We start from the raw sequence: 72,089 nt of genomic DNA, 5'->3' as shown, positions 1-72,089 counted from the left end.
TCATTGCTATCAGAGAGACATGATGAGATTTAAGAAAATTCTTGGGTATTAAGAGATGAACTGGCATTCCCAGTAGGAAGTCTTGTTTTTCACCATTACCTCAGTGGCAAAGAATTTGCCATACTATCTTCAAATAGTTCATTAAATGTAGCTCTTTGGTTCTGTGTTATGACTTGATTCCTGGAAAATGTGCTCTGTCTCCTCTAGATGCTATTATTCCTGCTGTGTGTCTGCATATGTTCTACAAACTTCAAGTGTTAAAATTATCATGCTCCTCTTTTGTTGGGGTTTTTCTACTTGTCAATTGTATCCTCAAGTGCAAAAGAATAAATTCTCACTGATGCAAACTGTGTTCAGACTATGGAATAAGCAGCAACTGACACTGAAAATATGGATCTTTTCTCCCTATGATGATTACTTTTTCATGCACATATGCTTATATCATTATATTACCTCTAAATCTGCTGGTTGCTGGTTATAAAGAACAAAAATTTAATAGAGTCACATCCAATTGTAACATATTGCATTTCTTAGAATACCTGAGACAAGAGAATGATCATTCACAGGAGAAGTTCCCAAAATAACATTTCCCATAAGACTTTGCACCTGTGAGATGGAGTAATTGTGTCACAGAAGGATCATAGGAGGAGTATTCTGGGAAGAAAATCCAAGACTACAATGGTGATATCCCAAAAGCCACATATCCCAGCATATCCAAGCAAACGATGGGACAAAGCTACCAAAAACTGGAGCAGCATGATGCTAGAAGACACAGTCTCCAAGTAAGGAATGTATGATGAGGGGGTCTACCCACTTCGTTCATTCTGAATCTTGAGAGAGAGAGGGGAACTTTTCTCTATTTTGGATTTTCAAGTCTGAGAAACTGTCTTTCCCAGGCTGCTATCTTAGAAAATAGAGATGAAGTTGTACTCTTTCAAGAATGCAGTCATTTGGGAATATTTTTCTTTAGTCTTTAGTCAGAGCACATTTTCTTTTGTAATACTTTTTCATATAAATATTATATCAATATATGGTTTTTGCCTATTTTTAAAGTGTAAGTAAAATTCAAATGGTGTTTAGAAGTTCCCTAGTAATTGGGGGGTGATCTCAAGGAAGATGGCATAAATCATACTAATAATAATCAAATTGAATCCACATGAATTCAGGATTGCTTGGAAAATAGGTTAAAAATAATTCAAGTGTTTCTGTAACTCTTTCAATTCTAAAAATATCATTTAGCTATTTTTCAGAACAACACCTTGAGTTCATACTTAGCTAAGTTTCACCAGTTAGAAAACTTGGGACATGAATTCCTTTCCCAAGGACAGTGTCAGAACTAAAAATAGACCTCTCTATTCATGACTGTTCCTATTTAGTCATCTGTAGAGTGCTCTATTTATCTCTATATTCATCTATAATATGTTCATTACAATCCATTTTTCTCCATTATTCAGATTCTCAAGAGGCTATATTTCATAGAGAATGGAACATGAAGATTCTCTGACTTGATCTTGAAAAAGTCATAGAACTTTCAAAGCTTCAGCTTTGAAAGAATTAAAAAATTATTAATGAGGGAGATTTGCTAATTGATGGGATTGTTCACAATGCCTTTGTCCCATGTGACTCCATAAGATCTGACCTTAAATGTTCCCTGAAAAGGGGGTGGATTGGTAGGGATAAGGAGGAAGAAAGGAAAAAGTGACACTTCTTCATCACAGATTCAATGTAGAAATTAATTTAAATATGAGACGGTGATTTTGGGGATGCTCATTTGATAGGTCTTATGCAATTACCAAGTTTCTGGTCTAAACTAGTCATCTAGTGATTTCAGATTCTCCATGAGAAAATACTCTATCCTTTTGTTTAGATGCACAGAAAAGTCATGGAATAAATCCTGCTAAACCTGGAGCAGAATCCAGATACTCACACAGAGATAAAGGATTCTTGAAAATTGTGACAAGTCAATCAGAAACTGAGAAGAAAATGAACTCTTCTAACTAGAAATCTCTCCTGCAATTAAATACATTGAATTGGTCTCAGTTCTATGACTGGTATGCATGATTGTTGAAGTACTTTCAATGTGAGAAAATAAATATTAGACATCTTGAGCTAAACATAAAATGTATATTTCTTCTCTAAATCCATGACTTTATTAGAGGCAAACTAATAGACTGAAGTCAGGAAGACCATTTTCAAATCCTCCCTCTGACACTTACTGGCTGTGTAATAATAATAATAATAAGGGGCAGCTAGGTGGTGCAGTGGATAGATTACTGGCCCTGGAGTCAGGAGGACCTGAGTTCAAATTGGGCCTTAGACACATAACACTCACCAGCTGTGTGACTCTGGCCAAGTCACTTAACCCCAATTGCCTCACCAAAAAAAAACAAAAAGAAAAAATAAAACAAAAAACCACCCAATAATGATAATAATGACATATTATGTATCATGTCATATCATTGTATGTTATATATATATATATATATATATATATAATTTTGTTGTTATTACTAGCATTTATATAGCACTTTAAGGTCTGCTAAGTGCTACACATATGTTATCGCATTTGAGCCTCATAACATCCTTGTAAAAACCCTGAAAGGTAGATACCATTATTTTCCCCATTTTACAGATGATATAACTGAGGCAGACTTGTCCAGTGCCACGCAGCTAATAAATGTCTGATATTGGATTTGAACTCAGGTTCCTGACTCTAGGTCCAGAATTCTACCAATGTAGATGTCTCAGAAGCTCGGAGGGGAAGTGAATGCGAATGATTATGTGAGTGAGGGAGTAAAGGGATAATGGTCCTAGCCACCCATGGTATGTTCTTTTATTCTTCTTTCTCCTCAATGGCCCCTATCCTACCGCATCTTGTTACACTTGTTCCATCATTCCGTCATTTATTTCACCAAGAGCAAGGTACTTAGATTCTCTGAGCCTTGGGTTCTCCATCTGTAATATCTCAGTATTTTAGAACAAATGTAGCTTTTTAAAAATAGTATTTCCAAACTCTAAAATTACTTTCTTGAATATGACAATGGCCATACAAGGAAATGAAATGCCAATGCAGCAACTTCTTCTATGTGCTGGTAATATTATACCTGCTATTTCTGTCCTCACTAAATGTATACAATCAATGACAATTTTTATTTTCCCATTTTAAATTCTATAGGGCTTTTTCCCCCCCAAATTATACTATGTAAAACTTCATTTATAGGGGCAGCGAGGTGGCGCAGTGAATAGAGTTCTGGCCTTGGAGTCAGGAGGACCTGAGTTCAAATCCAAACTCAGACTCTTAACATTTACTAGCTGTGTGACCCTGGGCAAGTCACTTGACCCCGATTGCCTCACCAAAAAAAAGCAAAAAAAAAAAAAAAAAAACCAACTTCATTTGTAATGAGAAAATAAGACTTTATTGAAGCATCTTTTTATGATTTAACTCCAATCAGAGGACCATGAAGCTATTTCTGACACCTCTACCACCACTTCGGTGTAAGTTCCTTCCTGTGGTCTCTTATACTTCTTGGTTTGTGCCACTTATAAAAATGAGAATTAGTGTCTTTGTGGTGTGCAAATTGTTGTAAACATGTTATCTCATTTGATCTGCACGGCAGCCCTGGGAAGTAGATACTTTTTACGGATGAGGAAACTGAAGATGAGAGAGGTTAAGTGAATTTCCCAGGGTCACAAAGCTACTAAGTGTCTGAGGTAAGATTTAAACTCAGATCTTCTTGACTCCAAGACCAAGACTCAATCCACTGCGTCTCCTAGCTGCATTTAGAGCCAGGTTGATGTAGTGCTTAGAGTACTAAACCTGAAGTAGTAAGACATGGATTCCAAACTTGTCTCTGAAACTGACTTGCTTTGTAACTTTGAACGCATTGCTTAATATTTTGAGATTCGGGTTCTCCATGTGTAAATGGCAATAAGAATCATCTCAGTATTCAGCATTTGGCTGGTTTAAGGCTCAGATGAGAAAATGCTTGTAAAGTGTTCTTCACCTTGAAGAACTAAATACTTTTCAGTTATTAGCCTCATGTTTAGCATCATAAAGCTGTTATTTGTATGTTGTAAGTTTCTTAGGGGCATGGGAAAAACTATGTCTTATATACCTTTAGAGCCTGCACACCTACGAGAATACATAAAGCCTTACACATTATAGACACTCAATAAATATTTCTTGAATGGATGACCAAATGAGTGAATATGAGATTTAAATTAACTAGGAATTCTGATTTGATGATGGGAGCCTAAATTTCATCTTCCTGACTTCCTGAGAAAGATAAAGAAAAATAGTCCATACTTTTTTTTAATTGTGTATGCATAAATACAGCCCTACACGTAGTGTGTGTACAAGGCTCATCTTACTCCAGTTAGGGTAATAGTTAATTCTAATAAAATTCTAGCCAATAGCAAAAAGAAATTCTCCTATACACATCAAAGGTTTAAAAAAATCTTAATATAATCCCCCTATTTAGGAAAATTGTCTTAATGTCCAGTCAACAAACATTTATTAGACACTTACTATGTGCCAGGAACATCTGAGTTCAAATCCAGTCTCAGACACTTACCATCTGTGTGAGCCTGGGCAAGTTATTTAACCTGTGTTTGCCTCAATCCACTGGAGAAGGAAATGGCACACTACTCCAGTATCTTTTCCGAGAAAACCCCAAGAACAGTATTGGCATGCTATGATCCATAGGGTCACGAAGAGTAGGACACAACTAAACAACTGAACAATAACAATGTGCCATATGGTGGGCTAACTATTGTGGTTACAAAAACAGCCAAAAACATAGTTCTTGCCTTTCAGGGAGCTTACATTCTGCTGGGAGTACAATATGCAAATAGCTATATAGATACAGAATATATACAGTTATAAATGGAAAGTAATCTCACAGGGAAAGACCTCCTGCTGAAGGTGGGATTTGAGCTAAGGCTTAAAGGAAATAAGGAGTTAGAGATGAGGGGAGAGAACACTCCAGGCATAGGGAACAAACAGCCAGTGCAAAGACCCTGACATGAGAGGTGAAGCGGAACAGCTAGAAACAGCAATTAGGTCAGTGTATCCAGATTGTAGAGCCTGTGAAGAGAAGTAAAGCATAGTTTTACTGGAAAAGTAAGAAAGGGACAGATGAGATTTTAATGGGTTTTAAATGCCAAAAGACTTCATATTTCATCCTAAAGGTCATAAGGATTCACTGAAATTTCTTGAATAGGAAAAATCATTTTGACAGGTGAATGGAAGATGGATTAGAGTGAGGAGAGAATTGAGGCAGGGTGACTAATTAGAAGGCTATGTCAGAAAAAAAAATCTTTAACAAAGCATAATATTCATTTGTCTTTTAAAAAAACATAAGTATAGAATAGAGGAATTTTTAAAATATTATCGTTGTTGTTGAATCATGTCTGATTCTTCATGACCCCATTTAGGGTTTTCTTGGCAAAGATACTGGGATGGTTTACCATTTCCTTTTCCAGCTTATTTTACAGATGAGGAAGCTGAGGCAAACGAGGTTAAGTGACTTGCTCAGGGTCACAAAGCTAGTTAGGCTAGTAAGTGTCTGAGGCCAGAATTCAGGAAGCTAAGTATTCTTGACTCCACGTCTAAAACTCTATCCACTGGGCCACCTAGTTGCACTTAATATCGTAATAAGTACCAACTGAAAAATCAACAAAAAAACTTCACATGCTATAGTGATATACTTGAATCTTTCCCAATAAATATAGGAATAAAGTAGATTCTGTTCCTATACATACATATACACCAAAAAGGTCAGTGATAAAAAGAAAGTCCCTATATACACCAACATATTTATAGCAGACCTATTTGTGGTAGCAAAGTATTGGAAACAAAGTGTCTATAGCATCAATCAGGGAATGGCTAAAGAAACTGTGGCACATGAATGTAACAAAATAAAATTATGCTAATATACTGTGCAAAATGAAGAATTTGATTGATACTAGAAGCACAGAAATATTTACATGAAATAATGCAGAGTGAAGTAAGCAAGGTCAAGAAAGTAATATACAAGATGGCTACAACAATATAAATGAAAAGAACAGCCACAAAACCATCAAAAACTTAATGTTGCATAATTACCAAGAGAATAATTGGCTCCGAAGAAGAAATGTGAAGACATCTTCCTTCCTTCCTTTGCAGAAGTGGGAAGTACATCATGTGGGACATTGCAAATATTATCAGATTTTTTTCTTTTCTCTTCTTCCTCTTGTCCTTTTAAAATATTATTTCTTATATGGGATGGCTCTCTGGAAGGGGAAAGAAAGAGGGAATCAGGGGAAATTTAAAATAAAAATATATCATTTTTTAAAAGAAGGTTTTTTCAATAGCTTAGGCCAGGGATAGAGAACCTGTGGTCTCAAGGCCACATATGGCCTTCAAGGTCCTCAGGTGTGGCCTTTTGTTGATTCCAAGTTTTACAGAACAAATCCTTTTCTTAAGGGGATTTGCTCTGTGAAGTTTGGATTCAGTCAAAGGTCTACACTTGAGGACCTAGAGGGTCACATGTGGCCTTGAGGCAGAAGGTTCCCCACCCCTGGTCTCCACAAAATGTGATGAGGTCTTGATCTAGAGTAGTAACTCTGGGAGAGGAGACAAAGGAACCTGTATTAGATATGCTGTGAAGATACAAATGACAAGCTTTGACAGCCAATTAGCTATGAATGGTTTGTGAGAGTGAGGAGTTAAGGATGACATCAATATTGTGAAACTGGATGACTAAGAGGATGGTTGTGCCCTATGTGGTAACCAGAAAGTTGAGAAAAGAAGGTTTGGAGGAAATACACTGAATTCTATTTTAGAAATGATGAGTTTTCGTTTCCTATGGGGGGAGAGAGAAAGAGAGAGAGACAGAGAGACAGAGAGAGACAGAGACAGAGAGAACAACACCAAGAACAAGAAGATCAAGAACAAAAAGAAAGAAAGATAGAAAGAGAAGAAAGGAGGGAGGGAGAAAGGAAAGAAGGAAAGAATAGAATTTATTAAATGTATAAGGTGCTAGATATCATGGTAAGTATGGAAGACACAAACACAAGCAAACAACACAGTATTTACTCCTAAATAGTTCCTATTCTAATGAGGGAAGAAAAATACATAAAGGTGAGCTGGAAAATTGGGGTGAGGGAGAAGTAAGTACAGAGAGTGAGTACAGTTGTCAATGAACAGGGAATGTCTGGGATCCTTGCTCAAATGGTGGTTCCAACCAAGGAATCAAGGAATCAATCATCAATCAGGAGAGCAGGACCTTGGAACAAAGGTTTTATCAAGGTGGAAAAGCAATTGGTGATATGAAACTAAAGTTCAGGAGAGAGATTAGGATATAGTAGGCTGGGAATCATTTGCATATAGATAATTGTCAAACCCAAGGAAGCTGATGAGATTACCAAGACTAATAGAATAGAAAAAGAAGAGAAGAAGGTCAAGGAGAGAGAGAGAGTTTTGGGGGATAACAGCAATTAGTGAGGGTGACTAGGATGAAGATCCAGCAAAAGATGCTGAATTAATCAGATAAAGAGAAGAATCATGAGAGATCAAGGTCAAAGAAACCACAAAGGATGGAATATCCAGAAAGAATGGGTCATCAACAGTGTCAAAGACTGCAACTAATTTGAATTGAGTATGGGACATGAGGTTGATTTCTAGTCCCCAAAAGGATTGCTAAGCATAAAGAATCAGACTGAACATTAGCAGAATGCTTTGAACAGAATCCAATAACTTTACTTATAACTGCTGTTAAAATCAATTGGGAAGCTAATATTCATGTCTCATTAGAACATAAAACTGTTTTGTAAGACCCCTTATCGCTCATTTTTTATTTCATTTCAGTATTTTTATACTGTACTGTATACTTTGTACTATATTTTTATTTCATTTCAGTACTACCCTACATGTAGCAAGCTCCATTTGAAATAGGATTTGCTATTTAATCTGGTGACTAATGGTAGTGTTGAGGTCTAGGAGTGCTGGGAACCCCAAAATTCAAGAGCAGAAAACACGGGTCCTGCCTCAAAGGTTTTGGCCTCAAGCCTTCTTTCACTCAGAGACAGGGTTTATTAAAACAATAGTTGAAATGAGTGAGATTTTAAGAATCCATGCTAATGGCCAGACTTTAAGAATCTGAGCATTTGTGATGCTTATATAGACAACCAGACCAGATTCTTAAGGAATCTGATTGATCTAATGGGGACAAAATGAACACTTATGTACAGTGGTCAAGGAGTGGGTCTAGATGGAATGAAGCAGTGGCAGTCTAGGGTGGGGCCACAATGAAAAAGCAGTTAAAAGGATTATTTGCAGATGCCAGGGATCTGAGTTCTGGAGCTGGGTTCCTGGAATTCTTGGGAAAGTTCAAAGGGTTAGGGGTCCAAAGCCCATACCCTGTCATTAGGAAAGTTTCTGTGTTAGAAAGGATGGTCACCAAAAAGAAGATTGAATCAATCCTGTCGTATGTTAGAAGCAGCTAAGTGCAGAGTGACTGGTCAGGGTAGTACTGAAATGAAACAAAAACTGTGGGACAAGGGGTCTTACAAAACTGTTTTATATTCTAATGAGGCATAAATATTAGCTTCCCAACTGATTTTAACTGCAGTTATAAGTAAAGAAAACCAAGAAAATTTAAAAACCTCAACTAAAACTTCCATTATAAAGCCTATTTCTGCCATATTTAACATATTCTGTTTATTTAAAATGTCATGTAGGTGAACTTTGCAACATTCCTAAGGTATAGTAAAAATAACAAGTTATATTTCAATTTCCATTAACCCTTTTCTTAATCTCTTGCTTCTCTTTCAGTTCAAGTGTTTTTTAAAGAGAGGTAATGGCACTTTAATGTAAATTTGAAATCCTTGGAAGAGTAAATCTGTATAGGAATGCCCTGATTCAGTAATAAGATTCCCCAGCCAAAGCTAATAAAAAGGGCTAAGCCTAAAACAACATGTTAATGTAATCATTGCCCTCTAGATATAGGCTAAAGGTTCCCCTCCCCCTCAAATAACCCCACCCTCAGCTCTTACTTAAAACACTGTAGGACTTCTGACACTCTTGCTGGTGTTTGCTTTGCTATTGTTCTCTGGTTGTTTCATCTCTGTGTGCTTTGTCTCTCCCTAGGAATTGTGAGGTGCCCTGGGACAGAAATTGTTTTCTATTTCTTCTGTGTCCTAGTCTTATGACTCACTGGTAGAAACCACTTGTTAGTACTTGATACCTCTTGTTGAGTAAAATAACTCAGCTTTTTAATAAAATAAACTTCCAAAGAATGAAGGAAAAATCTTCTTTACAATATTTTTCTGCATTTACTTGTCTAAGAGAATTATTTTCATTTAATGCATTTCTCAGACAGGTAACCATTTTTACTTTTCCTTTTTATAATTTTTTTTCAAACATCACATCATAATTTTTTTTCTCTCTCCCATCTTGCTCCCAGTGGGAACAAAATCCTTTTAACAAATAAGCATAGTCAAGCAAAACAAATTCACATACTGGCCATATCCAAAAATGTTGCTAGGTGAATAGCATTCTTCATCAGTAGTCCTCAAGAATCATGATCGATCTTTGCACCAATCAGAGTTTTTAAGTCTTTCAAAATTATTCAATTTTTATAATGCTGATGTTTTAGTATAAATTGTTCTCCTGGTCCTACTTACTTCACTCTACATCAGTTCATACAAATCTTCCCAGGTTTCTCTGAAACAATACTTTTGGTCATTTCGTACAGCACAATAATATTGCATTACATTCATATAAAATATTTTTCAGTCATTCCCCAATTGATGGGCACTCCCCTTCATTTCCAATTTTTTGCCATTAGAAAAAGATCAGCTTTAAATATTTTTCTACGGGGCAGCTAGGTGGTGCAGTGGAAAGAGCCCTGGTTCTGGACCTGGACTCAAGAGGACCTGAGTTCAAATCTGACCTCAGACACTTGATACTTCCTAGCTGTGTGACCCTGGGCAAGTCACTTAACCCCATTGCCTAGCCAAAAAAACAAATAAGTATTTTTCTACAAAAAGGGCCATTTCCTCTTTCTTAAATGTCTTTTGTGGTACAGGGTTAGTATTGCTACAGATGGATTAAAGGTACATACAACTTAGTGACTTTGAGGGAATAATTCCAAAGTGCTTCCCTGAATGACTAGGCCAATTTATAGTTATATGAACCATGTATTAATGTGCCTGTTTTCCCAAAGCTCATCCAACATTTTCGTTCTTCTTTGTTGTCAACTTTTCTAATCTGAAGGGGGCAGGTAGAATCTCATAGATGATTAATTTTGTATTTCTCTAATTCTTGGTGATTTTGAGCATTTTTTTTTTCATTTATTTATAGATAGATTGAATTCTTTCCTCTTGAGAAGTGAATTTTTGTATCTTTTGCCTATGTGTCAAATGGGGAATGTCTCATTTTTATAAATTTGAATTAGTTCTTTATGTATCTTGGATATGAGGTCTTTAATCAGAGAAGTTTGCTGCAAATATTTTCCCAGTTAACTTTTTTCCCTTTTAACTTAACTGCATTTGAATGTTGTTATATAAAACTTTTAAAAATATGTGTAGTAACAATTATCCATTTTATTTTCTTGGTGATCAGTCAGTAAATAAGTATTTGTTAAGCATCTACTATGTGCCAAGCACTGTGCTAAATGTTGGGTATACAAAGAAAGGCAAAAGACAGTCGCTGACCTCAAGGATATTGAAATCTAACGAAGGACACAATAAGCAAATAAATATGTACAAGCAAACTATGTACAGGATAAATGGGAAATAATCAAATGAAGGCACTTTCTTTTTTTTAATAATTAATTTCTTTTCTTTTCTTCTTTAGTTTTCAACATTCACTTCCATAAGATTTTGAGTTTTAAATTTTCTCCTCTCTTCCCTCCTCCCTTCCCTCCTCCCTCCCCAAGATGGTGTGCAGTCTGATATAGGCTTTACTTATGCATTCATATTAAGCATATTTTCACATTAGTCATTATGTAAAGAAGAATTAGAACTAATGGGAGGAACCACGAGAAAAAGAAGAAACAAAACAAAACAACAGAAGAAAAGGAGAGCAGATAGTATACTTACATCTACATTCAGACTCCATAGTTCTGTCTCTGGATGTGGATAGCATTATCCATCACGAGTCTTTTGGAGTTGTCTTAGATCCTTGCATTGCTGAGAAGAGCTAAGTCAGTCATCAACAATGTGTCTGTTGTTATGTATAATGTTCCCCTGGTTCTGCTCATTTCACAGCATCAGTTCATATAAGTCTTTCCAGATTTTTCTAAAGTCTGCCTGCTCATCATGTCTTATAGCACAATAGTATTCCATTACATTCATATATCACAACTTGTTCAGGCATTCCTCAATTGATGGACATTCCTTCAACTTCTAATTCTTTGCCACCACAGAAAGAGCTGCCATAAATAGTTTTGTACATGTGGGTCCTTTTCCATTTTTATGATCTCTTTGGGATATAGCCCTAGAAGTGGTATTGCTGGAACAAAGGGTATGCACAATTTTAAAGCTCTTTGGGCATAGTTACAAATTGTGCTCTAGCATGGTTAGATCAGTTCATAACTCTACCAACAATGCATTAGTATTCCAATTTTCCCACATCTTCTCCAACATTTATCACTTTCCTCTTTTGGCATGTTAGCCAATCTGATAGGTATGATGTGGTACCTCAGAGTTGTTTTGATTTGCATTTCTCTAATCAATAGTGACTTAGAGCATTTTTTCATATGACTATATAACTTTAATTTCTTTCTCTGAAAACCACCTGTTCATATCCTTTGACCATTTATCAATTGGGGGAATGACTTGGATTCTTATAAATTCAGATCTCTATATATTTTGGAAATGAGGCCTTTATCAGAGACACTGGCTGTAAACATTGTTTCCCAGTTTTCTGCTTCCCTTCTAATCTTGGTTGCATTGGTTTTGTTTGTGCAAGAACTTTTCAATTTAATGTAATCAGAGGTATCCATTTTGCATTTCATAATGTTCTCTATCTCTTATTTGATCATAAATTCTTCCCTTCTCCATAGATCTGATAGGTAAACTATTTCTTGCTCTCTAGGTAAACTATTTCTTGCTCTCCTGGTTTGTTTATAGTATCAGTCTTTTTTTTTTTTGAGGCAATTGGGGTTAAGTGACTTGCTCAGGGTCAGACAGCTAGTAAGTTTCAAGTGTCTGAGAGTGGATTTGAACTCAGGTCCTCCTGACTCCTAAGCCGGTGCTCTATCCACTGAGCTACCTAGCTGCCCTAAAAGGCACTTTCTAAAGAGATTTGGGAAATGTTTCCAGGGAAAGGTGGGATTTTAGTTGGAACTTGGCATGAGGGACAGTCAGAGAAAATCCTCAGAGCCAAGAGATGGATTGTCCTTTTTTTTTTTTGGAAAAGCACAGAGGCCAGTGTCACTCCATTACATGGTTATGAACTCTTCCCCATCCATAAATCCAAAAGATAACTTCTTCCTTTTTCCTCTAATTAGTATATGATGTGAACTTTTATATCTATGCCATGTATCCATTTGGAGCTTATCTTGGTATATGGAGTAAAATATTATTCTAAACCTAATTTATACCAAACTGTTGTCCAGATTACCCAACAGTTTTTCAAAAAGTGATTCCTTACTCCAGTAGCTGAGATCTTTGGCTTTATTAAACACTAGGCTGCTATGTGCTTCCCCCTACCCTCCAAGTATTTTGTGCATCTATTCTGTTCCTTCTATCAACCTCTGTATCTTTTATCCAATAATGAATTATTTTAATCCTTACTGTTTTGTACTATAGTTTGAGATATGGTACTGATAGTATTCTGTCCACCTTGCTTCTTACTTTTTTATTATTTCTTTGATATTCTTGATTGTTCCTCCAGAAGAATTTCATTATTTCTTCCACTTCAGTTTGATTGGTGTAACACTGAATAAGGAAATTAATTTACCTGATATTATCTTTTTATTATATTGGTTCAGCCTAACCATGAGGAATTACTATTTCTCCAATATTTAGGTCCAGATTTATCTCCACAACCAGACTATATTGGAATTGTATTAACGTAGTTCCTATGTTTTTGTCTTGGTATGTAGACTCAAGTATTTTAGACACTCTACAGTCGTTTTAAATGGAATTCCTCTATCTTTTCTTCTTGGGTTTTATTGGTAATATGCAGAAATTCTGATTATTTTCTGAATTTCTTTTATATCTTGCAACTTTGCTGCAGTTATTTCTTTTTTGTATAATAATTATTTATTTAACATATAATTTCACATGTTATCTTTGGTACTTTGTAAAGAAATTTACAGAAATTTAGAGTTGGATGGAATATGAGGGATCACTGGAAATAATGTGCTTTTATGGGCTTCCATCCTATGGAAGAGAACCCTGCTCTCTATAACCTTTCTTTGAACTTTTACATGAGTGAAGTGTAGAATGACTAGGAGTTTTGTTTGTTTTGTATCCTTTGGGAAGTAGGCTACTTAGAAATCAAACACCCTTTCCCTGTATAAACTACTGAAGTCGTTTCTAATAAAAATTTTGATGACTATACAGTTCTTTTTTTAAATTTTTTTATAGAGTTCTTTAAGTACATTATCACATCATTCACAAAAGTGATCATTTTACTTTCTTTTTGACTATATTATTACCTCAATTTTTTTTTGTTTCATTATGGTAGGTAGCATTTCTAGCACTTTATCAAATGGTAAAGGTGACACTGGATACCTTGTTTTTTCTTTGATCTTTTTGGAAGAGTTTAATTTAACACTATTACATATAAAACTGGCTCTTGGTCTTAGATACAATTTACCATATTAAGGAAAGATCCATTTATTCCTATGTTTTCTAATGTTTTTAAATAAGATAGTTATTTTATTTGCTCAAAAAGTTTGGGTTGTGGGTTTTGGTTTTTGTTTTGTTTTGGGGTTTTTTGCATCTACTGATATGATCAAATATTTGTTGTTTTTTTTTCTTTTCCTCCTTTAATTTTTTTACATTAATATATATTTGTGTATTTAATTATGTATTACCCTCCATTCTATTCTCTTGTACTTTTTCCTTTCTTTGTTACGTTCCCATCTTCATAAATTCTCCCGCCCCAGCCTTTTTCTCCCTTTCCCCTTCTCCCTATTCTTTCTGTTTCAAAGCTGAATAAATTGTGTATCTACATCAAACTTCTTAGGTATATGTATGTATGTTCTATCTACCTTTTACGAGTTAAATAAAAATGAGGTCCACGTGATACCTGTTCCCCCTCTTTCCTTATTTGTATAGACTTCTACTTCAAGTTTGTAACCTTATGCTAAGAAAGATGACTTCTTTGGTTTCTTGTTAGATTTCTTGTTACAACTGGATCTGGGCTTATCTGAAATCTTTTTCAGAGTAGTTGTTGAGGAAGATGGACTGGACTGTTTCCCTTTATTCCATTGTTTGACTGGTTACTCTTTGATATTAAATCCATAACAAAGTGCTGACCCAGCCCAGAGTGTGAATTTCCAAAATTTTACTTTATCCGTCAGAGACTAGGTGGTCTTTTGCAAAGATGTTATCTTAATTAATTTATTTTTCTTTAAAAAAATTATTAATGCTCCATTGTTTATATCACTATCAATTTCCAGCTCCCTTCCTTCACAAAAAGGAAACTGTTAAAGCAAACCAATAATAATATTTGAGATTAGGCAGCTTTCCACATCTGTAGTCCACTGCCAAAGCAGTGCTTAGGAAAGGGAGGAAAGTCATTAGTGCTCTGGAATCCAAATCTGCACTTTTATTTATACCAGGCCCGTATAACACATGGCCGGCAGGCCGCTTGTGGGCCCGCCAAAGGATTTCGGGTGGTCGGCAAAAAATGTAGAGGATGCAAAAGAAAGTAAAGATGTAATGAGTGATGCCTCATTTAACCCACCTTTCACTAGTCACTATTGTGTCCATCATGTATCTTGATGGATAGGTTGCCACTGCACATGCTCTCCCGTTTGTCAAGTGACTCGCAGCAACCAATCATTGTCAATCTGTCTCTAGCCTGAGAGGAGCAAGAGTTGCATGTTTTTGCTGTGTTTTCAGTCATTACTGGCATTGAATAGGGACAAAGTGAATGCATCCAAACTCCAACACAGCTGACTCCTGCTATACGATGACGGGCAACAACACAAGGGCTTCTTCTGCTCCCTTGCCATGCAGCCGCCCTCCAAATTACATGACTAGCACTCTCTCCAAAGCCAAACACTCAGTTCAATATTTCTTTGTATGTGAGCAGTTACTGTGGAGATGTTTTGGTTCTAAACATTAAAGTTTTTTGGGCGACTTTGTAAAATCAGTGATAAAAAGAAATGGAAGATCAAATCTGAACATAGAGTATTTAATACAGAGTGGACAAATAGATACCTGTTTACTTAAATGAGGGACAAAATATTGTGCCTTGTTTGCCAAGAAGTAATAGTTGTTCTGAAGGAATACAATCTTCATCGCCATTTTGAATCAGAACATCCAGACTTAAGCAAATTGGACATCAACGAAAAACAAATTAAAGCATCCAAATTGTTGAAAAATCTCAGTGGGGAACAATGTTTTTCCAAGAAAGTAAACTGAGAAAATTAGCTCGCTACTAAGGTTAGTTTTCAGATTTCTAAAGAAATCTATTTCAAACATGATTCTAGAGTATGATAAACAGATTGCTGACAAGAAATATAATGTGTCCCATTAACTAAATGTAAACAGTAAGGAAACCTAAAAATTATATTAAAACATGCTGCTTAGCAAAGTAATTTTTAAACATTAATGTGATTTTGTGATAAAAATATTAAGTAATAAGTGTAATTAATTGATATTAACTGAAATTTCCCTTTTTTAAATATGGTTTATTTGCAAAATAGTTTAATCATTAATTGTACCTTTATTTGGAAAGTAAGCTACTAAGAACCTATCTACAGAAGTTTAACCTATTTTAATTTTGGCCCCTACCTACTGCCAAGTTGTGCAGGTCTGATTTATGCAGCAGGTGTTAGCATGAAAAGTTGTGTGGCACAACCGCAAATTAATTATTTAAAACCAAATCCTATTTCAAATGGAGCTGGCTACATAGAGGGCTCTTGTGAGAGACCACAAGTTTGATATTAGTAGAGGGATTAAATTTTACTCTCCTCTGTGACCACAAACTATACTAATCCCATCCATAGAGGCAGAATATTACAATGGAAACAGCCCTCAATTCAGAGTGAGATTTGCTTTTGCAACCCAAGTCTGTCATTTATTAGCTGTGTAACCTTGAGTAAGTCTCCGGGTCTCAATGTCTTACCTATAAAATGAGAAGATTAGACTAGATAACCTTTGGGGTCACTTCTAGTTCTAAATCTATTATCTTAGGTACCTCACAAATAACTATGCTATTCTCCACAAGAACATAACATCAGGGGCTCACTGATAATTATCATCCGTCTCACCTCCCCCTCTTAAATCTCCACCCTCCTTTGCTCGGCTCAAGTACTGCCTCTTATGAGGCCTTTCCTGATTCCCCTAACTGTCAGTGCTAGTAAGGAAAAAAATTACTTTTTGAGTTTACTTTGCATCCTTTCCATACATACTTAGGAATGTGCATGTCAGTTTCCCTAGTTGAATTTAAACTCCTTGAGGGCAGGGCAGGGACTATTTTCATTTTGTTCCTTGTAACCCCGGAGTCTAACACATAGGAGGTGTATAATAAATGCTTGCCGATTAATTGGTTGATTCGTGATTGATCATAATTACTGAATAAATTCAAAGTATATACCTTTCCTGAGGGTAATTCTTTAGCATCTTCTTTGCACACTTAGGATATTTGACATTGTTAGAGCATAATTACTTAGGTAGCAGTATAGCAGACAGAGAGCCAGCCCAGCCTCGGAGCTGGTGGTTGGGGAGAGCAGCTAGGTGGCACAGTGGAAGAGTGCTGGGCTTGGAGTCAGGAAGATTTGAGTTCAAATCTGGCTTCAGACCGTGGGCAAATCACTAAATCCACTTTCCCTCAGTTTCCTTGTCTCAAAAATGAGCTGGAGAAGGAACTGGCAAACCATTCCAGCATCTTTGCCAAGAAAACCCCAAATAACATCACAAAGAGTCAGACATCACTAAACTACAACAGAGTCAAAAGGACTTCCTTTGATATATACTGGTTGTGTGATTCTGAGCAATTTTCTTAACCTAAGTGCCCTAAGTAATTTTATAAGACTATAGAGTCAGAGGAGGTGCCAACCCATATTGATAGAGGAAGTTTCTCTCTGATAGCTCCCTACCCTGTTGAAATCACAGACCTAAGAGGGATGGAGGGGAAGATAGATACAGAAGATAGATATAGATACAGCTAGATCTATCTAGATAGATAGATATCCATATGCACAGACACAGATACACACATATATATGTATGTATGTGTGTGTATATGTGAAATTTGCTATTGAGTTGTTCCGTCATTTCTGACTCTTTGTGACCCCATTGAGGGTTTTCTTGGCAAAGATACTAGGTTCTTAATAAATCTTTGTTGACTAACTGAATGATTGATTGGGACTAGGTTAGAAGCAGCACAAGTATGTGTGTGTGTGTGTGTGTGTGTGTGTGTGTGTATAAAATATAAATATCTTTAAATATATTATATATTTCATGTTATATATAATCATTTGCTTCAGGACTTTAAGGTAAATCTGTTATTTCACTGATGTGAGCACTCTTTCCATTGATTTAGATCCCAACTTCTCCACACTTTACTATATGGATCTTGATTAATTTTAGTGGCTGAAAAAATTCGTCATCCTGTGGCCTGATCATGATCCTTTCCAAACTTAACTAAGCTGTCACAGGGCAACAACCATATATTATTATTGCCATCCTGCTGCGGTCACAAACACTGTTTTGTTCCAGAAGGGTTAAGAGGCTGGGAGGAGGGATAATTACCTGTTCCAAAGTTGGGACTTTGAGTTTAAAAAAAAAAAGATGATATATGAGGGGTTGGGATGGGGGATAAGCAAAGTGGCAATGTCCTTGAAACCTTTAAGCATGCAGAGTGTCTTGTAAATTTTATTACAATCATATGACTCTCGCCCGAGACCCTGGAGTGGTTAGAATACTTGGAGAGTTATCAGCAAATCCCCTTGGTCCATTTCAATGTCTTATCCCTTTCGATTCTGTAGTCCTTTATTTACGTTGTTTATCCCCACTCTTCTCAGTCATCCCTGAGGTAATGGCAGAGGTATCAGGGGCTGTCCAAGCACTAGCCCCTATCCTTGTTCCCTTCAGTTGCCCACATGTAACTCAGCTCTAGTCATAGGATTCTTACAGAGGTGAGAGTCATAACTTTCTTCTTAAGTTACTTGCCCCAGGAGTCCCCGAGGTAAACATGATTTCCTGATGATAGTTCAGAATTTGAGACAGGTTGTCTTGGATCAACCAGTGAGCCAGGAAAATCATATAGATGCCTGGATATCTTTTATAGGTTTCTCTTCACTTTCTTGAAGTAGCCTTGATATGTATTCTCCTGAGCCTAAGATAAGATCATTTGATATTATGGTTGCTGGGTCACCAGGCCCAACTCTGTGGCTCCCACTAGAGAAGCATAATTTCAAGTGCATTTTGTTCAATGTTACAGTTTCTTTTATGTAGCTGTCAGGTGATGTGACAGTCATGCTTTAGATTTTTATATGTAGCTTTCTAAATATTTCTTAAAATTTTCTAAATAAAAGTAATTCTGATACTTTATAGCTAAGAGGTCTGATGCCTCAACATCCTTATCTACACTGGCTCTGTTTCCTGCTACACTGTAAAATAAACCACAGCTCTTGCAAAGCACTCATTGAAAGGAGAGTTGCGTGTGTAAAACAAATGTGTGTGTAAAACAAATTATTTTCTAATGTATGGTGTCACTAAAAAGTTCTGAAAGTGTTATTAAAATATACAAAGTCAATATTGTTACTTGTGGAAAAGTTACACATGCCACATTTCTTTAATATTTCAGACACAGATTTCAAAAACTGTATGTTTGTTAAAAAAAAAAAAAAACTAGCAATTACGTATTACAGGATCAGACTTAAACCAGCAGGGATATCACTTAATTTCAGAATCTATAACTTTACAAGTAAGAGTGGTTTGGCAAATCTATTCTTGGCTCCTGTGGGATACGTATGTGTGTGTGTGTGTGTGTGTGTGTGTGTGTGTGTGTATTGGAGGCTTTCAGGGTGACAATACAACCAGTTATGTTCTTTAATAAAAACATAGTATCCCCAAGGCAATATGGTACATGGAAAGTGTGTGGGATCTGGAGTCAAAGGGCAGGGTTTGAATCCAAATGCTATCATCATGTGTAAACTCTGTCACACTCTGTGCAAGTCTTTGAACCTCTCCAGGCCTCAGTTACCTCATATGCGAAATGAAAGCAATAGACTAGATGACTTCTGTGCAATAGACTAGATGACTTCTGTGTACTATTTCAGCTCTAAATCTGCTTATCAAAGTTAAATTGAAGTTTCAGATTGTCACAATTCTTTCACTTTTTGATAATCTTTTTTTCAGAGACTTACATGTGGGAATATGATTTACTCACATACTTGTGCTGAAGTAATCATCCACATAGAGAAAAAACAACACATAAATTTCCCTTCATCTAAAAAATATGTTCTAGATGACTGGTCCTTTAAGTGATTTTCTGATAAAATAAGGGTGAAAAAAAAACACAAGCACAAATATAAATATACCCATTCTCATAATTTGGAAAATTTGAACCTGCCCAGGAATGTTTTTTTTTTCCTTTTCTTTCTTTCTTTCTTTCTTTCTGCAATAAATACAGTGTTAGGCTACTCCCTTACTAGCAGTTTTCTATACTTTTCTATGCTTTCCAATGCCCTCTCTTACACCCTTTCCCACCAGAAAATCTTCCTAGGCAATATACAAACAGATAATTCTTTAACTTGGAAACTGAGAACACTTTTTTGTAATTTGTAATTTTCTTTCTTTTGAAATAGTATATGAGCCTGACGCTTATTTTCTCTTTTGTTCAGTTGTTTTTATCTTGTTTGGTTGCTGTCCTTGTTCTTTAAAATAGTTCATTATGCTTTCCTGGTATTCTTTCTTCATTTTACTTTTGCCCTTCAGTCCACATCTCTGAGACACTTTATACGTAACTACTCCATGATGTGAACCTTTCACTCCTACTACCTGTTCTCTTCCTTCCGAAAAAAAAAATAAATAAAATACAGCTTTGAGTTTAACTGTAAGAGGAATTAAGATATCTTTTTCATAGATTCACATTGCTAGATTGCGAAATATGCAGACTAGGAGTGCTGATTTCAGTGGAGACTAGTCGTAAGAGGCAGTTAATAACCATATCCTTGGCCTTCATGGCCTCCAAGTTTTTCTCCCGAGATATCTGTAGGCTGATTTGATCCACACTTGTCATGATGAGCTCTGAGCCCAGAATCTGTATAGGAGAACTGTCATGAAATACAGTGTCCATGAAATACTGTTTATACAACTCCATTACCTTCTGCTCCAAATATTCATTCAGCATGGCATTGGAAAGAGGCTTCTGAAGTGGCATAATACTTTTGTCCTTGATGCTGGTTATTCTCCAGTAAGATGAGTGTCTTTGAAGGGGTTTGCAAGGCAAATCACTCAATTGAGTTGAAATAGATTCCTCCATAGGCAAAGGAATTTCTGAAGATTTCAATAGTGGGCCAAATTCAAAGCTGCTCTCCAAGGTAGAATCTGTTGCAGCTAAGTTGATGGCCATGACTTGGCCTCCAGCAATGTGTAAATCATTGTAATTCTTGCAAATACTTTTACAGGAAGGAGGAACCAAATAGGTTTCTCTGCTCATATCGGAGTCTCCACAGTCTTCAGCCCCAGCAGAAGTTTGACATTCAAATTGAGGATTGTGACTTGATTCCAGCACTGTCACTTTTTGTCTCCTGCTCTGTTGACTTTCTCTTGAATGGACTGAAGAAATAAAATTTCCAGGAGACTTGCATCTCCAGTGAAGACTTTTGCTTTGTGCTTCATCTGCAGATGAACAGGGGAAACTACTGGTAGAGTTCATCTCCATTGCCTTCTCCTCAGCAACCTGTTTATCACTAGGAGTAGAAGTGAGGTGGTTGTCAGACCAGTAGGCAATTCCAAAGAGGTAAGCTTCTGAAAGCATTCCTAGAAAGAGCTGCTAAAAAAAATAAAAATAAAAAATTGGTAGGCATAAAAATTCTACAGGTGGAATATCAGAAAAGCAACAATAATAAAAAAGAAACTGTTTTTTTAATATATTTAAATTGTTGTAGCTAAATGGATAGAGAGCTAACCTCAGAAAAAGGACTACCTAGGTTCAAATCCTGCCTCTGATACATACTTGCTGTGTTTTCCTGGGCAAAACATCTCAGTGCTTTGGGTAACAATTCTCTGAGGCTGTAAATTGTAAAGAATGTGCCATCTCAAATGGGAGAGGAAATTCTTTACTAGGCACTCCCTATATCAATGAAATCACAGGTCCAGTCCCTATCCTAAGTTATGATGTATTTGTTTGAACTTATCAAAACATTCTCAAAAGTAGATTTTTGTCTACAATACCCGACTTAAGAAAATGCCAGTGTAAAATTATTTTTTTTCCTAGTAGAATAGAAGCTTTTGTGGGCAGTTTTGTCATTTTTGTCACTTTACTCTGTAGTATTTAGCACAATGCCTTGCACATAATAGATTTAACTAATGTTTGTTGAATTGAATTGAATTTCCATGACTGAAAAAAACATTGATTGATTTGTTTCTGATTTTTTGGTTAATCCTTTTTTTTTTTTAATACAGTTAAGAAGAAAACATTAACAAAGATTCCAATGTTAGATAATGTTCAGAGATGCGTTTAGAGGGCAGGGAGTAGGCAAATTTGGCTGGAGTAATTTCCCATAAAAAAATGGTGGGAGATAAGGCTAGAAAGCCAGGCTGGAGTCAAATTGCAGGAGAATCTGAAGACAATGCTAAGGAATTTGGGCTTTATTAATATTTTAGAACATAAGCATATTTTCTTCTCAATGAATGGAGGAGGGGCAGGAGGGAGGCAAATATTTGGAACTCAAAATTTTTAAAAATGAATGTTAAAAATTTTACATATAATTGGGAAATATTTAATGAAATAAATAAAATTATAATTTTTTTTAAAAAACATAGGTATGAGGAAAGGAATCTAAGTTATTTATAACCATCTGAAAAAATGCTGCAAATCACTAATATTTTTAAAAAATGAAAATTAAAGCAATTCTAATATTCCACCTCCCAGCCATCAGATTGGAAAGGCTGACAACAAAGGAAAATGTTGGAGAGCAGAAAAACAGGCACGTTGCCATGAATTGGTCCAGTCATTTGAGAACATTTTAGAATTATGCTCAAAAGCTACTAAAAAGCATATACCCTTTGACCCATCTATAATACTCTTAGTCTGTTACTCCAAAGAGATCAAGGAAAGAGAAAAATATTTTATATATACGAAAGTATTTATACCAGTTCTTTTTGTAACAGCAAAGAACTGGAAACTAAGGGAGTGCCCAACAAATGGGGTTTGGTTGAACAAATTATTGCATATGAATATGATGTAATATTATTGTAATGTAAAAAAAAATGAAGAAAAGACAGGATTTTTTTTGCTTGCTTTTTTTTGTTTGTTTATTTTTTTGGTGAGGCAATTGGGGTTAAGTGACTTGACCAGGATCATACAGCTAATAAGTGTCAAGTGTCTGAGGAAAAAGATAGTTTTAAAGAGACCTAGGAAGACCTTCATGAGATGATGCAGAGTGAAATGAGCTGAACTAGAAGAATGTTTTATACTATAATAACCCCATTGTAAAAACGAACAATTTGGAAGATTTAAGAACTCTAATTAGCACAATGATCAAACATAATTTTATAGGACTGATGGTGAAGACTTGACAAAAAGGTAATGGATTAATATGCAGAATGAGTCATACATTTTGGACATAACCAGTGTGGAAATTTGTCTTACTTGACTATGCTTATTTGTTAGAAGTGTTGTTGTTTTTTTATTTGTTTGTTTGTTTGTTTCAGTGGGTGGATGGAAGGTGAGACAGGGAGAAAAAAATAAATATTTGAAAAAAATTTTAAATGAATTTTAAATTTTTTAAAATTAGTATTAGTTAAAAATTAAATTAAAAAATTAAATTAAAATGAAATACATACATGACATTATGGAACCACCTAACAGTAATGAGTATACATTATCTTATGCATGAGTCTAGGCATGAGGTAATTTAGGACCATTTTGGCAGTAGCAGTAGAAATTAAAAGGCAGCCACTACTAAGGAAAAAATCTACAGGACTTTTGAGCGTACTCACTCTTTTCTCTTAAAATTAACATTTATACACTTATATTTTTATATCCTTCTAATAGATTGCAAGCTCATTGAGGGTAAGATGGTTTTCATCTTTGTCTTTGTATCCCCAGAACTTAGCACTTGCTGGCCGTACAATAAGAACTTTGAAAATGTTCATTGGAATGAAATGGGTTAGACAGGGTGAGCGACAGAAAAGAGTCAAATATGATGCATTTTCGGAAAGGCAACTGTGTGTGTAATGAAAAGCACAACAAATTTTGGGTCTAAAGGACCCACATTTTAAACATTGCTCTGCTATTTACTATGCATGTGACAGTATGATAATAACTCACATTTACCCACTGTTTTAATTTATAAAACATTTTTCCAACAACAATTCAACAATAGGTAATACAAGTATTATTAATTCCAGTATTATAGATGTGTCAACTGAGGTTCAACGAGACTAGCCTAGAGTCATACATGGATAGAGGGTATCAAAGCCCATATTCAAATCCAGGTCTCCTAACTGATAGCACAGTCTTGCCAAGTCATTTAATCTCTCAGGACCTCAGTACACACTTCTGTAGGATGAAATAATTAGGCCAGATAGCCTTTATGGCATCCCTTCTATCTCTGAATTAGGGATTCTTACCCTAGGGTCCATGAACTTAATTTAAAAATATTTTAATAACCATATTTCAATATAAATGGTTTCCTTTGTAATCCTATGTATTTTTTATTTTAATTAATTAATTTATTTTTAGTTTTCAACATTCACTTCCATAAGCTTTTGAGTTTTAAATTTTCTTCCCCTCCCTCTTCTCCTTTCTCCCCAAGAGAGTATGCAAGTTGATACAGGCTCTACATATACATTCCTATTAAACATATTTTCACATTAGTCATGTTGTAAACAAGAATTAGAAACAATAGGAAGAACCATGAGAAAGAAGAAACAAAACAGAAAAAAAAAGAGTAAATAGTATGCTTTGATCTGCATTCAGTCTCTATAGTTCTTCCTTTGGATGTGGGTAGCTTTTTCCATCATGAGTCTTTTGGAGTTGTCTTAGATCCTTGCATTGCTGAGAAGAGCTCAGCCTATCAAAGTCAGTCATCAACGGTGTGGCTGATATTATGTACAATGTTCTCCTGGTTCTGCTCACTTCATTCAGCATCAGTCCATACAAGTATTTCCAGGTTTTTCTAAAGTCTGCTTGCTCATCATTTATTACTGCACAATAGCATTCCATCACATTGATATACCACAACTTGTTCAGGCATTCCCCAATTGATGGGCATTCATTCCTTCAACTTCCAAATCTTTGCCATCACAGAAAGAGCTGTTATAAATAATTTTGTACATATGGGTCCTTTTCCCATTTTTATGATCTCTTTGGGATACAGCCCTAGGAGTGGTATTGCTGGGTCAAAGGGTATGCACATTTTTATAACCCTTTGGGAATATTTCCAAATTGCTCTCCAAAATGGTTGGATCATTTCACAACTCTACCAACAATACATTAGTGTTTCAATTTTCCCGCATCTTCTCCAGCATTTATAATTTTCCTTTTATGTCATGTTAACCAATCTGATAGGTGTGATGTGATACCTCAAAGTTGTTTTCATTTGCATTTCTCTAATCAATAGTGATTTGGAGCATTTTTTCATATGACCATAGATAGCTTTAATTTCTTCATCTGAAAACTGTCTATTCATATCCTTTGACCATTTATCAATTGGGGGAATGGTTTGGATTCTTATAAATTTGACTCAGTTCTCTATATATTTTAGAAATGAGGCCTTTATCAGAGACACTAATTGTAAAAATTCTTTCCTAGTTTTCTGCTTCCCTCCTAATCTTGGTTGCATTAGCTTTGTGCAAAAATTTTTCAATTTAATGTAATCAAAATTATCCATTTTGCATTTTATAATGTTCTCCATCTCTTGTTTGGTCATAAATTCTTCAGTTCTCCATAAATCTGACGGGTAAACTATTCCTTGCTCTCCCAGTTTGCTTATAGTATTAGCCTTATATCTAAATCATATATCCATTTTGACTTTATTTTGGTATATGGTATAAGATGTTGGTCTATGCCCAGTTTCAATCATATATATTTTTTATGCATTTAAATACATTCTGAGAAGTCCATAAGCTTTACCATATTGCACACACAAAAAAGATTAAGAACCCCTGCTCTAAATTTTTTGAAGTTATTCATTTTTAGTAAAAGGATGATGCTACCAGTAAAAGAAAAAGCAAAGTTAGACTGGGCAGCTGAGTTAGTGGAAAAGATGGTATTAGGTGCTTCAGGAGATGACCAACATCCAAATACAAATGTACAATGTCCAACAAGCAGTTAAGAAAGAATTCAGATCTAGTTCAAGATCGATTAAGACTTGGAGATCTGAATTTTGAAAATTTGAAAATCATCTGCAACAAAGGGATTATTAAGTAAGCAAGATGGGGGAGGAGGGAACAGGACAGAGAGAGAACAGAGAAGGAGAAGAGATGAGAAGAGAGAGAGAGAAAGAGAGAGAGAGAGAGAGAGGAGACAGAGACAGAGGGAGACAGAGGGAGACAGATAGAGACAGAGAATTTAAAAGAGAGGCATAAAGGGCTGAGAACACATTTTTAAGAAATGACCACATTTTGTATGTGGAAGGACAAAGGATGCAGAAAAGAAGAAAAAGAAGGAACACTGTGAGAATTTAGTAAATATGGATTCTGAGGAATCAAAGGAGGAAAAAATTTTAAGGAAGGAGTGGTCAACAATATTAAACATTGTACAGAAATCAAAATGATTGAATGGGAAAAAATACTTGCGATATTTTATTTCATGGAGCAGGACAGAGTGGGGCAAAAGCAAATTGCTGGGGGTTAAGAAGCAAACAAGAAAATGGAAACAAGTGTAAATTACATATTTGTCAACTGTGGCAATGAAAAGCAGAGAGGGTAATTGCTAAAGGGAAAATCTGGGTCAAGATAAAGGTTTCATTTTGTTTTGTTTGTTAAAGGATGTATCTGTTTATATTCAAAGGCCAAGAAGGTGGAACTAATAAAGGTAGAGAAACTGAAAATGGAAACGAAAGGGATTAAGTAAAGTTGACAAGCAGGATGGTGTAGTAGATGGAGAGCCAGTATCAGCTTCCAGAAGACCTGTATTCAGCCTTAGATACATCCTGGTTGTGTGACCTTGGACAACTTCTTTAAATTTTTAGTGCTACTGAATTCATTAGTCTAGTATGTACTCTAATATCTAATGTTGTTGACATAACAATTATAATTATATTCTATTATAATTTCCTCTACCTGCAACATTCAAAGTGTAAGTTCTCATTGCCCCAGGGAACTCTCTAAATATCTAAATTGCAGAAGAGTTGTCTGTCTGTATTAGTGGAAGGAATTCTGTACACCAGTGAAATCTCCATATACTAATGAAATTGGTTCCTGACCAAAAGAAAACTGCGGCTGAAACTCACAGAAAAAATAGAGAAGTTAGCTTTGGATGTGCAATGTCTCTTCTTCTGGGCTAAGAAGGGAGAAATAAAGATAGCATTCCTGAGAGAGCAAGGGAAATCAATCTTGATCTTCTCAGTAAAACAGAAGATGAGGTAGTTGTCCTACAAGTCTAGGGAATAGTTGGGACATGTAAAGAACAGAGAAGATGTAGAATAACTGAATGTTCTTGTGAATGAAGACAAATAATTTCAAAAGCTTGTGATCTATGTAAGTCTGACCTCCAACTAAAATAGAGCAGTAGCATGGCCTAGTAAATAACAGGATGAACTTGGAGTGAGAAAGTCTTGAGTTTGAATTGTGCTTCATATACTCACTAGCTATATGACTCTAAGCAAGTGACTTATCTTCTCTGAGCCTCAGGTTCCAGAACTGCAAAAAAGAGATAACAAAAGCACAAAGTTGTTATGAAGATCAAATGAAAATGCCCACGTGACTTTCTTAACAAATGCTAAAGCATTATATCCATGACAACTATTATTATCACTTTCACAAAAACTATCTTAAGTAGGTGGCAATGTTTTCCAATTCTACTAAATAAATTGTTCTTTAAATAGAATAATCACTAAACTTTGAATGCTGCAGGTAGTGGAAAGTGCATTATAATGCAATAACAATTATCATAGCAAGGACATATTCTGTATTAGAGTGCATACTCAATGAATTCAGAAGCAGCTGGGTGGTGCAATACATAGTATGTGGGACCTGGAATCAGGAAGACCTGAGTTTAAATTCAGTCTCAGACATTTAATAGCTGTGTGACCCTGGAAGTCACTTAAATCCCTTTTTTGCCTCAGTTTCCCCATCTGTAAAATGGGGGTAATAACAGCACCTACCTTCAGGATTGTTGTGAGGATCAAAGGAGATAATATTCATAAAGCCTACAGTAAGTGCTATATAAATGACAGTTATTATTAAGAATATATAGCAGAGTACTTGCTTCAGCAGCACATATATATACTAAAATTGGAATGATACAGAGATTAGCATGGCCCCTGTGCAAGGATGACGCCAAATTTGTGAAGTGTTCCATATTTTGGGGAGAGAATTTGGAACTCAAAGTTTTAAAAACAAATGTTAAAAATTGCTTTTACATGCACCTGGGAAATAAGATATACAGACAATAGAGTATAGAAAATGGGGTACAGAAACACAGAAGGGGAAAGGAATAAGAGAAGGAGGGACAAGTGGTAGAAGGGAGGGCAGATTGGGGGAAGGGGTATGCAGAATTCACATCTTGGAGTAGGGGGAGGGGAGACATGGGGAGAAAAGCTGGAACTCAAAACCTTGTGGAAGTAAATGTTGAAAACTAAAAAATAACTAACTAATTAATTTAAAAAAAAAAAGAATATGTAGCAAAGAGACTGGGAGCCCGGGGATCTAGATTCTCTTTAGCATTTTTTCATAAGTTCATTTTGTGATCTTGAGCAAGTTATTAACCTCCCTGAGCTTCAAGTTTTCCACACCATAAAAATCAGTCTGTTATACTAGGTGATTCCCAAGATCTCTTCCAGCTTGAACATTCTTTCTCGAGAAAAGAAATACATTTGAGTTAAAAGAAACTGCTTAAAATAGAGATGAAATTTTCATGATAACCAGCAGATGGCAGCAATAAGCACAATTATGGTAGCCCATAAAGAAAGCACATACAATGAATCTGTTTTGAATAATGAATGCATTATTAAGGAGAAAATACTATGCTGTATAGTGTGTTATATTTTTTTAATTTAAAATATTTTAAAATGTATTACTTTATTTCATTCTTAGAGCTTTTTGATAGTTTTTTATATATTTTTACTTGTTTGAACACTCAAAAAACTTTTAAGAAGAAAAAATTCACATTTTTTATCATCATGCTACTCTATTCCTCTTCAATGGCATTTAAAAAATTTCAGAAAAATAATAGTTAATTAAATAAAATTCATCTGTAAAATCATAGGTTAACTCAATACAGTGTTTTATTTGAACTGAATTCTTATTACTTGATTTTTTTTAAAATTTTTAATCTTGAAGATAGTTCAGAAGTTCACTTGAGTTCAACTTGCAGATAAGGTGCTCTGGAATATTTACCCCATGAATTTGTATCAGATGAGAGAAAACCAAGATTGAATTGCAAATTCACAATTTAGAAAAAAAATTAAAGAATAGCACCTTTTTACATTAGTTGGGTACTTACTAAATTACATCAGTAAAATAAATAAAGACTTCCCTTCTGTGTGTTTTGTTTTTAGCAAGTTTCCCTCAGTTTTAACTTCCTTTCTTCCACAGTGGTATAGAAAGGGAATTTTTAGCAGGATATAGTCAAAATAACAAAAGTGGAAGAATCAATCAATAAACATTTATTAAGTTTTCACTTGCTATGTACTGGGGATACAAAAAAAAAGTCAACTAAATAAATAAGCTGAAAAATCTGAGGGCTGTTAATATATCACAGCTATGAAAACACATACTATCCCAAATATACAAATTTAAAGGAAATATAATACTGGGATGGATACTCTGCCTTCCTATTCTATTTGAAACTGCTTTTCATATCAGTCTGGAGTGATGATGCAGGAGGAATCAATATTTTTACTGAGAAAGTTTACAACTATGTTCATTTTTTTAAACTTTTAAATATTTTTCATTTATACCATTACAGTTATTGGCAGTGTGGAGGAACTCCCCTCACTGACTCTCTATTATAATGAAAAAAAAAAAAATTAAGCAAAAATACCTGATAGCAACCATATCTGACAACGTATGCAACTTTCTGACTCCGTAGTCCCCTGCCTCTCCATAAACTTAAAAGTTGTTTATCTATTTCCTCTCACTGAAGAGTTCAGCTTATTTTATTGATCTTTTCATTTGTTGTTATAGTTATTGTATATATTATTTTTGTTACCTCTTATTTCACTCTATATCAATTCATGCAAATCTTCCAGTATGTCTCCAAATGCTCAGGTAGCACTCCCCTCTGTGATCACTTTCCCCAAACCAGAAGTTTACTCTCCCATAAATACACACAGTGTTCATAGGGGAATAGGGGAAAGGAAGAGTGGGCACACATTTAAAGATAATGGGACTGAGGCATGTTTATAGGGAACACACATGGCCAAGGCAACTCATAACTCTAAAACTACAATCACTTTGCTTTCTTTTTTTTCTCTGAAAATTGTTCTAGATCTAGAAGCTCACTGTGGGTGTAGTTTTAATGATCTCTAACTAGATTACTCAGCCGGGATTGCTCAATGTAGAGCAAAGTGTTTCCTATAGAGAAGTCAATCCTCTACTTGCTGGATCAAGCAGGTAGCTCAGCTGTTCAGCTGCTTCTTCCCTGGCCTTGGCTGTTGCTGAGCTAGCCCAGGCAAGTCACTCAGCCTGAGCCAGGGAAGTCACTTGGCCAAGGCAGCTTAGATTGGCCTGGGCTAGGCAGTTTTCTTGGCCATTAAGCTCATCTCGGGGCATGGGTCTTTGCAGATGAATTGGTCCACTGGTTTCCTGGGCTTGATCTTCAAAGAGCATCTGTAATCTTTCACCACTTTCAGTCTCAAGTTTGGCTAAGTAGTATTGTGTTCTTGTCAGCTAGAGTATTATAGCGATCTTTTCAGCTAGAGCCCTACTCTGTCTTTTAGCTAGGGCAACAACCCTTATTTTAGGGTTAACAGAAGGATCTCTTTTTTGACTCGCTCAGAGTCTTGGTTCTGAAGTTTGTCACCTATAGACAGATCCCTTAGAGCTATCATCTCTGTGGATAATTCTTCTTGCTTCAAAGCCAGTTTCTTCTTTCGGTTCTTCTACCTTAGTTCTATGGTGATCAGTTCAAAGTGGAACAATGTTACAATCACCAAAATTCCTTTGGGGCCTTGGCCAGATGGTTGGCTAGGGACAAAGGTAGGAATGCAACTTATGAGCATTATCTTTGCTGGACTCTTCATATGTAATTGAGCTATTCCAGCAACAGACCCCTTCCAACAGGTGGACTATTCATTTTAGATCTGAAGACTTTTTCCTTTACCTTGCAATCTCTCTGTCTTTTTGTCTCTTAAAACCTCTAGCCTCTGTTGAAATCTCACCAGAACCTTTGTTTCTGATGTAGGGGTGTATTCTCAGTAGTGGGATCACTAGGTGAAATGTATAGACCATTTAATCAATTTTGTTGCTTAACTGAAAATTGATAATCAAAATGGTTATCATTTCACAGTTCCACCAATGGTATACACACACACACACACACACATATGTATGTATTTTTTGGCTAGGCAATGGGGTTAAGTGACTTGCCCAGGGTCACACAGATAAGTAAGTGTTATGTGTCTGAAGCCGGATTTGAACTTAGGTCCTCCTGAATCCAGGGCTGGTGCTCTATCCACTGCGCCATCTAGCTGCTCTTCACCAATGGTATTTTACTATACCTGTCTTCCTACAGCCTTTCCAATACCGATGGTTCCCACTTTTGGCATCTTTGCCAGTTTGCACAGTGTAAGTAAGGTGATATTGAGAGTTGTTTTAAATTGCCTTTCTCTTACTATAAGTGATTTAGAACCTGTTTTGCCAGTGGCCATTTGTGGTTCAAGCTTGTGAAAACTGTTCATATCCTTGAATTGAGGAATGACTTTGGTGTTAAATATTATCAATTCCCTACATATCTTGGATATCAGACTTTCATATAATATTAGATGAAAATATTTTCTTACTTTACAATTTTCTCCTTATTCTATCTTCACTGATTTTATTTATATAATATCTCTTTAATTTTATGTTGTCAAAATTGTTCATTTTGTCCTTTAGAATTTCCTGCATCATTTGTTTAGGTAAGAATTCTCTTCTCATCCATATCTGGGAAAAGTACCTCTTTGTAGTTCTCCTCTATGGATAAAGACTTGATTTCATTGGTATAGGGAACTCCTGAAGGAGGAAATTCCCTCTACCAAGGCAGGTTGGCACTTTCTCTGTAATTTATTGTCATAGAATTGTCTAGAGCACTGAGAGGTTAAGTGACTTGCTAAGGGCATCATAACCAGTTAAAAGTACACCTTGACCGTAGGTCTTTCTGTTTCCAAGGGTAATCCTCTATCTACTAGGCCATGCTGGCTTCTCTTTTAATTTCCATTTTTTTTTATGAAGTGACCATATACATTCAGATTGGATATCCATTTTGAAATGATTATAGTATATGGTATAGGATGCTAGTCTAAATCTATCTAACAGTAAGAATTACTGCTGGGTCCAGGAACACAGATGCAATCTTCCTCTGCCTCTTCTCAAAGAGAGCCTTCTCTCTGGACTCAAGCATTCAGTGGTGGAACCAGTTCTAGTCCTAAGGATGCCTGGCCTTTAACAAGAGTTAAGACTTTCTTTTCTCACACTCTTTGGCTTGTTATGTCCCCTATCCCAGAGTCCTATGGAAAAATTGCTTATGACTTAGGTTTTGACTCATGTCTTGCATCTCCCCAGAGTAGGTACTAAAAAAGTACTCAATATACAATATCAATTTTTCTACATCTTAAAGGTAAAATTATCAATAAGGCAAATAAGGAACTTTTCATTTGGTCTCTGTTTATCAAGATGCCAGATACTTGCATCCCTCATCAAAACTAAATCTTTCCTCTGTCATCTTTGTAACCTGTATTAGGAGCTGAATAGTTCTTCCCTCCACTGAGTTTAGTGATCTATATATACTTGTGATCACTTCCATTTTCCCCTATTTTTATCCATACCAAAATGATGTTTATCCTTTGGATACATGGCTTTTTCATATTGCTCCCACACTCTTTCTCTCTCTCTGTCATCTATTTTTTTTAACAAGCTTGTGCTCTTCCATTGGCATTCTCCAGTTATGAATAGCATCTTATCCAAGGGTCAGTGACACCTATGAGGTAATTTTATTTACTTGTGTTAACGTTTACTATCAATATGCTTTATAAAAATAACTAAGGTCATGAGTTAGATTATAACCCATTCTTTCTATAACTATGTCCTAAAGATTATAGGGCAACTCACCTGCCATGACAACTTCATGTGTCATAACTGCTGGGACATAGGGACGTAGCCTAGCAGATGAAGATATGGTATAGTACCAGGATGCTGGCACAGTATTGGCTGTTAGGTAGCAAAACAGATAGAACGTTTTGAACCTGATATCAGTGACTCATTCAGTCAATAAGCATTTAACAAATGTCTGTTATGTATCAAGTACTGTGCTAAGGACTGGGGATACAAAGAAAAGCTAAAGACAGTTCCTGCTTTCACATCCAACTTCTGATACTTACTAACTGAGTGACCCTGAACTAGTCACTTAATAGCTATATGCCTCAGTTTCCTCATATGCAAAATGGAGATAATTATGGCACCTTCTTCCCAGGATTGATAATCAAATAAGATAACAGATGTAAAGTACTTTGTGAACCTTAAAATACTTCATAAAAGCTAGGTATTTGTTTTTACTATTATTACTGGATGTGGAGTCAGAGAATTTGGGCTCTTACATTTTTTATGCTATTAATATCCTATATAACTTTAGGAATAACACTTCACCTCTATAGACCTCAGTTTCTTTGCCTGAAATTGAAGGGGTTGGACTGGATTATCTCTAAAATGTTTTTCATCTCTAAGTCCTATTTCCCTGTAATCATCTCTATGGTATTCATTTTACCAATTATACGTGGTCAGTTTTCTCTCTGCCTCTTCATGGTCAGTTTAAAGTCCTCTTGATGAGATCAGCAAGTCTCTAGGAAAATACATTCTTTCTGGGTCTCATGAGAAGCACTCTGTCCTTGGCCAAGAGCCCGTAATTCTTGTATCTTAAAACATGGCCCATAAAATCTAACTATATAATTGATTTAAAAGTCTGGCTAGATAACAGAGACTATATGAGTGATAAAAGAAAGAGAAGCTTGCTTTATGATTAATCCTGTTGGGACTTTGATCTTAAAAGAATCAGTTATAATATTGTAATGATATCATGTAATAGAAGGCATATACATATTTTTTACATACCACAATTTTCATTGGAAAATAATGGTGCCTATAATAGGTCAATGATCCAAATTCTAGTGAAATTTAAAAATGTTTTATATTAAAGGGATCTAGAAAAATAAGAAGTAATCATTAAGAGCCATTATGGCTTCATCAAGAGCAGTTCATACCAGACCAATTTTATTTCACTTGGTCAATTAATAAACATTTATTAAGCATCTACTATATACCAGACACTATGCTAAATGCTGAAGATACAAAGAAAGGCAAAAATAGCCCTACTTTTAAGGAATTCATAGTCAAATAGGGAACACAACATGCAAACAAGTATGTAAAAACAAGATATATTCTGGATAAAATGGAAATAGTCAACAGAGAGATGTCACTAGCTTTAGGAAACCAGGAAAAGTTTCCTCTTGAAGGCAGGATTTTAGTAGGTAGTTGAAGCTAGGGAAGCCAGAATTACTAAACTGTTAGCTATGAAGAATGCTACAGATATAGTTTACCTTGATTTAGTAAATTGTTATTTTTTTAATCTCTTGTGCTATTCTTATATAAAGAGATGTTGGCCAGAGGATAGTATAATAAAGTAGATCCAGAATCTTCAGACCCAAACAGTGGTCATCTATAATTTGGTAAAAACTTGGAAAGAGCCAGGGACTTGTGTTTGGCCCTGTTATTGTTTAGCATTTTTATCAGTGACTTGGATAAAGGCAAAGATTGTATACTTGTCTAATTTATAGGTAATACCAACTATGGAGGGATAACAGAGTCAGAATTCAAAAAAATCTTGACAGTCTGGAATATTGGGCCAAACCTAATAAGATGGAGTTTAATAGAAATAAATATAAAGTATTTTTCTTGGTTTCAAAAAATTAGGTAGAGTATAAGACAGGGGAAGCAAAGAGAGCACTTCATTTGATAAAGTCCTGGGTCGAATGGAAGGGTTAATGGACAAAAACTCAATTTGAGTCAACAGGGTCATCCAAGATGCCCAGAGTAATTTTAGGTTGCATTGATCTCAGGTTAACAATGGCATAAAAGGACATAAAGAAGCCCAAATCTTCTGCAAAGAAAATGGCACCAGAAGGAATAATGATAAAAAACAAATAAGCAAACAAAGAGAAATGGCTCTCAGCCACTCTTTATGATTTAATCCTCCACAAGAAGACTTTCAGGGACCTACAGAACCAGGGGATGGAGAAGCCATAGTACCCAGGCAATTCAGCAGCAGCCATTGCAGGAGACATGTACAACATCCAGACAATGCAAATCCTAGACACCCTGTAACAAAGCCACAGCAAAAGGCACAGGCAGACTGGTACCTAGGAGATACAGTGCTCAAGAATTTCAGGAAAAAATATCCGGTGTCTTGTTGCAGACCTGCTTCCAGAACAATCAACAACATCCAATTGAGGCCTGCCAGGGCCAAAGCAAGGGGATGGAACCAACTCCCGTGCAAAGAAGAGATGGAGACAGGACTGAAACCAAGACCTGAGGGAGCCCCTTGAAGACTGACCTAGAAGCCAGAGATTTCTGAAAACGGTCAGGACTCAGCTACCGCCAACAAAACAGCAGAGGCCTCTGGCTGGTTGGTTGTTGTCCCTCATTCTCAAAGAGGACCAAAATGATGTCACTATTTTAGAATCAAGTTACAATCCCTCCAACTGGCTGATCAAACCAGTACTAGCTTGGAATTCTGTACCACAGATTGGGCACAAACAGTCCATGTAAACATTTGGAGTGGATTCTCTAAATTTGCGCATCTCACGTTTCTTTTGAGCTACTTCAATTCTGCTTTGTTCACAGAGCACAGCACCTTCTCTGATGGGCTCCCCATGGCTAAGCAGTTCTGTGCCAGTGTCTCCCATGTCAGACAATCAATTCCAAAGTTCTTAAGAGAGACGTTGAGAGTGTCTTTGTATCACTTTTTCTGATCACCATGTGATTTAAGCAAACATTTAAGCAAATGTTCAGTTGGCATTCAAATAACATGGCCAGCCCATTGTGTTGTGCTCTCTGCAGCAAAGGCAGCAGCATTCTGGAGAAAGAAGGGATTAATCAAGTAGGATTTGGCTACCTTATCCAAAAGTACAGGAGGGAACAGAGTCTAACATAAGCTCAAAATCCCAATGCAGAAACTGGCTTTAGAGATATAAGCAAACGGAAGAAAATGTCAAACACTAATGATTGAGAGAAACCCAGGAGGTTTAAACCAGAATAAAAGAATCACTCCATATCAAGTTCAAGTAAAGCCTCAGAGAAAATAGAGCTACAAGAGTACCTTGGAAGAAATGAAGCAAGAGATAAAATAATGAAATAAGAAAGCTAGAAGAAAAAAGTTAGAGAGAGAACAAATAACTTAGGACAGATGGAAAATCTTATGAAAATGGAAGATACCCTGAAAAAATATAATGGAGATATCAGAACTCAGTAACTCCATAATAAAAAGAAATATCAGAACAAAGTAAAAAAAATTAATAATAGAAGAAAATGTAAAATATCTAAATCAAAGGTTGCATTAAGAGAATAACTTTTAGAACTGAAGAAGTGATTATTCCACTGTACTCTGACATGGTCAGATTACATTTATAATATTGTGGTCAGTCCTGACTGTCACATTTTAGAAAGGCTGCTGATGAGCTGGATGTATTCTTCTCAGATTTCATGAAATGTACTATGTCCCTGGCCAACAGCCCCAAATTTTTGTATCTTAAATCATGCCTCATAAAAACAATCTGTAATAGACTTAAAAGTTTGATTAAACAACAAAGATGATAGGAGTGATAAAATAAAGAGGAAGTGAAACAGAATGGAGTCCATGCAATATGAAGATAAATTGAACATATCAAAGAAATTTAACAGAATTAAAGAAGATGGCAGCTATCGTCTAGTACATGAAATGTATCCTATGGAATAATCAAGAAGAATTAAAGAAGATGGCAGCTGTCCTCTAGTACATGAAATGTATCCTGTGGAAGAATCAAGTTCCCACTATGTGCCAGGAAATATTCTGCTTGGTCCCAGAAGACTAAGTGTAGAAGCAAAAAGTGGAAGGCTTAAAAAAAATGTAAATTCCAGCTTTACATAATTGCTTAATTGCATTTTTAAGGATACCATTGATGGTCAGGGAAGGGCTGTGCTGTGCTGAGGCTCTTATGGGGGCAGTAGTTTAGACCGTCACTAAGCATACTGTGGTTGATCATTTGGGGCCCATATAGCTAGACAAGAAGTACCACTAGAAAAAAAGAGAAGTCCCTTCTGTCAACACTGCGGCAGGAGCAGCCACGGCCAGCAATGAGGAGGGGCTGAGCAGCTGCAGCAGGTGGGGCTGTTGTGTACAGCTGAGGCTGTTGGGGCAGTTTTGAACAGCAGTTTAAAATGTTGTTTTCTCTTCCCAGGTCATAGTCAACCAACACAAGATAATATGGAATGACTAAAGAAATGTACACTGCTCTGATCAATAGCAGCCAATCACAAACTGAACTATTCCTGATCTCCACCACTGTGGTTGGGTACAAGTGCTACCCATTTCTAAGCTTGTTTCTTAATTCTACTATAAATTATGTTACAGAACTAGTTTTCTTTCTCATTACTTTCTGTGGTCAATCTATGCATTGCATAATATCACATGAGATAGACAATCAGTCAATTAATATTTATTAGGCAGTCACTTTGTGCCAGGCACTGCACTAAGTATAAAGTATGGGTATGAAGACAGCGCTTCTCAACCTCTAACCTATTATTAGAGACTACTTTTCTCTAACTGGGGGAATAACCATTAGTCATTCATATGTTTCATAACTAAAACTCCCAAGGGCAGAATTGATATGAACACTGGGCTTTTAACTTGCCCCCATCAGATTACAAGGTTAATCTATTATTTTGCCCAGTACCTGAGATATCTGAGTCACTAAAAGCTGGAGGGTCCCAGGGCTCCATAGTCACATCTAATATTACCTAACATAACACTTCTAACCATTGGCAGCTATCCAAAAATAAAATGGAGTGCCTTGTCTGGTAAAGCACTTCCACTTTCTTCACTAGAAAATTTCAAGCAAAAACTAGATGATTGCTTATCATCTAGGTAGGTTGTAATAAAGACTTGCATTCATGTGTGGGTTGAGCTAGATAGTCACTGAGGGCCTTTCTTATTCTGAAATTTGGTAATTATGAAATTCTGAAATGATATTTATGTTTTGTTGTTGTTCAGTCATTTCAGTTGTGTCTGACTCTGTGATCTCTTTGGTGGTTTTCTTGGCAAAGATATTGGAGTGGTTTGCCATTTCCTTCTCCAGATCATTTTACAGATGAAGAAACTGAAGCAAATAGGGTTAAGTGACTTGCCCAGGGTCACAGAGTTAGTAAGTGTAGGAAGCCAAATTTGAACTAAGGAAGGTGAGTTTTCCTGAATTGAGGCCTGGCACTCTATCCTCTATGCCACCTAACTGCCAATTATTATTATTTTTTAAACAGAGAACTAATTCTTAGGGCTCTCAGTTTCTGTCACAAAGACTAGGCAGTCAAAGAGAAAGGCAATAAGAAAGAAGGCCAATAAAGCAATTAATTTCTTATAGATGTAGAGAGGTCAGAGAGAAACCAGGATAAGATAGGATGCTTGGGAGAAATGGATCAGTCAACTAGCATTTCTTAAATGCCTTCTATGTCCCAAGTATTGTGCTAAGAAATAGGAATATAAAGAAAAGCAAAAGATAGTTCCTGCTTTCAATGAGCTCACCATCTAATGGGTGCAGCAACATGCAAACAACTATGTAAAAAGAAGATATAAATATAGGTGAGGATAATCTCAAAAAGATTAAAGAGGATTGTGAAAGGCTTCTTGCACAAGGTAAGACTAGCTAAAACTTGAAAGAATTCAACTAAACCAGGAAGCAGAGAAGAGAAGGGGAGAATGTTTCAAGCATAGGAGAGACAAAGCTCAAAAGCCTGACAAAATTCCTCAATGCTAGCAGTTGTTACTTATATAGAACAGATGGGCTGCTAAAGTGAGGTTGAAACATTTTTTTTTTCTGCCAAAGTACCTCTCAATCCATTTTATGTTTGATGAAATAGAGCCCTGGGGAAATTTACCTCAGAAAGGGGGTATGATAAGTCTTAAAATCTAAAACTTGTTTGTGTCCACAAGTTAGTTAATAGGTGAACTGAGACCCAGAGGAGCCAAAACAATTTAGTTAAGAGATATTCAGAAAAAAGTTGTAAGAAGAGTTCAAGGGGCAGACCTAATCTCAGCCTAGATTTCTATATTTTCTTGTGCAGGCAACCTGAGGAGAAGAGAGGTTTGGAGCAGTTTGGCTGAGAGAGCTGACTGGGAAATGTGCAGAGTGTTTCATAGTCATTGGCCAAGAATTCTGATTGATTATAACCTTTACCTTCTTTACAAAAAAGGAAAAAGATTCATTAAGTGCAAAACTTACAGTAGATTTTAGGACCACAGATTTTGAGTTAGAAGGGATCTCAGAGGCCATCTAATACAATCTCCTAATTTTATATTAAAAAACTAAAACCCAGAGAAGTTAATTGCCTTACCCAAAGTCACACAGATGACAAACATTCACAAAAGTAGTAAATATCAAAGGCAGGATTTGGAAGTAGCTCTGAAGAGAGTAGCTTAGCTGAGGAGTCTGTTTTTCACAGAAATACTAAAAGAAGAGTAGGCTAAGACAGTGATCTGAATGCAACATAATTTCTCCTCTACAGCAGAAACACTTAGTAACCACAGTACTTCCCAGTGTATAGTTGTAGTGGCTAAAAGAACTAGTGAAAGAGCTAAACCAGTCAATCAACAGTCATTTTTTTAAAGTTCCTAACCTGTGGGAAATATTGTATTAGGCAGAGACAAAAATGAAACCCCATCCATGCCCTCAAAGAGCTTATATCCTATTTTCTATCAACAACAGCCATAGTAGACATCTGACAAGTCCTTGGACAGGTTACCCTGACAATAGATGGAGTTGTTTATCAGGTAGAACGAGAGTAATGTTTGGTGGAGAAACAGCAGTGAGCAGTTGCCACTATGGATCAGCACAGACAAACACCTGGAGGGAGTAAGTCTGGCAGAAAGTAGCAAGATTAAATTAGTAGAAAACACCAGTAGCTTTGCAGAGCTGGAAGTGTGAGTAGGGTAAACAAACATTGATTAAGCACTTATGATGTGCCAGGCATTGCGCAAAGTCCTGAAGATACAAATGCATGGTTCCAGTCCCATATGTTCCCTGTGTGTGCATCCCTTTGTGTGTAGAATCACATGTGTTCTCCATGTAAATCCCTTATAATTCCTATGAAGGCATATTCTTTCCAGTGAGTGTGCATATTTTTTAAGTCACATGTTGAATTTATTTTACAATTAATGTGCGTAATGTGTGTAACATATGGTTTGCAATTTCATACACCATCTTTTTCTGTTATTCTTTGTATTTGAAAAATCTTATTTTATTTGAAGCCTGTTAAGTTTTGGTTTTGAATAATTTTTAAAAGAAAATGGTTCCTTTTAGACTTCTCTCTTTTGAGTTGATTGCATTAAGAATAGGATCAAGTAACTGCCAAGAAAAGACATCCAAACAATGCCCTAAATTTGCCCCTAGCTGGCTTGGGCAAAGAAAAAGGTGAATGATTTGTTATGGTTTCACAACAGTAATTCTAAGGTAATGATTCACTTGCTTTCTTTTAAAAAAATTAATCCAATTTTATTTTATTTTCAATTCTTAATTATCTCCCTTTCCTCTTTCATTCCCCAGCCTTGAGAAGGCTAGAAAAACAAAATCCACCACATGGGTTTAGTATAGTCATGCAAAATAAATGTCTGCATTAGCCATGTCCAAAAAGAGACAGAGAGAGAGAGAGAGAAAGAAAGAGAGAGAGAGAGAGATTGCTTCAAAAAGAGTCACTTGAAAAGTTATAAAGTAAAAGAATATTATATTATTTATCTACATTGGTATTTAATTAAAATGCCTTTGTTATGAACTGACTGTATTGTTTAGATGACTGATCAAAGTAAAAATGTATTGGTGGGACTTCTTGAGCTATAATTTAATGCAGATTTTGTCTCACAAAATATTTAGACCCTAGGGGAGCTTGCTGGGGAGCCCAGAAGCAGGGAGGCCCTTTGAATTACATAAGGCTATATTATTATAATTGATGGAACAATAGAGTCATGGCTTGAGGGTTAGACCTCCTGTGGGAAAGAGTTCAGATGATTTATTCATACTGAAGAGCTACAACCACCTTCATCCAGTTGGCATTGATGACCTCCTAAGGAGTTAGTAGATCCCTACAGTACCTTTCACAGAATGGTACTCTTAACTGACCAAAGGAAAACAGTCAAGTACATAACTCCTTAATAGTTTTAATTAACTCTTGAACCCTTGGAAAGATGCAACTTCATGAGAGTCCAGGCCAAGGGGATTAAATACATTGGCCATCTTTGCTCAATAGTGATGCTGGTCAAGTAAGCTAGAAAGTCATTATTCAGTTTAAACAGCTATTAATACTAGCTAGGCAAGCAGCATGTTAGTGATGGAGATACAGATATGAAATAAGAACCATAGGTCTCAGAGTTGAAAATGATCTTAGAGATCATCTAGTCAGACCTGTACCTGAATCCCCTCTGAAATATTTCTGTTAATTGATCATATGATCTCTACAAGATCTCTAGTGATGGGGAACCAACTTCCAAGGCAGTCTCTTCCACTTTTTGGACAGCCATAATTGTTAGGAAGTTTTTCCTTAAATTGAAGTGAAACACATTTCTCTGCCACTTCCACTCCCTTGTGCTTAGGGACAAACAGCAAACATATGGTACCTCATCCATGTGAGGATCTTCTAGATACTTGAAGGCAGCTATTGTATCATGGGGCAGCTAGGTGGCACAGTGGATACAATGCCAGATCTGGAGTCAGGAAGAGCTGAGTTCAAATCCAGCCTCACACACTGTGTGACCCTGGGCAAGAAACAGGGTTGCTTCTGTTTCCTCATCTGTAAAATGAGCTGGAGAAGGGAATGGCAAACCACTCCAGTATCTTTGCCAAGAAAATACCCAATGGGGTCATGAAAAGTAAGACACTACTGAAAAAATGATTGAACAAAACAAAAAAATTGTTTCATCCCTCTTAAAGTTTCTCGTTTGGCTAAACATCCTCTGTTTCTTCAGCTGATCTTTGTATAACATGCACTTCCTGGTTTCTTCCTCAGCATCTATCTTCTCACCTCTGGATATGCTCCCACTTGTTAATGTCATTCTTAAAACGTGGCAGAGCCTAACTCAGTATTCTAAATGTTTATTGATTGATCTATTGATTCTAAAGGTGATCTGACCAGGAAAGGCAGGACTACCACCTCCCTCATTCTGAACCCTATGCACCTCTTAATGTAGCTCAAGATAGGTTTAGCTGTTTTAGCTCTCATATCACACTGCTGATTTATATTTGGTTTTCAGTCCACTGAACCCTGCCCCCCATTCAACTATATACACATGGACTCATGTATTTCAGTGAAAAAAAATCAACTTCACAAGTATAAGCTGTTACATTTATCTGTATGAAATGTCTTATTAAATTCTGCCTATCATTTTAAACTACTCAAGACCTCCTTCCAACTTGAGATCAACACATTAATGAATGGGTATGCCATATCTGATGTAGGGCAGCTAGGTGGCACCGTGGATAGAGTGCCAAGCAGGAAGGCTTACCTTCCTGAGTTCAAAACAGGCCTTAGACATTTACTAGCTGTGTGACCCTGGGCCAGTCATTTAACTCTTTTTGCCTCAGTTTCCTCATCTATAAAATGAACTGGAAAAGTTATAGAAAACCAACTGAAAAAGAACTGAACAAAAAATTATATACCCTTGACCATAGGTCAAGAGCTGAAAAAAACCTTAGTGGTTATCTAATCCAACCTTCTCATTTTACAGATGAGGAAACAGAAGCCCAGAAAGGTAAAGTTAATTGACCCAGGTTCCATAAATAATAGATGACAGAAGAAAGAGTTGAACCTGGATCTTCTCATTCTAGAACCAATGGCCTTTCCACTGTACCACATTATGTCACCCTGGTCTATTAACCAGTACTGAAACTTTCTAACTTGCAACACAGAAATCTCTCCATCCTTTCTATAAGGATAACATAAAACACTGCCTCTGCCATCAAGAAGTTTACAATCTGATAGGAAAGCAGATAAAATATGTACAAAACAATCTTGATACAAGGCGGTATATAAATGTAAAGGAAAGATTTATTAAAATGCTGGGAAAAGAGTGAGGAGAGCATGATTACTTCTGGAGGGGGAATGAAGAAGAGGAAACAGAAAAGGTTCCATAGAATAAACCACACCCCAGATGGGTTTTGAGGAAGGGAAGGATTTCAAAGAAGCTGAAAAGATTAGAACAGTAATTCCTTTCAAGCATGAACAAAGGTACATAGAAAAGAAAAGAAAGTAACTAATGGTCTACTTTGGCAGGAGCACAGAGTACCTGAAGAAAAGTATAAGACATTACAACCAAGGTTGATTAGAAACCAACTCCAGGGGCAGCTAGGTGGCGTAGTGGATAGAGCACTGACCCTGAAGTCATGAGGACCTGAGTTCAAATTCGACCTCAGACCAAACACTTGACACTTACTAGCTGTATGACCCTGGGCAAGTCACTTAACCCTGATTGCCTCACCAAAAAAAAAAAAAAAAGGAACCAACTCCAGAGGGTCAGCCAGTAGAGTTAACACCCAAAGAATTATTAATGAATCTTGAAAGAAGCCCAAGAGAAAGAGAGCGTGATAGATGACAAAGATTTAGTAGTATCAAAGATCTAGCTATGTGGAAAAAGATGATAACTGAGGAATAACAATTGAATTTGATAATGAAGAGATAATTTAGAATCTTGGAGAGCTGCTTCAGTAAAGTGGTGGGAAAGTTAGCCATATAGCAAGGATATGAGGAGTGAGTGGATGACAAAGAAATGGAGGTAAACAAATGCAAACTACTGTTTCTAGAACTTTGACAGTAAAAGAGAAGAGAGAGATAAGATGATAGCATATTTCTAGGCTAAGGGATCAAGGAAACAAAGAGAGTCTAAAAATAAATGATGACTAATGTATCAATTTCATGAAAGAGAAAAAAAGGGGCAAAATTAACCTTAGTAAGGAGAAGAGTATTTTTCCCCATCTAAAATGGAAAGGGAAGAAAAAAGAATGGGTGTAGAGAATCAGTAGAAGAAAATCAAGGGAGCATATTCTATCAAATGACCAGCATCTCAGTAAAATAGGAGGCAAGACTACTTGCTAAAAGTGAGGAAGTGAGTGAATAGAACTAGGGGCTTAAGGGAAGTAGAAGCTTTGGAGATAAAAGTAGATTTGATAAAAGATGAATGAAAGGAGTAAGAGCCCAAAACATAATGGCTTCTGTGTACCAGTCATATTTATTCTCATTTTAAAGGTAAAAAAATTTAGTCTAAAAATGAGAACTTATTAGAACAGATGTAAGATGTTTCTAGTTTATGGTAAGAAGGGATACTCTACTGAGATTATTATGCATTGGTGATGTTTTGATGATAAAATGGCAAAATACCTAAAAGGTGTTTGGAATGATTTTCTTCATATTTCTATCTTCTCCATTTGAATTTTAAGCCATTAAGGTTAAGAATTTATTCTAAGAGTAACACACTGCTTTATTAGTTTTTTGGAACTTAAAAGTCATTTTAAAATCCACTAAGACAACCTGGAGATAATGGGGCATCAGTGAAGTTCAAAATATACTTTGAAAGGATATAAAGAGTATATATAAAGAGCTACAACCACATATATAAAGCATATTTTTCTCCTTTGCAAGTACATGAGAATCTGTATAGCTTTTGTTGTGTTTTGTTCTGTTTTTGTAAATCAGTATTCCAAGAATTTCCTTAAAATATGGTTCAGTGTTTTATTCAAATTCCAATAAGGAACAGAAACCTTCTTTTGGCTAATGTAGCAGCTTAATTTTCTTATTCGCATGCTAAAAAAGATATTTGATAATAGACAGAAACAACAATTTATATTATATCTTATAGATTATATTCTTATTTCACTTCTCATGTCATTTCCTGTTGGATTTTCTGTTAAGTGCCTGTATTTCAATTTCTGATACTAAAGAGTTAAACCAAGATTATCTGCACAAGTGCCTGGCACAGAGTAGGCAAAATCAACACAACAGAAGGAAAGATTTGCTCACTTAACTGCTTAGCTTATAACAAACTAATGTGGCAATTTAGATTATTAAATCACAATTTGACACGTTAATTTTCAACATCAACCCCACCAAGTAAAGGAGCAATCTTCTGGTCAGTTTTGACCAGGACACAGTGATCTAAGGGTAAAAGCTAATGTAATTTTAACCCAGTCACTGAGCCCTTCTTAAAACAGTGGAATATCAATGAATTTCAAAATACACCTAGAGGTTTTAATTTTCTTTTTCTTTTAAATAAGTACACCAAAATCTGTATTACTAACCTCCTCTTAAAAATCAATGTAGACAGAAAAGAGGGACAACAAAAAGTTTGTGCAGAAAGTTTTTTGGCTCTTCTTGTGGCTTTCATCCTGACATGGATCACTCTTGGTGTTTTTTTGTTTTAGTTTCTCAAAAAATAAAAAAGCATGGTCATGAATTAATTTTCTCTGTCCCAAACAAATATGATGTCAAGGAAAAAATTTTAAGGTAATTATGTAACATTTCAATTAACCACGCCATCTGCTTTTTCAAGGAAGCACGTGTCCAAAATCTATACCTAATTGTAAACACCCATAGAGATTCAAATTCAAATGCACAAATAAAATGATTTCAAATGCTTGACCTTTACCATTTATGTGGCTAAAAGTGATATGATTATTTTTATTCAATTATATATATATATATTTTATTTTGAAGGAATAAAATTGGTTCAATAAATTTATGCATCCATAAATGAACATTCAGAGCTTTCGTGAATCACATTTTTACATTAATTTCAAACACATTTTATTCTGGCTCAGAATTCTTAGACTTGAAGGCATAAGACTGATTTTTATGGAATAACTTTCCTACAAATAAAAAAAAATTGTTAACTCAAAGAAGAGTAAGACTACATATAAATGCACAAGTAAAAAGGGAAATGAAAAATCAAGTTTGAGTCTTTTAGCCAAATCACACATATATCTACCTGTACATACACACACCTATTTTTTTTTCAGGTAGGCTAGTAATTTAAGCACTTGTTTTTCTTCCTCCAGCCTCAAAATACCCTGTTAACTATGACTATGTACACATGTCTTAATAAATAAACAAGCATTATCACAACAGATTACCTTCACTTAAATGCACTCTGTTCAACACAAAATTACACAGGATTGTGGTACCTTGTACTTTAGCCTATACTATAAACTCAATATTATGGACATTCTCTTAAAAATCATAGGTTTAGAATTTGTCATATGCATGATGTGATTGATCACAGAAACAAAGAATGGAATCATAGAATGGCACTGACTTTAGAGATAGTCTAATCTAATCCTTTCACTGAACAGATGCAGTTAACTGGGGTCAGAGAAGTGGGAGCAGAAGTCAGATCTCCTGACTTTCAATTCAATGCTCTTTCTAGTTCCTCTTCACTAAAATGTTGTTCCTTAAACCAAAATCAAAGTCTATGTACAATCCCTGCAAACCTCTTGCTTGAATTTGCAGACCTCTTTCAAAAGTCTTATGTAGACATACAGGGCCACAGGAAATTACTGCATAGTTGGTGCTTAATAAGTTGCCTGTAGTACTAAACCACTATGTTTAGAATGATTACATGGTAAATTTGGAGAGCTAAGCCAGATAACACAAATACAAAAGAAAATAAGATTGAGTAAACTTAATGATTACTTAAGTCCTTTCCCAACTTCTCCTTTCCCTAAAACACATCATATAGATAATTGTGGTTGAGGACTTTGAAAATGTTCGACATGTGCAAGCCTTAAGATTTTTTCAAAGTATGTTTGGTCTAATTTGCCTTCTTTGTTCTAATGGAATGGATAAATGTTTGATCTACCACCACCCTTTAGTTTATATTTACCTGAGAAGGTCTAAGAAACATCTTAAAAGTAATCAGGTCATAGTTTTATAGCCATTAAAGACCTTAGGAGCTATCTACTCCAACCTGCTCATTTTACAGATGAGAAACACAGGCCCAAGGAGCTTAAGTAATTTGCAAAGATTACATAGGACACATCAGATGTGAAACTTGAATCCTTTGACTCTAAACTCAGGTGTCTTTCCCCAGCACCATACTGCTTCTCATTATCGAAGGTTTGGATCTAAGTTATACTAAGCAAGTGCTGAAAAAAAGTGGGTGAGAAAAAGATAATAATTGTCACAATAACATTATGTTGTTTCCTTTTTTCTTACCTTTTCCAGTCTAATAGCTCTTGAGGTACAGGAGAAACACAACAATTGACCATGAAGAGAACAAGTTCCGTTATTCTTTTTGTCCCTAAATGTTTGCAAGCTTCCTTGAGTTGATTTTTTGATAATAAAACAAAAAATAAATGTCAAGTTTTTCAATATATTGCTCCTCTTTTTGTAACTGCCCACATAGAAATAGTTCTTGGTGTCTAATTTTGATTTGTTAGTTCTAGCAGCAGTGGGAAGTCCCAAGGGCAGGCTGGTGGGTGGTTTGGAGGGAAGTAACTGACAGAACTTAAGTCTAGCCACACAAAAGTATTTCTTCCTCTTTTTGGTGAAATGAAACTCATCTATGAAACTTATGTTTGCTAAAATAGTTTATTGAACAACATTGTGTAAGTATCTATCAGCATCATTTCATCTAAAAAACATAAAGACAAATTATCAGGAAAACCAATATTAAAAAAACAGCATCATATCCAAGTCAGATAAGGTTAAATTAGTCAAATCAAGACCCATTTGGCCCTCTCCCTGCTTCCAAACGGTAACGGTCTTGGTCCCTTGGAATCATAGTGGAGATACCCTCTAAGACCATGAAGGACCAGTGAGTCACCAATTACAACCTTTCTGGTAAGACGAAAGATTACTAGACCCTAACATGTGACCCACCACTTTTTTCCAAGGTCCTTCAGTCTTTCCAATGTACCCTGCTTTTGTGCCCTCCACGCCTCCCTGTACTGCAATCAGATTTTTCGACTTCAAGACTTCTGGGCCTTCCCAACCTCCTTGTAGCTGAAACCTTCATAGATGATATTTTCCTGAATTTGAATTGTCTTGCTTTTTCTATTTGTATCACCAATGCATAGCACGTAATAAGACCTGGGCCTTCAGTCAAGCAGACTTGAATTCATATATGATCTCATACATACGCTGGTTATGTTACCCTGGGCAAATCACTTAACCACTGCCTTCCTCAGTTCCCTCATCTGTAAAATGGAGATAATACCTACTTGCCAGGGTTATTGTAAGGACAAAATGAGAAATTTGTAAAATTCTTGCAACTTTAAAACATTATATAAATGCTATTATTATTATTATTAAATGCCTTTTCATTCATTCAATTCAACAGCCTCATATCCAAAATAACCAATCTCCACAAAATATTAATTAACTTTCTAGGAAAGTATGCCTATATATAAAATGCCTACACAGAGAAATAGGGCCAATAGGTAGAATGATTCATTTCCTGATAGTCCAAAGCAGGGAAAAGAAAGTTTATAGAGATAAGCCTGTCTAGAAGTAGGCCAATCAGCAAGAACCAAATGTAGATATAATCGTTATTTTGACAAGGTTTGGGCTGGCTGCCTTTTGGGGGGAATTATATGACTTCTCATCTCAGGAAGAGAGGGGTTTATTATAGGAATAGAACTGGAAGGTGGAGTTTTTCTGTTTCCTCAGCAATTTTTTAATTCCTCTAGAGAACAACTTGAGGAGAAAGGGTTGGAGAGAGTGGTGGCAGGAGCAGCGGCAGCAGCAGTAGTGGCAGTAGTGCAGTAGGTGGCTGATGATTTCTGGGAGACTGACTCTAAGCATTCCAGCAGCTTTTTTTTTTTGTTTTCCCTGTCTCCCAACTCAGTTTATTAAGAGAATCCAGTACAGAGTAATTTAATTGTGGCTGCTCAGAAAAACAGATGGAATAATGAGTTTACTCTACTCTCTGTTTCTCCCTTCTGTCTTATCGCTACATTCAGTGGACAGCATGGTTCATTACTAAGTGTTCTCTGATGTTTTTAAATTGTATTTACCAGTTATTTAAGTTTTACTATGATTTACTAGATAAATATAAGATGATTTTAATTGTATCCTAAATTGAAGTTTTTGTTATATAGAGTATAATGAGAAAGGGGCTGGGGGAAGGTAGGAGAGAAACTTGTGGATAATTGGTTGTCAAACTCAACTAGCTAAGAGAACATCCTTTCTGCTTAGCAATCAATAGATTGCCTGGAAGCTCAATGCATTTTATGAATTTTATTTATTTTTATTTTTTTTCTATATTTTTAAGCTTTCTAAACTTTTCAGAGAAAGGAAACCATAGGGAACTGGGACTTTGGCCCTAGATCAGAGGTGTCAAACATACATTTAATGGCCACATGCAGCCAAACTAAGTCAATATTCAGTATGTAGGGATCCTTATGTACAATGTAATGGCCATTTTTTGAGTTTGACACCAATGCCCTAGAGTAGGGCCAATCACATTGGCTCCATGAAGACAGGTTGAATTGTACCAAAAGCCTTTGGATTTCTTTAAACTCCACCCTTTGTCCCAAATGAGAGATATGGAGGAGGGTGAAGACCTCAGAAGAAAGACAGGCCCTGAGCCAGTCCCATTGGGCAAAGATAGGCATGATCAATTCTACCCACTTTCCTTGAATTTAAGGAAAATGAAAAGTGCTCCTCATCCAACCTGCCCTCCGATGTGACCTATGCTGGGTATCAGAGACAAACATTGAATATCATTCAAAGCCATCAGGATTGTTAACTCAGACTTTAAGAAAGCAAGATACCCAAGGGCTACCTTCTTTTGAGTTCTTTCTATTTAGTTTATCAAATTTAAAATTCTAAAAATTTCCTTCACATAGGTTTTGAATTGTGTTTATCTTTCCTGCAGACAAATTATGAGGATTTATTACTAATACAATTCATTCCAAATATGTTGACATTCCATTTAGTTGTGAATTACCCTTATTTGGACAAAATGGTTAGACCCATTCCAGATAATTTCCACTTGTGGGCCATTACATCTGCACATAATGTATCTTCACCACTGAGGGTGGAAGTGATCATGTTGCTGTGTATTGACCAATGGTTTTGGTTAGGGAAACACAACAGCTTGTAAATATTTAAGAAAGGAATTAACAAGATATATTAGTATGGATTCCTTAGACTGAGGCCATTTCTGTCCACTGAAAGTTTTGTTTTTATCTATTTACGGCTTCCAGTAGGTGTCAATTTGGCCAAACTAGGAAATACAAATGTTATTTAATCTCAATTGAGCTTTCACAACTAGCCACCAATCCTTTTACTCCTTCCTGATTGACTTATTACACTGCCCTGATTACTTGTTTCAAAATGCTTCTCAAGCCACCTCCACTGACCTCCTTTCCCCACCGGCTGAGAATAACTTATTTGCCTCATACTTTAGTAAGAAAATTCCATCCATCATTGGCCCACTCTTCTCTCCCCAGTTCTGTACTTCAAATTCCCTCAATATCATCACTTGTTCTCTCCTCCTTTGAGGTAGAGATAACCCTTCTCTTTACCAATGCCATTACCTTTACTTATTCCCTTGACCTCATTCCCATTCATCTCCTTCAGGACATTGTTCCTGCAATCAATCCCTCTCGATCTATATCTACTAGCTTCTTTGCTGCTGACTACAAGCATATCCAGATTTCCTCCATGCTTTAAAAACCTTTAATTGACCCTATCATTTTCCTATTATCCTGTTACTCTCCTCTCTTTCACAGCCAATCTTCTATGGGGTGGGGGGTGGGGGTCAAAGCTGTTATACTCATTGCCTCCACTTTCTCACCTGACAACCAAACCCTTGCAATATGACTGCTGACATCATCAACCAAGTAAAATGGCTTTCTTCAGAGTGGCCTGTAATCTCTTTTTTGCTAAGTCTAACAGTTCTCTTATAACCTGACCACTCTGCAACATTTTGCACTACTCTCACTTCTTATACATTCTCGTTTCCCTGGATTTTCAAAACACTCTTGGTACTCCTGCAATTACCTGTCTAAGCTACTTCTTAGTCTCTATAGTTCCTGATCTGTCCCCTAACCATAGGTGTGTCCCAGAACTTTGTCCTATGACTTCTTTTCTTCTCTATCTAAACTTAATTTCTTAGTAATCAAATCTGATTTAATTATTATCTCTTTGCAGATGACTACCAAGTTTATATATTCAGCTTTTATCTGCCTCCTAAGCTGTGGTCCCTTGTCACAAACTGCCTGCTGGACACCTTGATGTCCTATAGGTATCTCACCTCAACATATCCAAATTGGGCTGATTAGCTTTCTACTGAAACCCTCTCTACCTGACTTCCCTATTTCTGTCTAGGGTACTGTAATTCTTTCAGTCACCTAGATTCATAACCTTGGAGATTCATAACCTAGGAATCATCCTTTACTCTCATTTAATCACTTTATACAATAAGTATATTATATCACCACAATATCTCTCTCAACCAGTTTAATCAATCAACCAACAAGTATTTGTTAAGTACTACTATGTGTTAGGCTCTACATTAGGCAATAGGGATACAAAGACAAAAATGAAACAGACCTTGCCCTTACCCTCAAGGAGCATCCTCTAACAGAAGACTATATGTATATGTATTACGTATGTATATACACATATGTATATGTGCATACTTAAGATTTATGCACATGTAAATATAGGCTCACATACATGTGTACTTATGCATATATGTATATATGCACACACATGTATATATATGTATTTCAAGATCATTTTTAGTGGGAGGAATTAATAACCAAAGGGATCAAGAAAGACTACAAGTTCTTAATCTGGATTCCATTCATTGTTTTCAAGATTTTGATAACTATTTCAATATACTTGATTTCCTTTGTAATCTGATATATTTTATTTTATGTATTTAAAAACATTATTCTGAGAAAGAATCCATAAGCTTCATTAGATTGCCAAAGAAGCTAGTCAATGACACAAAAAAAGTTAATAACTCCCAATGTAAATGTAATGCTTAAGCTGAGTCCAGACAGAAAGCTGAAATTCTATTAGCTACTAAGTGAAAGTTATATTCTAGGGGCAGCTAGATTGTACAATGGATAGAGCGCTGGCCCTGAAGTCAGGAGGACCTGAGTTCAATTCTGGCCTGAGACCTAACACTCGACACTTACTAGCTGTGTGACCCTGGGCAACTCACTTAACTCCAATTGCCTAAAAAAAAATTATAAAAAAAAGAAGTTATATTCTAGGTATGGGGGACAATGGTACAATGGAGAAACAATAAGGTGAGTTTGGTTGGACCATAGAGTGCATGAAGGAGAACAAGTGTAATAAGACTGCAAGGGTAGATAGAGGGCAAGTTGTAAAGGACTTTAAAAATGCCAAACACAGGAGCTCATATTTGATGATGGAGATAATAGGGAATCCGTTGGATTTTATTGAGTATGGGAGTGATATGTTCAGACTTCTGCCTTAGAAAAATCACTTTGAAAGTTGAATGGAGGATTGATTGGAGCAGAATTAAACCTGAGGTAAGGACAATTAGGAAGCCATCACAAAAATCTAGGCAAGAAGTGACAAAACCTTGAATTAGGGTGATGGCAGTGTGAGTAGAAAGAAAGCATAGAGAAAGAGTAGAAGGAAAGAAAGAATAGACAAGAGAGTTGTTGTGGAGGTACAAACAAGATTTGTCATCTCAATAGATAAGGAATAAGTGAAAGTGAGGAGTGGAATATGGTGTTGAAGTTGTGAACCTGGTGAGAAGGATAGAGGTGCTCTTCTCTAGTTATATGCCCACCAATCTAGGTCAAGACCTCATAATTTCTCTCATTTACACTATGACAAGAGCCTCCTAATTAGTGTCCTTCTATTGGTCCTATTTTCTCAATTTTCACAGAGATGCCAAATTGACATTACTAAGGTCTAGGTCTGACCATGTCACTTCCTTACTCAAGAAACCTCAGAGGTTCTCAGTTACCTATGTGACAAAATGCAAACTCTTCTGTTTGGCATTTAAAGTCCTTCATAATCTTGGCTCCATCCTATCTTTCTGTGCCAGTGCCACATTTATCTTCCTCACATACTCTACAGTTCAGTCAAACTGACTGAATTATTTTCTGTATAAGACATTCCATCAACTACTTAAATGGCTTGAACAAGTAGCCTATCACACTTGGAATTCCTTGCTTCCTCAGCTCCACTTTTGCCTTTGCATCCCTAGTTTCTAGCTGAGTGACTGGCATATGTCTTAACACTTAAAAAAGGTTTAACTTAACACTTAACAAAGGTTTGTGAAATTGAATTGAATTTAGAGCTTTCAGGTCATAGAACCAACAAGATGGCAAGCTAGACACTTTTACCAGTCCCCAATAACTCTAAAAAAAATACAGAAATAAAATGAGAATTATGGGCCTGATATTGAACAATTTTAGATGAATCTCAAGGACAAAACATAGATAACACTGACAAGGTCAAAATCTTTATGAATTAGCACCAAAGAATGTTAATCCATAAAGCATGCACTGGTCACCTCTATCTCACCACACTTCTGGCAGGGATGCACAAACTGACCCAAAGGCCTGTGCCTGAAAACCACACTGAGATCCCCTCCTGCTGCAGATTTTGCTAACACACTTCATCCCACTGTCCATTCCCTAACCTGAAACAAGTAGCATGTAGTGATTCTACCCAGCCACATGAGAAGAAGTGGGTAAGAAATATACTGCTTTTTATAGCCCTTAGACTAGGGACATACAAGACTACAGATACTCTGTCCAGAACAACCTCCACCAACACTGAAAAAAAGCAGTAGACACTGCTTCAACCCAGAAAAAGAAGGTATGAAATCAAAGGAAAGAACTGGGGCAGGGACCTGAATAAGTGAATGCACTGGGCTTGAAGAAAAGGGAGCTGAAACCTACCTAGGCCCACTTTAGTCCTTTTAGAGATTATTTAGGGCAAGAACCCAGGTTGGTGAACACCAAGTCTGTCCCCCAAACCCCCTGTGTGGGAGAAAGATGAGGAACCTTTGCAGCTCACCATCAGAGTTGGGAGAAATCAGAAAGTGAGTGATAAGGGAATATAAAGAAAAATAGTCGAGAGGCCTAATATTTCAAAAGGAGGAAAATTAATAAAAATCCAGTTATGGTCAGACCTGTGCATAAAGAAGATAAATTTAATAGCTGAATGGACAATGGATTGGTGAAGTGAGAGACTTTAGTCAGGGGAACTAATCAGCAGGATTTTGCGATAGTCCAGATATGAAGTGATGAAAGCTTATACCAGAATGATGATAGTATCAGAGAAAAGGAGACATACACATGAGTTATTAGAAACATTTGGAACTGAAAATGATAATAATAATAATAAATTGGACTTCTTTTTCAACAGGTTTGACAAGCGGTTGGATATGGTGGTATGTGTAAGAGAGTATGGAATTGAGGACAACACCAAAGTTGCATGCATGGGTGACTGGAAGAATGGTACCCTCAAAAATGGGAAATAATGCAAGAAATATTCCCAGAACTTTTGAGAACAAACAAAATCCATAGATTCCTGCCAAAAGGGGGAAAACTTACATTCAAAATCAAAAACATATAATAACTAACTTTAACAATTCCAGTGATAAACAGCATTTCCTGCATATGGGCAGAAGGAAGATGTTCTAATATAAAAGAAAAGAAATAAAAATAATGTAGGACTATTCTGCATGTTAGAAATTGCAAAAAAGAATATAATGTATTTTGAAAAGCAAGGGAACTCAAGGTGTAGACTGACTCTCTATAAACCTGAAACTAATCATTTAAAAGGTGAATGGTACACAAAAGATAGGCATTTAAGAAGGGTCATTTCTGAAAAGAAAAAGGGAAGAAAAAAAAAACAGATGAGAACATACTATTTGACATGCAAACACCTAAACAACAGAAGAACCAAAAAAGGTAAATAAGTACAAATACCAAGGGAAAAATAAGAAATGAAATAAATTACCTCACAATTTAGAAGGGATTTTTTGGAGAAGGAAGATAAAGACTGACCTTTGGGATAAAATCAAAACAAAGAAGACCTGTAAAAGGATAAACAAGCATACAAGGGATTAAAGATACAAGTGGAATTTCAAGACATACAAGTGAAGGTGGGGGAGCAAAGCTGAGGAGCCAACAGTCATCTATAGATAAATCAAGCAATCTTGTGGAAAACATTTATAGAGTGAGAGGGTACATAAACAGAGAGGGGAATGAATGACGATACTTTAGTAAGTTCATGGGTGCACATTATGGTGATTCACATAGTCTCTCAGCAAGGGGCTGCAGGAAAATGGACAAGACAGTATAAGGGAGGAATTAAAACTTGGTGGATAAAAAGGAGTCTCAACCCAATGAGGGAGAGGGGCTCCCACTGGAGAATACTGACATGAGGGAAGAGGTACATGTCATGATAAGAAATAGGGACCTAATGGTGAGTCTAACCTAGGGGAAATTGGTACATCAGCACACCATCACCTTCTCTGAGAATATTGTAACTCCATGGACAACATCCATCCCCAGAAGAAGATATATGTGAGTTCTTAGGGAAAACTGTCATGCATGGAGCAAAAGAGTGGGGAAAAAACCTATAGATCAGATTGTATCGTCAATGGGATGGAGAATGATCTTGGGGAAGAAAAGGGTAGAATTAGCATATTTGGGACACATTAATGTCTTCTATGAACTGCTGATTTTATTTGCATTATTTCCTTTGAGAATTGATACTTCTAAGAGTGAAGAACAAAAGAAAAATGGACAATGGGACAAGATCTGCAATGACTATAATTTATAAATTGGTTAAAAGAAGAAGCTCAAATCCAATAATTCAGAAACTTTAACTCTGTAACAAACACAAAAAGACTAAAGAAGAAATAAATGAGTATACAGACCACAAGTCACAGAGCGAAATTTTGGAATAGACAAAAAGGGAATTAATGAAGAAAATAAAATTAAGAATTTTTTCTTAGAAAAGGAAGCAGAACAAAAGCTAACAAAAAAACATAAGAAATGAGGAGAGAGTGGAATTTTGAACTAACTGTTTAATTGGGGAGGAGGAGAAAAAAGGGAGGGAGGCACCATAGATCAGTAGAAAGTTCTGAATTAGGAGTAGGAGGACACGAGTTCAAATTCTAGCTTTGCCATATTCTCCCTATGTGACCTAAGGCAAGTCTTAACCTCTCTGAGTCTCAGTATTAATTACCATCTGTAAAATAAGGGAATTAAACAAAAAGACTCCTTTAGTCTCTTCCAGGTCTATAGCTATGATACTATAATCCTAAATAGATTATTAAATAAATAAAAGAAAGGGAAAAATCATTGCTTAAATAAAATTCCCAAACTAGGGAAATAGTTCACAAACATGCCAGGGAGTATGCAATCATAAGGAAAGAAGGAACTCTTCCAAACTTATTCTAGAACATGAAAATGGTCTTGATAGTTTTTCAAGGAGAGACAAAGGAGAGAAACTACATACCAACATCATTAATAAATATTGACAAAAAATTTAAATAAAGTATTAGTCAATAGCCTACAACATATCTAAAAGATTTTACACTATAACCGGGTTAGGCTTATTTCAAGACTGCAGAGTTCAATCTAATGAATATAAATTAATAAATATAAATAAGGAATATAAACTAAAAATATAATAAAACATCAATAAAAATGATCAAAATGTGTAATACAATTATATAAACTGAATATATACTGAAAAGGCTTTTGACAAAATTTGATACTTTACTATTAAAAGCTCTAGAAATCATAGGAACAAATAAATCTTTCCTAACATAGTAAATAGTATTCATCTAAATCCAAGAACAGATATTATTTATAATAAAGAAAAGTTAGAGACCATTCCAGTGAAATCGGGGGTTAAGCAAGGATATAAGTGAGGGCCAGTCCATGGGTGTGCTTGTAAAACCATACCAGAAAATTTAGAACTAGGCACTAGGGGCTTTCAGTCCCATCCAAGGCTGAGGTATCTTCCAAAACCACTCTTGCATTTGAATCATTCAGGGGAGGTTACAGAGGGCAGTTCATTGAAGGAAGAGGTGCTATGTGCTTGATATTATGCAAGCCCTTTCAGAAACTTCTAGGAGTGTTACTATGGGTAGGGTCAAAAGGAAACACTTAGGATCAACTGAACCATCTCATGGAGTCAACCATGTAGTATCAGATCTCCGAGGGGGATGAAAGATATTTCTTCACTAGTGATGGAGATGAAGGAGGCTGGAGTACTTCATTATACCAGATTCCCTTAAAACAACCCACTGTTACCTATGACAAAGAAGAAAATATCTGGGAAATGTCAGGATCCCCATTGCAAGGCCACCCCTCTCTTTTTACAATTAGGAGACACCCTGTTTTCCAGAGTTAAGGCCCAGCACGCAAGCTGTGCCCTAAATTCGGCATAATAACAATCCTTTGTGCTCACCTCCTGGATGAACTCAGTGGCAGCAAAATCCCGGAATTGTTTCATACCAGTACCAGCTGGTCCCTGAGCTTGGACAAGCACCTCCAGGAACCATGTTCTGGTCATGAAGCCCTGCTATGAATCAAACTTGTCTCATTGTTGCTGTTACCCCTCATTGTCATGGCTCCAGCTCACTATGGAGCCGTTGCTATATGTATCAAGGTTTGGCCTTACTAAAGCAGGATCTCTTCCTAGGAGGCTCTGGCACAGGTGTCAAGTTTCCCTCCCCCAGTGGAATGAAGAAAGCTTTTTGCTTAGGATCACTGTTAGCTCTTTGGTTTTATTTTGTTTTTATTTTATTTTATTTCTTAGAGTTAACTGTGGTTATGATAACCTGTGTGAGTCTTTTGGTATTTTCAGAGTTGACAGAGGGTATATAACCTCTGTGACTCTGGTCATTTGTTTTCAGACTTGAAAGAGCTAGTCATCAGCTCTATCACTACAGTTGTTCCTGATCTTGTCAATATTGTAGACCAGGTATTCTGGCCCAGGGGCTATCAACCTTGTCAATGCTGGGGTTTTTTGTTTTTTGGGTTTTTTTCCCTATTTCTGTGTCTGAGACTAGTTAGGAACAGTTTGCTTTTATCCGAGGAGTCCAATGTACCTTCCCTGTCCTTCCCCAGGGCTACCCAAATTCTCTTTCATAGTGCCTCATTACATAGCTTATTCCAAATTATGCCTGGAATCCTTTGGGCTTTCCCTACCCACTGTATTCCCCAAAACTTGACTGAGCTGGTTGGACCCAGGACATTATTTGGGTTGATTTCTAACCCCTTGTCTCTTATTTAGGTCACTACATGAGAAAAAGGCCTTCTTTCCTGAGGGGATTGGTGCCCACCACAACATTGATGACATCCAGGCTACCATGGTAGAAGAGGCACCAGACCGGATGGCAACCCATATAAGAGACAAGAGGTGGGAAATCCAAAGTCCACTCTGTTCAGTCAAGTTTTAGGAAATACATAGGGCAAGGTAAGTCTAGAGAATTCCAGGCAAAATCCAGAATAAGCTACTGACACTTGCTTTCCTATCATATAAGAAGGAAGCTCAGAGACTTATTGGACTCTTTACATTTTGGAAAACCCAAATTCCTGACCTGCATATCTTGATGGCCCCCATTTACTGAATCACTCACAAGTAAGTGTCTTTCAAGTGGGGCCCAGAAGAGGCTACTTCCACAGAAGATGTAAAGCCATCTATCAAACAATCTCTCCCCTTGCATCTTCATAACCCTTCAAGGCTCAAGTTTCTGGAGGTCTTGTCCATAAAGACCAGGTTGGGTAGAGCCTTGGAAGGAACAAAGGAATAGCGAGAATAGTCAGCTATCATGTATCTGGAGCTCCAAGTTCACCAGAACTTGCTTATACTCACTACATTACTTTGAACAGCAGTTGCTTGCCTCTTATGGGCCTTAGGTGCTACTGATCAGATGACACAGAATCAAAAATCACCCTTTGTCCAGAATTGCCTATTATGGGTTGGGTGATACAAGATGGTCCCTCTAGCAGGATGGATAGAGCACAGGAAGATTCTATTGCTAAACAGAAATACTACATTAGAAATCACTCTTTCCTAGGTCTCTCTGGTATTAGTGCTCTTCACAAACAGGTGGTGACTAGGTAAGGGACTGAGGCCTCTACTGTAGACCCTTGAAACCCTACCTTCTCTGCTGACTCCATGAGCAACACCATTTTGTCTGGTTTTCTAATGATTCCATCAACTACAAAAGAGGAATACACAACTGGACTTCAACAGCCACTAATCTGGTAGCAAGAGATACCCTAGGGACTAAGGGTACTGGCAAGAAAGCTACATGGCTGACATGTGACAGAGCCTGAAGTGATGGGGCAAAGATCTCCATCTATTCTAGTTCCCATACCATTGGCCTTGGGTCTGGCCAAATGGTCTGGGGCCTGGAAACTGTGGGACTGGACAAGCAAAGGCTCTCCCCTTTGAAGGAATTTTGCTGATACTTCCCATGGTATAGAGTTGTTTTAAGCGTCTATCAGCATCCATCAGAAACATATGCTAGACAACCAGGTTGGAGCTGTTACTAGAATAGCAGAAGTTGGGGAACAGGTTCAGTGTTATTTTGGACATTTGGGTGGTGATACTGTGCTGCGCTGAGCACAAGACCTCCCCACTCACTAAGGACAATACATCTATTCTTAAACCAAGTCGACCTCAACCTGTCCCCAGTTGACAAAATAGAACTTTCTCATCTCAGGGCAAAAGGGTCATTTGACTGTCCGTGTCAGTTGTCCAACTTCTCAGAAGCCTTGTCTGTGACAAATCAATACTACCTCAGAAAGAGGAAAGGCTCCTTTGTCCAGTGGTTTCTTGGATTCCCAAGAAGACTAACCTGATGAGAATGGACTGTTTTGGGACACAGTTCTGGGTGATCTGCTCTGGCCCTTCCTCATATGTCTTCCCCAGCACAGACTCGCCTTAACCACAAGATCCTTGCCCCCTCAGAGGACTCCGTACATCCTGGAAAAGTAGTTTATATTTTCCTCAAGTATCAGACTTCATTTCTTTGGGATGGGTCAGGGAATGCCTTCCCAGAAAGGGCTTGGGGGACCAAGAGGTGGTAGTGTTGAGAGGAATCTTGCTTCCTAATAGCAAGGAGAAGGTGAAACTGTTGTTATAGAACTATGACCCTGATGCAGAAAGAATTGTTACCAAAAGTGCCCATGCAGAGATCCTGATATTCCTGGAACTCGTTCTGCTCGTCATCATCACATCACATCAGGAGATGAAATCTGTGACTATACTAGAGATGTCATCATTTGTGCTGGGGCTCCGATGTTCCTGATGCTATTCTGGTTCATCACCACTGCTTTGCATTATGAGAAGTGAATCTCAAAGATGTGGCATCAGCCATCACATGGACCAGACTATGAGACTGAGAGGCTTTCTGAAGGAGTAAGGAAAGCCTTAGAACTCCTGGCTTTTATATTCTTCCACATTTTTGTTTCATTCATTTCTGTTCCTCTTTTCCCCCTTAGTATTTCCCATCCTAGGACTGACCTATAAAAGACATGAGATTTGTTCCTTCTAAAAGGGGGAGGGAAAGCCTAGACTTCACATTTTTATTTAGTTTTGTTTTTGGTTTTGTTTATTCACCTTTTCTTCTTTTCCCTCAGCTGTAAAATGGAGAATTCTTCTAGATCAGCGGTTTTCAAACTTTTTTAGTCTCAGGACCCCTTCACACTCTTAAAAATTATTGAGTACCCCAAAGAATTTTTGTTTATATGCATTATGTTTGTGAATATTTTATCATATTAGAGATAAAAACTGATAAGTGTTTATTGATGAGAATTTTTTAAAATATGTATTAGTTCATTTAGAATAATAATAAATACCTTACATGCTGACATAACATATTTTATGAAAAATAACTATTTTTTTGAATTTGGTGAGGAATGGCATCATTTTATGTATTTTGGCAAATCTATTTGATGTCTGACATAATAGAAGACATCTGGATTTCCTATCTGCTTCTGCATTCAATCTGTTTTTATATATTGTTATGGTTGAAGAACATGAAGAAAATTCTATCTCTTATAGTTATGTAGTTGGAAAAAGAACTATTATTAATAGTGAATAATGTCTTAATATTATTATGAAAATATATTTTACTTCACAAGCTCCCAAAAGGTCTCAGGGATCCTAGGAGTCCATGGACTACACTTAAAAATGATTATTCCAGATGATCTCCAAATTCCCTTCTAGCTCTTAAGGCTATAATACAATATTATTTCTGAATAAAGAATACTTTTCTAGACAGATAGTCCAGACATAAATCTCTTATCAACAAGTTTCAGTCTTTGAGATCAATTTGCCTCCATTTGTTAGGATATCTTGTGGACATTACATGTTACTTTTACTTTGGGAATTTTTCAATAATAGCTAAGACCATGGATTTTATTACTGCTTGCTTTTTTAGAATTTTAATCTCCTGTGACCACCTTTACCATTATTTTTTTCTTATACCCTAACTTGATATTTGTTTCAATAGATATAAGTAGGCAATGGAAGAGAGAGAGAGAAAAAGAAAGAGAGAGACAGAGAGACAGAGAGACAAAGAGAGAGAGAGGAGAAAAACCAGAAAACTAATTATCATTGGTTTCTTAGCTAATGGTTAATATATGTGCTGCTATGTATGGTAGCTCAGTTGGTCAAAAGTACCATGTGAATTAATTTATGGTTCCTGACAAAAGAAAAAGTTAAGAAAGAGTTTAGAGTTCATGTTGTGTCTATTGGCAATAGTGCAAAAAGAATCTTGTCACATAACCATCTTTTTCTTTCTTAAAGACCAGCCTTCACTCCAAATTACTCTGTTTCTCATTAATTGGCCAACAGTAGGTCCCAGGACAAGCCCTCCTTGGTCATTGTTTGGGCCCTGATTGACTCAGAATGAATGTAAATAGCAATTGCTTTTATTTTGGCCAGAAAACCTCAGTCTTCCCCCTCCCAAATTGTTTTGTTTTATTTTGTTTAGTTTTTCCTAGGTAAAAAGACCATTCTCTGCCTCATCTCTTATTAAACTTTAATGATGGTCTGTTGAGAGCACTATGGAAGTGTTTAAGCCCATCTCTCTAAGACCAAGTCCTTATCACTAATCCATGTGGCTCCATCAGCACTGAATAGCTGAGATTCACTTTAGGTCTTGGGCTCACAAATAGCCTTCAGGGCATTATAAAAGCCCTTTGGTGGTCAGAAGAAGCAATACAAGGACACTCTCAAGGTCTCTGTTAAGAAATTTGGAATCAATTGTGTGACACGAGAGACACTGGCACAGGACTGCCCAGCATGGCATGACCGCATCAGAGATGAAGGGGCTATGCTCTATGAGAAAAGTAGAATTGAAATAGTTAAAAATAAATGCAAGATGCACAAATTCAGAGAATCCACCCCAAATATTCACATGGACTATTTGTGCCTGATCTGTGGTAGAACATTCCAAGCTCTTATTGGTCGGATCAGCCACAGTGGGACACACTGAAACTTGACTCTACATAGTGATGTTATTTTTGTCCTCTTCTAGAGGAAGGACAATAACAACCATTAAGCTTTAATCACTGAATGGGCATTGCCTCAGTCAAACTGAGACCTGTTAAAGACCTTAGCTTGAAAAGGCCAAGGTTCCTCACAGCATCCTGGGCCATCTCCAATTGTCCTGATCAGCATCTGGCCACTGGACCCAGATGGCTCAAGAAGAGAAAGTGAGGCTGGTGATTTTGCATAGCCCTTCCTCACTTAAATGCAATTCACTTGCATGTTGTGGCATCACCTTCCTGATGTCATGGTCCTCTTAGAATGAAGGACAAACAACAACAACGACAGGTGTTGGAACTCCTTCAATAAAAGTTATAGCAATGTCCCCCGCACGCTGGGCTGAGGTACCACCTTGTAGTAATTATCTCATCTCCATCATTCTCTAAGTCGCATTCTCTTACAAAGTATCCTGGATGAGGCCCTCTCCTACAGATGTAGGGGTAAGGATTGGGTAAGAGGGACTGTTCACTTAAGAGGTAAGCAAGTTTCAAACATCACAGAGAAAGCCCCAGATTGGACTTTTGAATCTTGTTAAATGTTACACAATCATAGAACTTTTGGCAGTATTTTCCTCTTTTCAGGATTTATTAATCATAGTGCTCGATTATTGAACAGAGTTACAATGCTAATTAGTTGGAGGGTAAGTGTAGGGAGCATTAGGGCTGGCTCAATTGACTAGGGAAATAAAAATAATTCTGGTCTAGAAAACATTCTCCAACAACCAAGGAACCAATAATAATGTGCCTAGGAAGATCATTTGTGACATCAGTTTAAGCTTACTTGTCCATATGTGTCTACCTATTCATACGTAGACACACATATATATACATATTCTTGTTGAATGATTCAATTAGTTCAGTATGTTGCATATATAGAGAGTTGATCAACAAAGGAGTTTTCATCCTCTCTAACACCTGTGAGATTATGAAAATGGCTTCAAGATTTTCAATTACAAAAAAAAAACACACACACACACAAAACCTCCCACAAATTTCCATTTAGTAAAGAATAATCCATGCATTTTGAAATGTATACAAAAATGTCTTCCTTCCAACTCTGTTAATGAGAGAGTTGTACTGCTAATCATAATCTATGAGCAGGTTCATTTTGGCCACTTAATGGAGATTCCCATTAGGAAATGTGAGGTAAAATTTTTGTCCAGTAGGTATCATCAGCATAATATCCTAGAAATAATTAACATATATTTTGTATGGTTTTATGTCTTCTGTTTTCATCATCTGTAAAATGGGTAGGCCTTCAACATTATGAATAAGGCTCTATGTGGGAAAAAGTATTATAAAGGATATTAGGAAGGTATCTGACCATGAAATACATGGTCAGCCACATAGCAAATACAATGGACAGCACTGGGACCCATGAAGAGGCTATGACAATGACCACCAATAAAAATGTATGAGAGGACATGGAAGAAAGTTCTAGATTGCTAGGCATATATTGGATCAGAATCTGTACCATTAGAGAGAATTTCCAAATTATTGAGATCATATTATAGCAGGCCTGCACAACATATGGCCCGCAGCTCACCAAGGGATTTTGAGCAGCCCATGAAAAATGTAGAGGATATAAAAGAAAGTAAAGATCTAATGAGTGCTTTGTCAATGCCCCACTTAACCTGCCTTCCACTAGTCACTATTGTGCCCATCATGTAACTTAGCAGGTGGATTGCCACTCTGCACTCTCTCCTGTCTTGTCACATGACCTGCAGCAACCAAACATTGTCAGTCTTTCTCTAGTCTGGGAGAAATGAGAGTTGTATCTTTTCAGCATGTTTTCAGTTGTTACTAAAAGTAAACAGTAAGAAAACATGAAAAATGTATTAAAACTTGTACTGCTTAGCAAAATAATTTTTTTAACATTAATGTGATTTCATGATAAGTAAAAATCTTAAGTAATAAGTGGAATGAATTGATATTAATTGAAATTTCCCTTTTTAAAAATATTGTTTATTTGCAAAATCATTTAATCATTAATTATAGTTTTACTTGGAAAGTAAGCCACTAAAAATCTATCTGTGGCCCAATAAAGTTTAGACTTTTTGGCCCTTACCTACTGCCAAGTGGTGCAGGTTCAATCTATAGGAATAAAATGAGGTGGACTGGACCTCACTTCCAAAGCATTATCAACATTATCATCAACAACCAAATATTTATTATATATGCTATGCCATGGGTACTGTGAGAGATCTAAAGAGTTATATAATGTGGTCTCCTGCTTTCAAGTATCTAAACATTTAATTGGGGTTGAAAAGATAGGACATGTACATAAAACAGAAATAGCAACATAAAGCAACGTAACATAGGTGTCAGATAAGGTTATGAAAAAATACTGCAGAAAAGTTCAGAAAGAGGAGTTATAATTGGGCTAGATTAATAGAAGAAGACTTTCCAGTGGAAATGACACTCAACTAGACCTTAAAGAAAAGCTAAAAATTAGATAAATGGTGAGGAGGGGAAGTATACTTTAAGGGAGAACAGTTTAAGCAGAAATAACCAGTAAAGGAAAAATTAGCCTCAAGGGAGGCTGAGGGAGTATAGGAGACCTTCCCAAAGCTCCTTCCAGATTTCAAATTCTTGGATTCTAAGTTTAAAAGCTGATAGGTTTATCAGTGGCAATTGCTTCTGATACTAAAATGAGTTTAAGTGTTTTGGCAGTACTGATCATTTGTTGTTGTTGTTGTCGTTTAATGGTATTAGTCATGTCTGACTCTTCGGGATCACTTTTGGTGTTTTCCTGGCAAAGATACTGAAGTGGTTTGCCATTTCCTTCTCCAGTTCATTTTACAGATGAGGGAACTGGGGCAAAGAGGATTAAATGATTTGCCCAGGATCTCACAGCTGGATTTGAGCTCAGGTCTTCCTGACTTCAGGCCCAGCACCACCTAGCTAACATAGAACAAAGCACATTCTGAAAGCAATTCTTAATGTATTTGAGCTTCTGTCCTTGAAACACAAGTAGCCACTGGGCTGCTTTAAATGGAGCTTCCACACTGCCGTGGATGAGCCAAGTGTTTTCCAGATTAAGTGAATTGTGTGTGCCATAGGCAGGAAGTTACGTTTTTTAATGATACAATATTTTTTTGGTCAAACAGAAAAAGAACATGGGATTTGAGGATATATTGTCCTCTGTTAGGTTTCATTTCTTCACTAGGATTTGCATAAACCACTTCTCCTAGGCTACCTAATCCAATGGTGCTTCTTCCTTCGCTTTGTCTTTACTCTGCCAAATCATCAGAGAAAAAAAAGTTATTTGGTTTGCACATTTTTGTTCCGGGTAAATGATACACAAAGTAAAAAAGAACTAGCTCTTCCTAGTATGTGTAGCAGGGCTGGTTCTATGGTATGCAGCTGCTTACATGCATGATTTATCTTAAAAGCTTTTGTATGCTCAAAAATGCTCAAGTTAAAATGCAACTACCTGGGGAAACTGTAAGGATTATAATTAACACCCCAGTTAAGAGTTCACTAAAAATACAAATGAGACACAATATAGGCTTCTGAGGGAGGTAGGAGCACTATGAAGAAAGGGAATGAATGAATGAATAGGTGACAAAACATTTATTAAGAACTTACTATGAAAAACACTGTGTTAATCACTGGGTATACAAATAGAAAAACAAGACAGTCTTTGCAATCAAGGAAATCATTCTAGGTGGCAAGGTAACAAAGAATGATTTGGCCTACTTCACAAATTTGTCGTGAGCCAGCCCTTTGGATAAATAGTAATAATTTAAGTTTTAATAGTATGTACCTATTTTCAAAAGAAGGACGTCTTCTGAGTGGGATACCTTGTAGCCTCTTAGAGTTGTAAGGGACTGTACTGTGACCCGATAAGACCAATTATGAAGCACTGTTTTCAATTCAGGAAGTCTCATTTTAGAAAAAACAATGGTCAACTAGAGAACATTCAGAACAGAAAGACAAAAATGGTAAGAAGCCTGAAGACCATGCCATGTAAGGACTACCTGAAGGAACTGAGTATGTTTAGGCAGGTTAAGAAAAGACTTGGGAGAGAGAGAATGATGGTCTTCAAATATTTGAAGTGCTAGTATAGGAAATAGAGATCAAATTTGTCTGCTTGGCCCCAGAAGGCAAAACTAGGTATGGTAAGTGGAGGTTTCAGAAGTGAAGATGTAGTATACATATGAGACAATGTGAATTAAGTGATGAAAAACAAGAGGGAGGGATTGAAAATGTTGTATTTTATGCATTGAAATTAGTGAAATATAAATAGTAAGAAAGTTTAGTTGTTTGTACTGATGATTAATGATTCTAATACAGCTTCATTTTAAAAAGATTTTAGGTTCAACATAAGTAAAATCCTCCCCAAAGGTCAAATGAAAAGTATAATGAACTACTTTGGGAGTTAATGGATGCCCTCCTTCCTGAAGTCTTCAAGGGAAAGCTAAATGACCATAAATAGATATTATGTAAAAGAGATTCAGGTACAGATTGTACTAGAGGTTTCTGAGATTCTTTCCAACTCTAATATTCTTTGGTTCTATGACTAGATATGTTGTACTTAAATGAGAGAGTTCCCTGAATCCCAGAAATATCCGCACCAAATACTTTTGCTAAATCGTATTCTATGCCAAGTCAACAGAAGGTTTTGGTTTTCTCAGGTTTTTTTTTTTGTTTGTTTGTTTGTTTTTACTTTTAGCAATTGGGGTTAAGTGACTTGCCCAGAGTCACACAGCTAGTAAGTGTCAAGTGTTTGGTCTGAGGCAGGATTTGAACTCAGGTCCTCCTGACTTCAGGGCCAGTACTCTATCCACTGCGCAACCTAGCTGCCCCCTCAGTTTTTGTTTTTTAAGGTGATACAAAAGTTTGTTAAGGGAAAAGACACTTAAGGGTACTGTATCCTAGATACCAGATTTACTTTGTGGAACCTTGATAGGGGCAAAAGCTACTCACAATAGAACACTGTCGGATATTTATTTTATTCTTGAAAACAACCTAATCAGATATACTGGGTAAAACATTATGGATAATATTTCTTCGAAGTTTTGGAAAATAAGTATGGGAAAAGAAGTTCAAAAATAACACCAGAACTCTCAAACTATAGAGAGCTAAAATAACTCATGTCTAAATTAAAGATGATCAGATTTTCAGGATCAGTAAGTGGCACTATAATCTACAGATGGAAAAACTTTGGGGGAGGTTCTGTTGTGGTCAGTGTATGAGAAAGTAAAATGTGGTTATATACTTAGAATTAATCAGGAAAGGAAAAATGACATCTGTTAGTGAAAGAGGACAGGCATTGGAATATGTTCACTGGTACTACAGTGAAACCATTTCTGTTCTCTCTTTTTACTTAGCAGGTTTGTGACCAGTCAGAATTAGGGGATTCACTTCCTCTTTCAAAGGAGACAAGGACTATATATCATCAATATACATTAACTGATAAAACAGATATTTTTGTTGTGAGAAATTCTGTTATTATCCCTATTTCTCTAGAAATAAAGTGCTTATGTCGAATATTGAACATGATTGATGTTTATAAAACCTATAGAGAGTGCCTAATTTTTGTGTCTCTTACATACAAACACCTGCCCCAGTCATATATGGCATCAGGAAATTCTTTGTCCTTATTATCATTTGGAGTTTCCCTCCCTAAAAAAAAATAGAATCTCAGAGTTGGAAGAAAATATAGAAGTCATCTAGACTGTACAGAACCTGAATAGAAACCCATGATGTCCCTGGCAAGTGAACATGCAATCTCCATTTGAGAGTTTACAATGACGGAGGAACATATTACCTTCCAAAGCTCATTTTACTTTTGTATTCTTTTTTTCCCCTCTTTTCCCCATCTCTAATGCCATCCCAATGTTACTTGGGACTCTCAACCACAGGCTGGGTCCCAATTATCTTACCTCAATTTATATCTACAGTGGACTCTGCCATACCAGGATAGGGAAGTGAAACCCCTCAACTCCTATGAGGGTTCCTCAACCCTCTTAGCCCTTAACTCCATTCTTCACACAAATACCAACCTCAAATTCCTGCCATTCAACCTCTACTCCAGCCCAAATTCTTACTTTTTACTCCCCAGTTGTCCCTGACCAATTCCTCACATCAGAATTCATCTTCCTCCCCAGACCCTGTCCTAGTGATACAAAAGAACCATCCTAGTGACTTGGATCCAAAAAGGGTCAGAAGCAACTCTGCCTAATCCTCCAACTATGTCTCAAATTTGAATCCCAAATGAACTTTTCATATGAAACACTATTATAAATGGTGACAAGCTCTCTCTCTCTCTCTCTCTCTCTCTCTCTCTCTCTCTCTCTCTCTCCCCGTCTATATGTGTGTGTGTGTGTACATACATATATTTTATATCTATATATAGTATATGTGCATGTGTGTATGCATGCATGCATGTGTATTTGTATATGTGTACATGTACACACATGCACACACACACATACATACATACATACACATCAAATAGTCTATGGAGCATATGCCTTGCACTAAGTGACTGACTCACTGTTAGTTACATGCTCCCAAAATGATTTCTGAGGTTCAATCAATTTGTAAACTTTCAAGATGCAACTCATCTATAAGATTAGTATGTCTTAAGATAAAGGTAAAATTAAGGAATTCATAATTTTTAATAACCATTATGCATTCTCTGTTTCTTTTTTTGTCCCTCCAAATTCTCCAGTCCTTTTCTATCTGTTCTCTTTCCAGTTATCTTATTCTACTTCCAAGCTGGAACCAGGCATACAGTCTTTCTACTATAACCTTACTCCTTTGTGATTCCCAACCACCCACAGCTAACTTCTTGCTCCATGTCTCCCACTTTCTGCTCCAGAATCTCGGTGATAGTTGGGTTTGGATCTTTTTTGCAGGTATTTCTGGGTCTCTATTTTTCCCTCCTTAATTGTTCCTGCCCTCTAGTGACACTATGAAAAATCACAGAGGGGAAAAAAAATCCTTTTCAATTCAATTATGCTCAAAGAAAAGAATGAAAATAGGATTTTAAGGAACTTGAAATGTACAAAGGGTAAAAATAAATTCCTATTCAAAGGAATAAGAGATTATGTTAGAAATACAGTTTTTTATGGTCTAATTCAGAACAAATCCCTCAATAACATGCACAGATATTTTAGGATTTACTTTTTTAGAAAGATAGGCAACATGGTATTGGATAGAGAGCCAGCTATATAAAAAGCCAAGAAAACCTTGGTTCGAGCCCTACCTCTGAAACCTACTGATTGTATAACTGAGCAAATCACTTATCTACTCAATGCTCTCTCTAATGGAAGTTTCCCAGAAGGTGTCAACTAGTATTAGTAGAGGAAGTTTCTTCACCAAAGAGTTTCCTATACCGATGAAATCATAGGCCCAATGCCTAACACTGTCTCCTCACTTTTCTTAGAAACACAAATCCTCAAGGCACCTTACAATTCAGACTTAGTATCTCCCCCCAGCATATTAGCTGAAGAAACCCCCAAGACTCTCAGTCCAACTTCAACTAACATATTCCCTACCAGGTAATAACTTATACAAGCCTGTACTTGACCCATTCCTCTGGCTAGGGCAAATTCTCAGACCCATTTCTCTGACTAAGACAAATTCTCAATTCAGGGATTTTCTTAGATGCCCTCCTTAAATATATCCATCAGAGTATTCCAGTGCTACCAGAAAATCCCCATGTTTTTCAATTGTCCTCTCTAGTTTTCCCAGAACAATTTCTTCAGTTAAGACAAAACCTCTTATCTCCCTTCTTATTCTTTATTCACTCTTTTCTTTCCCCTTATTTACTCTCATTCAGTTGTAACTACATTTAACAAAAAATACCTCCTGTTAACAGAAGTAAGGTTAAAAGTATTTTTCTTGGATGACATTTATGAAGGAACATTGGAAAAGGTGAATTAATGATAGGTTCCTAAGGCCTAAATGTTTCCTAAAAAGAACTACAGCTTATGAAATATTTAAATGATAAAGAGCATGTCCAAACAGAGAAGTACAAACTTAAATATATAGAAACCCTAAATGTAAGGCAATTGGTTGAGAGACAATGTTCAAAGAAAAGAGTGTTGGTTTCAAAGTCAGAAGGTAATGACAATAATTAGATGTGTCACCATGAGCAAGTCATTTAACTTCTCATCTGGATAATAATCTCTGTCATACTTACATTATAGTGATGTTGTTGTTGTTGAGTCATTTTAGTAACATCTGACTCCTGGTGACCCCATCTGGGGTTTTCTTGGCAAACATACTAGAGTGGTTTGCCATTTCCCTCTCCAGCTCATTTTACAGACAAGGAAACTGAGGTTCCTGTGACTTGTCCAGGGTCACACAGCTGGTAAGTGCCTGAGGCCAGATTTGAACTCAGGAAGATGAGTGTTCCTGACTCTGGGCCTGGCAGTATATCCTCTGTGCCTTCTAGCTGCCCTGTACTGGTGTAGTGAATTTCAAACAATACCATAATGTATGAAGAATATTTTACAACCTCTGAAGTGTTATGAGATAGGGTCAGTGAAATCTCCAATTTCATTGGTATATGGTACTCCCAACAAGGAAATTTCCTCTACCAGTGTAGATCATCACCTTCTCTGCAATTTTTAACTATATTTGCCCAGGGTATTGAGCAACTGACACAACCTATGTGTGTCAGTCAGGACCTGAATCCCAGGTTTTCTAGCTTTCTATATACTATACCATATTGCCTCTTAAACTGTTATGTGAGTATTATATATAATAGGAAAGTATGCTCTCAGTTCAATGCCTGGTACATAGTAGGCACTTAATAATTGTTTATATAGTCTTTGACTCTGATTCTCAATATAAGAAGTGAAAGGTCTCTGATAAAAGAAAGAACTATATGTGGGATGGTGGTGAAGAAATTTGTCTAGCAGGAGGAGATGGTGCAGGCAAAAGTGCAGAGGGAAATGAAAACAGAGGAAGGTCCAACTGGCAAAAATCCTTGAAACCCACAATGAAGGGTTTTAATCTATGAAGGAAATTGGGAAATTTGGGTAGTTACTGGAGGTGGAATGCTTTACTGAAAAGGGAATGTATAAGTGATATTTGTTTTTTTAAAGAGTTTCTCACAAACAGAAAGAAGTGACCTCAACAAGGTTTGAAATTCAGCCTTTCAAGTAGGTTAACAAAAACAAATGTTCAACTAATTAGCTACCTGCAGAATTTTAGTCAGCAGCATTAACCTGGTTGTAAGATTTCAAATCCTATTTGAAACAGTTGATCCCATATTCAATAGGTATTGCTTACCCATACAGCTGCAGGTCATTTGTAATACATATCAAAGAATGGGTTCTACTCCTGGTTCTGCAGCTGAAAGCCTTTGAGATGGTGGCCCATAGATTTGCAATTTATTGGCATAAGGGCAATGAGATAAGTAGGCTCTTTCTGAAAATTTTAGATGGAAGTGTCCACGGGAAAATAGCTAGAGATTCCTCATGCTGCTAGTTTGAGGAAGGAGGACCCTGGAAGAAATCAGTTTTTGAGGTTGCCAGAGCCTGCACAACATATGGCCCACAGGTCCCTTGCAGAACACCAAAGGATTTCCTTCAGCCTGAG

General features: G+C 36.5%; 1 protein-coding gene and 1 non-coding gene across 4 annotated transcripts; one reads left to right on the top strand and one right to left on the bottom strand.

The window, feature by feature from the left end:
• Nucleotides 1-18,020: 18,020 nt before the first annotated feature.
• CUNHXorf21 (chromosome unknown CXorf21 homolog) lies at nucleotides 18,021-47,429 on the bottom strand. 3 transcript variants are annotated; one of them, XM_027842306.1, is made up of 3 exons: nucleotides 47,200-47,429; nucleotides 27,159-27,213; nucleotides 18,021-21,172 (listed from the first exon to the last, which is right to left on the bottom strand). In XM_027842306.1, exon 3 carries the CDS (start codon nucleotides 21,158-21,160, stop codon nucleotides 20,258-20,260), a length of 903 nt encoding a protein of 300 aa, XP_027698107.1. In that variant the 5' UTR covers nucleotides 21,161-21,172; nucleotides 27,159-27,213; nucleotides 47,200-47,429; the 3' UTR covers nucleotides 18,021-20,257. The 3 variants fall into 3 exon arrangements, with proteins under 3 accessions (XP_027698107.1, XP_027698100.1, XP_027698113.1); XM_027842299.1 differs by having other exon boundaries at nucleotides 18,021-21,175; nucleotides 47,200-47,428; XM_027842312.1 differs by lacking the exon at nucleotides 27,159-27,213 and having other exon boundaries at nucleotides 18,021-21,175.
• LOC114028242 lies at nucleotides 27,776-27,880 on the top strand. Its single transcript, XR_003567339.1, has one exon. It is a non-coding gene; the product is annotated as a U6 spliceosomal RNA (small nuclear RNA).
• Nucleotides 47,430-72,089: the final 24,660 nt, after the last annotated feature.

Source organism: Vombatus ursinus, unplaced genomic scaffold (genome assembly GCF_900497805.2).
Source record: "Vombatus ursinus unplaced genomic scaffold, bare-nosed wombat genome assembly UNPS02004868.1, whole genome shotgun sequence".
Taxonomy (NCBI): Eukaryota; Metazoa; Chordata; class Mammalia; order Diprotodontia; family Vombatidae; genus Vombatus; species Vombatus ursinus.
Note: the sequence above shows the minus strand (reverse complement) of the source record. Positions and strands in the feature narration are given on the sequence as shown.

Coding starts and splice junctions, on each gene's coding strand:
- CUNHXorf21 (XM_027842306.1), bottom strand. CDS start 21,160: ATGCTTTCAGAAGCTTACCTCTTTGGAATTGCCTACTGGTCTGACAAC.